Here is a 52505-nt window from a genome sequence, read left to right on the forward strand (position 1 = left end):
TGCCCCGTCCCCTCGTGCTCGCAAGCAGAAGCGAACACATACATAGGTCACGTCTGCATATGTAAACAATGTTTAAAGCATACATGTGAGATATTGCCGCGAAGCTTAGAGCGAGAGCAATAATTCTAACACAAGACCTTCTCTGTGACTCTAAACTTGTAACTTGTAAATATTTTTAAAGCGTAGCCTATGGAAATATTTAAGTACCGAATTTTGGGACCATTCCACGAGTGTGCGCAATTTTAAAGCGTGACATGTTAGGTATCTATTTACTCGGGGTAACATCATCTTTCATCTTTCACATTATACAAAAAAATTGTGCTAACTTTACTGGGTTTTTTTTAAATTCATGAAAGTGTTTTTTTTTTACCAAAAAATCGTGTTTGAAAAATTCCTGCGCAAATACCATGTGACATAAAAAAACAGCAATGGCTACCATTTTATTCCCTAGGGTCTCTGCAAGGATTTTAACAACTTTGTTGCCAATTCCTTCCTTTTGCTATTTAGCAATGTACATAGATCACCCAGAGGGGAATGTTTTTTTTTCTCAATAAAAATGAAATTACTTCTTTAAGGCTCGGTTCACACATATGCGATGCGGGAACCCTGCGAATCCACTGCAAGTTCCCGCATCACATTCAAATCGCAGGCAGTTCACACTGCCATATGCGAATCGCTGGGGGTGTCAATACAAAGTTAACGACTCCCCCAGATCAGTTTGCATATCGCTGTGCAAACTGACAGTTCGGACATGAATCAGATCGCAAAGGTGTGAACCACCATGTGATCCGATTGGGCTGCGGACCCAAGAAAGGGTCCTGTGTGTGTTCACTCCGAAACAGATGCAAATTCAGCCATACAATCTGTATGGCTAAATTCGCATCGCACAGACATCGCATGTGATTTTCAGAGCAGTGCGCTCCAAATCACATGCAATATCTGACATCGCTATAGTGTGAACTGGGGCCAGTTCACACCATAGAAACGCAGTCTGGATGTGTTCAAATGCTTTTCTGCATGCGTGTTTTTGATGAGTTCCAGTACGTTTTTGTTGCGCTTTTGGTGCATTTTTTTATGCAGTCCAGTGTATTTTTCCCCCACTTTGTTCCTAACCTTAAGTAGTGCATTCTTTGTGCATTTAGGTCAGTTCCATTGCATTTCAGTGCATTTTTGATGCGTTTTACAGCATTCCAGTGCAGGAAAAATGCAGCATGTCCTACTTTTTTTTTTGAAAGTGGAAACCACTGGAACTGCAAGCACTGGTGAAAGCACTGGTGTGAACTATGCCATTGCAAACCTACTTTCCATGTGTTTTTGAGACAGAACAAAACGCACTGGAATGCATGTGGTGTGAACTGGCCCTAAATCTTGACACGGTCCCACCCACTTATACTCACCTTCCCTGCAATCTCCTGCTGTTTGCCTGTTGGAGCCGAGTCTAATCACTGGGTACGTTTAATCTGTTTAGGAGCTTACAGGGTTAAAAAAAAACTCCTCTTGCCCATGTGACTCTGTTCAAGCCTGGTGATTGGCCACTCCAGTGCTGAGTCCTGGAAGGAATGAGAGAAAATCATAAACTCCTTGATATCAGGAAGCACTGAGTATTTCCCAGGTTCAGGGTAGTCTTTAATATTGATTGGACCCTGGGCTAACAATTTCTTGGGCTCTCCCGAATCCACTCATCAACAAATACAGGCAGTGCGGGCTCAAGGGGCAGCTGCTTTAGGCCCCACAACAGTGATTGGGCCTGGGGCAGCAGCCCCTTTTGCCCTGCGTTAAAGACGGCCCTGCCCAGGTTCCTGACAGCTAAACAAATCAGTGGGGGCATGACAAAGGGATGACTGTTAATGTTTGGGGGGACTTTTATGGGAACCTTTCACTTTGCCTTGAATGGACAAAGAGACAAATTACCTTTGAGGGGTCACTCCATCCAAAACGTACTTTCCTTACCCCATCAGAAAAACAAGAAAAAAGTTTGGTGCTGCTCCATATTAACTTGCACAGGCTTAGCAGTGCCATATGGAAAATATGCTTTCCTAATGCAGGAAGGTCTGCGACACTGAACCCCAGACTATGCTGTCGCTCCACAGATCCAGGCCCGATCAGCTGCAGAGCAGTATAATAGTTGTGTGTTTTTTATTCGCTTTTTGTTGAAACTCCTGCATGATCTGAGCGGTTTACATTATGAATTAAATAAAACCAATCACATGTTTCCACTCTTCTTTGTAAATTCATTTACACGGATAATGAAATTAAGAGGACAGCAGCAGCAGTGAATGATGGGAAATGAGCAACGTGAAGGGCACTGGCAGCATACATGTCATCATGAAAGCTGAGGGTAGTAGGTGACTGAAGACAATATAATGGAGGTTTCTGACTTTTTAAGCTCACCACAAACATTACAATCTGACGTGCAATCTCCTTTAGCTCGACCAATACTTATGTAGTACAAGGGTCTGCCTGATTGGGCACAAATTGATTGGATAGTTCAGGTAGGTTCTCCATAGTGTTTGTAAATCTAACGTTGATTATACAAAGAATGAAAGGTGGGATTGTATGGTGCATGGTGAGGACTTTAAAGCTGGAGTAAACTCCGGTAACTTTTACCTGTGGGTAAGTAACAAGATAAAATAAATACATCACAATAAATGGAGTCATAACATGAGTACATGAACATGGGTAAGCCTATAGGTAGTATAAATATCTCCTAAGCGTGCACCGTTTAGGAGATATTTACTGTATTTACACCCAGTGACATCACCCGTCCATGCGCTCTGAAGGAACGGCCATTCACATGTGCAGGAGTGACGTCATCGCGGCCCTGGCCAGTCACACAGCCGGAGTCTGCAAACCCAGAAGGAAGATGGAAGCCATGTCAGCGGTGACAGCTCGCTGCTGGAAGGACTTCATTCTAAGGTAAGTTTCACATAATGTGTTAGCACATTATGGCTTTACCTTGTAGGTAAAAAAAATAGTGTCCGGTTTACTACTCCTTTAAAGAGGTTGTAAACCCATTCAAATTTTTATTTTTTTTTCAACCTGAAAGAGAAACACTTAATGAGCTAGTATGCATCGCATACTAGCTCATTATGAAATACTTACCTTAGAACGAGCCCCCGCCGTGCTGCCCGCTTACCTCTATGACGGGCGACATGTTCAGTCACCCATCTTCTGGGATCGCGGCATTCGGCCATCTGATTGGCCGGAGCCGCGGTGACATCACTCCCGCGCACGGGAGCCGACGGTCATGGCACGGGGCTCTGAAGGAACAGCACCAGCGGCCGTTCCTTCAAAGCGCATGCACCAGTGACATCACTGGCTGCATGTAAGGTAAATATCTCCTAAACGGTACATGTTTAGGAGATATTTACAGTACCTATAGGTAAGTCTTATCATAGACTTACCTATAGGTACAAGTTACAGAGGAGGGTCTACTTCCTCTTTAAGGTTGGGTTCACACTGCTGTGAATTGGATGCGGGTTTCCCTGCATCCAATTCCCATGTCACGAGACTGAGACCGGCTCGAAATGGAGCCGGCTCACACAGCCCTGGGACAGCTGCGGAGCGGTTTGCAGAAGAATCCTATGCGTCTTCTGGTCCATTTTAGGTCCGAATCCAGCCAAAAATTCGGAACTGAAACGGAGAAGAGGGATGCACCGGATCCCCTGCTGCGAGCCGCTTTGCACACAGTGTGAACTGTGAACCCAGCCTAAAGGGTTTATTCTTAATCAAGGAATCTCATTATAAATAGTTGTTTCATAAAAAAAAAAAAAATGTAAATCATTGACAAACTGATTATAATACAATAGATCACTCAAATGTAATCTCCTAGCCTTTACCATAAATCTGTTCATATCAGGTTTAAAAATGATACCATCGTGCTTGGGGAAGCCATATTTAAGTGTTAGCTTCTAAAGAATGATCTTGTCCAAAACTTTACTCTAAATAGGAAAACAAAAAGATAGGCTAAACATTAAAGCCCAACTCCAGGGGGCCTAAAATGATCCCTTGCTGTGAGGTTGTGCCCACACTGCAAGGATTTCTTACTAATTTAGGTCTAGGGGACTTGTTGCAGTAGATTTACTTACCATCTTCTGCTCCTCTGTGCTGCTAAACTGTTCCCTGGGACGTTTTCCCCCTACCAGGGGCAGACTGGGAATAAAATTCAGCCCTGGAGGCTGGAAATAATTTCATACCAGCCCCATGGCATTATTATACTGACCCAACAGCACGACGCCATTATTTTCTTGTTCATAAAAGGAAAACTATGCATTTTAACCACTTGCCGATCGCTCACATTGAGCGTACTGCGGCAAAGTGGTTCGTTATCGTCCAGTGACCGGAGGCGCGCTCCCGCTGTTTTCATTCACAGCGGGAGTCGGACCAGGGGAGGAGCGGCGGCGATCGCCGCTGCTCTGCCCCGATCGTCGGGGGAATCGAGTGAGGAGATCCGCCCGCCTGTGTAAACAGAGCGGGCGGATCTCCTAAGTGACAGGGACTGACAGATCGGAGTGTTCAGCATAGCTGAACATCCGATCTGTCCTTCTGTCACTCAGTCACCTCCCCCCACACACGTCAGTAAGCACCAGGCATACATTAACCCCTCCCTCTCCAATAAAATTAACCCCTTCACTGCCAGTGTCATTTTTACAGTAACAGTGCATATGTATAGCACTGATTACTGCAGTAATGTCACTGGTACCCCCAAAAGTGTCAAAAATGTCAGTCAAGGGTCCGATCTGTCCGCCGCAATGTCGCAGTCCCGCAAAAAAATCGCAGATCACCGCCATTACGCGTTAAAAAATAAAACACCAAAAATGACAGAAATCTTTCCCGTAGTTAGTAAACGCAATAACTTTTGTGCAAACCAATCAAAATACGCTTTTTTTTACCAAACATATGTAGCAGAAAACAAATTGGCCAAAAATTTTAAAAAAATTTGATTTTTACATTTTTTTGGGGGGAATTTCATATAAAAAAATGTTAAAAATATTATTTTTTCAAAATAAACGCTCTTTTTTTGTTTATAGCACAAAAAGTAAAAAGCGCACAGGTGATCAAATACCACCAAAAGAAAGCTCTGTTTGTGGGAAAAAAAGGACGTAAATTTCGTTTGGGTATGGCGTCGCACGACCGCGCAATTGTCAGTTAAATTCGCACAGCGCCGAATCGCAAAAAGTGGCCTGGACGTAAGACAGCAAAATCCTCCGGTGGTAAAGTGGTTAAAGCACATTTGAAGAGTGTATTATACATAAGACAGATATGAAAGCACATAGGGCTTTATATATATTTATATATATATATATATATATATATATATATATATATATATATATATATATATATATATATATATATATATATATATATATATATATATATAAGTGAATTCCGGTTAAAAGTGGTAAAAGTGTGGATGTTGTACAGGAGGTGGTCATAGGCTGTGTGGGCATGGTACAGGGGATGTCAGAAGCTGCCGGCATGGTATAGGAGATGCAGGGGCTCTGGACATGGTACTGGAGATGAAGAGGCTGCGGCCATGGTACAGGAGATGCAGGGGCTGGGAACATGGTGCAGGAGATGCAGGGGCTGCGAACATGGTACAGGAGATGCAGAGGCTGCGGACATGGTACAGGAGATGCAGAGGCTGCGGACATGGTACAGGAGATGCAGGGGCTGCGGGCATGGTACAGGAGATGCAGGGGCTGTGGGCATGGTGCAGGAGATGCAGGGGCTGCGGGCAAGGTACAGGAGAGGGTGAGGCTGCAGGCATAGTATAGGAGATGCAGAGGCTGTGGACATGGTACAGGAGATGCAGAGGCTGCAGGTATGGAACAGGAGAAGGAGAGGCTGTGGGCATAGTACAAGAGATGCAGATGCTACAGACATAGTGCAGGAGCTACGGGCATGGTGCAGGAGATGCAGGGGCTGCGGGCATGGTGCAGGAGATGCAGAGGCTGCAGGCATGATGCAGGAGCTGCAGGCATGGTGCAGGAGATGCAGGGGCTGAGGGCATGGCGCAGGAGATGCAGGGGCTGCGGAGAGGGTACAGGAGATGCAGTGCTGCAGGCATGATACAGAAAATGCAGGGCTGCGGACATGATACACAGTACTGTGGGCATGGTACAGGAGATGCAGTGCTGCGGGCATGGTACAGGAGATGCAGTGCTGAGGGCATGGTACAGGAGAATCTCCTGTACCATGCCCACAGCACTACATCTTCTGAGGAGATGCAGGGCTGCGGAGGGGTCTTACTTACCCATTGGTGAGGCGCCTTACATTTTAAAATGTGACAAAATCTCGCATTATTACACCGGCACCCGCTGTACTCAGATGTATTGCATTTAGTCCGTGCTCAGCTCCGCCTCCGCCCTGCCTCCTCTCAGTGAGCTCTACAGGATGTATTGCTTTGAGTCCGCGCTTCGCTCCACCTCCGCCCCTCCTCCTCTCAGTGAGCCCGGACTGAAAGCATTACATCCCGTAGAGTTCACTGAGAGGAGGCAGGGCGTAGGCGGGGCAGGGGCGGGTCGGAGCACAGACTCAATTCAATACATCCAAGTACAGCTGGTGCCGGTGTAATAATGCGAGATTTTGTCACTAGGCGATTTGCAAGGGCTGTTGGGATACATCCCAGCAGCCCTTGTGAATCGCCGAGTGACGTAATCGCCTATAGGCGGCCGGACCCGGAAGTGTGAATGAATAAAGAAGGAAAAAGGTATTTCCTTGCAAAAAAAAAAAACAATTGTTTCCATTGGTAAAAGCATTTTTAAAGGGGATTACATACATCTAAACTTATTAAAATGGGTGGAACTCCACTTTAATTTAACATGTTGCAGTAGATTTACTTACCATCTTCTGCTCCTCTGTGCTGCTAAACTGTTCCCTGGGACGTTTTCCCCCTACCAGGGGCAGACTGGGAATAAAATTCAGCCCTGGAGGCTGGAAATAATTTCATACCAGCCCCATGGCATTATTATACTGACCCAACAGCACGACGCCATTATTTTCTTGTTCATAAAAGGAAAACTATGCATTTTAACCACTTGCCGATCGCTCACATTGAGGTCGTATCCTCCGGTAACGGCTCAACCTCAAAGACAGCTGATTTAGGTGCGGTACAGAAGGACAAGGCAAAGGCAAGGTCAGACGGAGCAAGAGGTCAAGGCAGGCGGCAAAGGCTCGTAGTCAGGGGCAACAGCAGAAGGTCAGATACACAGGCAGGGAAAATACACCAAAAGCTTTCTCAAGGCACAAAAGGCAACAAGATGCGGCAAGGACAGGAAGGGGAAGTGGGTTTTTATGGGATTTGGACTGATTGGACCAGGCACCAATTAGTGGTGCACTGGCCCTTTAAATTTGAATGCAGCGGAGCGCGCGCGCCCTAGGGAGCAGGGCCGCGCGCGTCGGGAGGAGGAAGGAACCCGGCGTGCGCCGGGAGTCAGAGAAGACAGGACCCGGCGGGTGAGTACCGCGGATGCGGGGGAACAGCGCTTACCGTCGGGGACGCCGACCGGAGCGCTGCAGCCCGCAGGACGCCTCGAGTTCTCCGGGGAAGCCACGGGACCCGGAGCACTCGGCGTTACAGTACCCCCCCCCCCCTTAGGTCTCCCCTCCTCTTTTTGGAGCCCAGGTACCTGTGGATGAGCTCCTTGTCGAGGATATTGGACTCGGGCTCCCACGACCTCTCCTCAGGACCACAATTCTCCCAGTCAACCAAAAAAAACGTTTTACCTCTGACGACCTTGGAGGCGAGGATCTCTTTTACTGAGAAGACGTCAGAGGACCCAGAGACAGGAGCAGGAACGGTGACCTTGGGGGAAAGTTGGTTAAGAATGAGGGGTTTGAGAAGGGATACATGAAAGGAGTTAGGAATATGGAGAGAGGGAGGAAGATGGAGTTTGTAAGAGACAGCATTAATTTGGCTTTTGATTTTAAAAGGCCCGAGATAACGCGGACCCAGTTTGTAGCTGGGGAACCGAAACCGGATGTATTTGGCAGAGAGCCACACTCTGTCCCCAGGGGAAAAGACAGGAGGAGTTCATCTTTTTTTATCTGCATGTCTCTTCATACGAGAAGCGGCCAGGGTGAGCGACTTTTGAGTATCTTTCCAGATGGAGGAGAAGTCCAGAGTCAAGTCATCAACGGCAGGAACCCCAGAAGAAGTGGGAATGGGGAGGGGGGGCAGCGGGTGACGGCCGTACACCACTAAAAACTGAGATTTGGTGGATGACTCAGAGTCTCTAAAGTTATAAGAAAATTCGGCCCAGGGCAACAGGTCGACCCAATCATCCTGACGGGAGGAGACGAAGTGTCGCAGATAGTCACCAAGGATCTGGTTAACCCTCTCCACTTGTCCATTGGACTGAGGGTGGTAGGCAGAAGAAAAGTTCAATTTGATTCTTAATTGGGTGCAGAGAGCTCTCCAAAACTTAGAGATAAACTGAACGCCTCTATCGGAGACGATGTGTGTTGGAAGGCCATGAAGACGAAAAATGTGCAAAAAGAATTGCTTCGCCAGCTGTGGCGCAGAAGGGAGACCAGGAAGCGGGACAAAATGTGCCATTTTTGAAAACCTGTCAACAACCACCCATATGACTGTGTTACCATGGGATATGGGAAGGTCCATGATGAAGTCCATTGCTATGTGGGACCAAGGCTGTTCAGGCACTGGCAGAGGAAGGAGAAGACCTGCAGGCTTCTGGCGGGGAGTTTTATCAAGTGCGCAGACAGTACAGGCCCGAACGAACTCCGTTACATCTTTTTCAAAGGAAGGCCACCAATAGTGTCTGGCAATTAGCAGTGTCGTCTTTTTAATTCCAGCGTGACATGCCAGGTGAGAGGAGTGACCCCATTTGAGAGTCCGTAGGCGAAGACGTGGAGGAACAAATGTTTTCCCTGGAGGGACTGGTGCCAGTGAAGCAGGGGCAGTTGAAATTAGACACTCAGGAGGAATGATGTGTTGAGGAACAGTTTCATCTTCGGAGGCATCGGTGGAACGTGATAGGGCATCCGCCCTAATGTTCTTATTAGCAGGACGAAAATGGATTTGGAAAGTGAATCGGGCAAAGAACAATGACCACCTGGCCTGGCGCGGATTAAGGCGCTGGGCAGACTGAAGATACGAGAGATTTTTGTGGTCAGTGAAGATGGTGATTGGATGAAGGGATCCTTCCAGAAGATGTCTCCATTCTTCTAGTGCCAACTTAATGGCTAGTAGTTCACGGTCCCCGATGGCATAGTTATTTTCAGGAGGGGAAAATGTTTTTGAGAAGAAGCCGCAGGTGACGTTTTTTCCTTTAGCAGACTTTTGAAGAAGAACCGCTCCGGCTCCAACAGAGGAGGCATCTACCTCCAGGGAAAATGGTTTCAGAGGATCGCGCCTATTTAAGACTGGAGCGGAGGCGAAGGCGGTTTTAAGGCGAGTAAAGGCTTCTTCAGCTTGGGGAGGCCAGGATTTCGGATTCGCTTCTTTCTTGGTTAGTGCCACAATAGGTGCCACGATAGTGGAGAAGTGGGGAATAAACTGGCGGTAAGAGTTGGCGAATCCAAGGAAGCGTTGAATGGAGTGAAGTCCTGAGGGGCGTGGCCAATCCAAGACTGCAGAGAGTTTGTCGGGGTCCATTTGAAGACCCTGTCCAGAAACTAGGTATCTCAGAAACGGAAGACAGCTACGCTCAAAAAGACATTTTTCCATTTTGGCATAAAGGTGGTTGACACGAAGGCGCTGGAGCACTTGACGAACATGGCGACGGTGTTCCTCCAGGTTGGGAGAGAAGATTAGAATGTCATCAAGATAGACCACTACACAAGTATACAACATGTCCCGGAAGATCTCGTTGACAAAGTCTTGAAAGACTGCAGGAGCGTTGCACAGGCCGAAAGGCATGACGAGATACTCAAAGTGGCCATCTCTGGTATTAAAAGCGGTTTTCCACTCATCTCCTTCACGGATTCTGATGAGATTATAAGCGCCCCTGAGGTCAAGCTTAGTGAAGACCTTTGCTCCGTGCAGACGGTCAAAGAGCTCCGAGATGAGAGGCAAAGGGTAGTGATTCTTTACCGTGATCTTGTTAAGACCACGGTAGTCAATACATGGACGTAGTGACCCATCCTTTTTGGCAACAAAGAAAAATCCTGCTCCGGCAGGAGAAGAAGACTTCCTGATGAAACCTTTCTTGAGGTTCTCCTGAACGTACTCCGACATGGCCTTGGTTTCAGGAATGGAGAGGGGGTAAATCCTGCCACGGGGTGGTGTGGTACCGGGAAGCAAATCAATGGGACAGTCATAGGGTCTATGTGGTGGTAAGACCTCCGCCTGTTTCTTGCAAAAGACGTCAGTAAAGTCCTGATAGACCTTAGGAAGGCCGAGCACTGGTGAGGAGACGGAGACTTGTCTAATAGGTACCGACTTGAGGCAATGAGTGTGGCAGGTAGACCCCCATGATTTAATATCCCCAGAGGTCCAGTCAAGGGTAGGAGAGTGGCGCTGGAGCCAGGGCAAGCCAAGAAGGACGTCAGACGTGCAATTCGGTAGAACAAAAAATTCAATGGTTTCTTGGTGGAGGACCCCTATGGTCATGAGCACGGGTTCTGTGCGATAACACACGGTACAGTTCAGATTTTCTCCGTTAACTGTAGTACTGAAGAAGGGCTTGACGAGACGGATCACAGGAATAATGCTAAAGCGGTTGATGAAGGAGGCTTTAATGAAGTTTCCCGCAGAACCAGAGTCCAAGAAGGCGTCTGCCGGGAAGGAGACTTTAGCAGCAGAAGAAATCCGTACCGGAACAATCAAGCGTGGAGAGGAAGAATTTACACCCAGCGACGCCTCTCCCACGTTCACTAAGTGCGAGCGTTTCCCTGACGCTGAGGACGAACTGGACAGTCCTTTAAGAAGTGTTCGGAACTCGCACAGTATAAGCATAAATTCTCGTTCCTCCGGCGAGACCTTTCTTGCTGGGTCAGGCGAGCCCGATCCACTTGCATGGCCTCCTCGGCGGAAGGCGCAGCAACCGGCTGCAATGGTTGCTGGAAGAGAGGTGCCAGGCGTGGATAACGCCTGTTGCGAACAAGATTCTTTTCTTGGCGAAGTTCCTGGCGTCTTTCAATGAAGCGCATATCTATGCGAGTAGCCAACTGGATGAGTTCCGTCAGGGAATCAGGTATCTCTCGTGCGGCCAGAGCATCCTTGATATGGCTGGATAAACCTTTTTTAAAAGTTGCGCAGAGGGCGTCGTTGTTCCAGGTCAGTTCAGAGGCCAGAGAGCGAAAGTGTATAGCATATTCGCCTACTGTAGCGTCTCCTTGGACGAGGTTTAGCAAGGCTGTTTCTGCTGACGAGGCACGGGCAGGTTCCTCTAAGACACTGCGAACTTCAGAAACGAAGGACTGGACAGAGGCAGTGGCAGGATCGTTGCGGTCCCAGAGCGGCGTGGCCCAGGCCAAGGCCTTTCCAGACAGTAAACTGACCATGAAGGCCACCTTAGACCGTTCCGTAGGAAACTGGTCGGCCAACATCTCCAGGTGCAGGGAACATTGGGACAAAAAACCCCGGCACATCTTAGAATCCCCATCAAACTTGTCCGGGAGAGACAAACGGATTCGAGCGGAGGTGGCGGCCACCGGCTGCGGAGGTGGAGCGGAAGCAGAAGCAGAAGCAGGCGGCTGCTGCCGTGCGGGAAGAAGTTGCTGTAGCATGGCGGTCAGCTGTGCCAACTGTTGACCTTGCTGAGCAATCTGCTGGGACTGCTGGGCAACCACGGTAGAGATGTCAGCGAGACTAGGCAGGGTCACATCAGCGGGATCCATGGCCGGATCTACTGTCAGGGTCCGGACTGGCGGCATGTGACTGTACTGGAGGTGGATCCTCTGTGTCAGTGAGGGATTGGCGTGGACCGTACCAGGGGACCGATTCTAAGTTACTACCAGTTTTCACCAGAGCCCGCCGCAAGGCGGGATGGACTTGCTGCGGCGGTAGCAACCAGGTCGTATCCTCCGGTAACGGCTCAACCTCAAAGACAGCTGATTTAGGTGCGGTACAGAAGGACAAGGCAAAGGCAAGGTCAGACGGAGCAAGAGGTCAAGGCAGGCGGCAACGGTTCGTAGTCAGGGGCAACAGCAGAAGGTCAGATACACAGGCAGGGAAAATACACCAAAAGCTTTCTCAAGGCACAAAAGGCAACAAGATCCGGCAAGGACAGGAAGGGGAAGTGGGTTTTTATGGGATTTGGACTGATTGGACCAGGCACCAATTAGTGGTGCACTGGCCCTTTAAATTTTAATGCAGCGGCGAGCGCGCGCCCTAGGGAGCGGGCCCGCGCGCGCCGGGAGAAGGAAGGAACCCGGCGTGCGCCGGGAGTCAGAGAAGACAGGACCCGGCGGGTGAGTACCGCCGATGCGGGGGAACAGCGCTTACGGTCGGGGACGCCGACCGGAGCGCTGCAGCCCGCAGGACGCCTCGAGTGCTCCGGGGAAGCCACGGGACCCGGAGCACTCGGCGTAACAACCAGACTACATGATAGGCCCCCGAGAACACCAGACTGGGGCTCCCTCCATATAGCTCATTTAGAGACTGTATAGGAGAGGACTTCCATCCAGGAGAGGCTGAACGTGGCTGGGCGAATGTGCTAAGAGGTACTGTTCTATCCATACAATCTTGTCAGGTGAGGATAAAAAAGAGAATGCTGTGGGGTGTCTCTCTCTGACATTTATAACCTAACCAATCCTATCAGGTTGTGGGGGCGGAGTCACAACCCAGTGTGTGCTGCCATGATACGTAAGGAAAAGCGTTTTTAACTCTCTGCTAGACTGAACAAGCAATTATCATTGGCAGTGTGGGTGCAGACACAAGGGTTCATTTTCAGGCCTAAAGTTCACCTTTGGTGGGAACATGTTACATGTTCCACCTGTTTTTAGGGTGGAACATGTAACATGTTCCCAATGCTGCCCTATCCGCCCCCCCCCCCCCCCCCATCCTCCTTTGGAGTTTGTCGGCTTGTAGTTTTCAATGAACCACCATGGCGCTGTGGAGCACTGTGGTAGTTCATTGTTTCTTCCTGTCAGATCTTATCTGCTTGTCTGCATGGGATGTATGGGGCACACAGATACACTGACAGATCTGCAGGAGACCTGCATGGCACCAGTGATCTGATGATAGTCAGTGCAATGCTTTACAGGCTCCAAATAAAATAATCAATGCACATTTATTATTTTTTTCTAAAAAGTGAAGCAGCACAGTGGCTAAGCGGTTAGCACTTCCACCTAGCAGCACTAGGGTTGTTGGTTTGAATCCCAACCATGAAACTACCTGCACAGAGTTTGCATGCTCTCCCTGTGCCCACGCGGGCTTCCTCCGGACACTCTAGTTTATTCCAAAGACATGCTGGTAGGTAAATTGGTCCTAGCATGTATGAATGGGAGTTAGGGACCTTAGATTGTAAGCTCCTGATGTCAATGTACTGTATATGTACAGCACTGCATAAATTGACAGAGCTATATACAGTAAGTACCTGTAATATGTTTCCCATAGTTGGGCTTGAGTGCCAGTTCACATTGCATGTGATTCACACCGCACTGCTATGCAAAGCACATGCGATGTCTGTGCGCTGCGAATTTATCCACACAGATTGTATGGCTGAATTTGCATCGCATTCAGGCCAAAGTCACACCTATGCATTACGATTCATGTCCGAATTGACAGTTCGCATTGCGATATGTGAACTGATCTGGGGGTGTCCTTAACTTTGTATTGATACCCCCAGCAATTCGCATATGGCAGTGTGAACTGAGTGCAATGCGGGAACCCGCACTGGATTCGCAGGGTTCCCTTCGTCGCATATGTGTGGACCGGAACCTAAACTCTCAATGCATTTTTAAACCTTTCAACTTCTTCAGAAGGTAATCAGACATTAATTACCTAAAATTACATAAATAAATCTATTAGTACATAAAAAGTTACAATACAGAAACATTGTCAAACGACATCTTCTTTAGAAGTTTCAACATTAAGAATCTTTCACAATGGATGCACTGAAAACAATCAGGTTGCATTCACACCTTGGCGTTTTGAATCGCGGGAAGATTTGCTGCGATTCTGCTCGCAATTTCAAAGCGCTGAAGTGTGAATGACAAATCGCAGACGCACATTTTACAGTGCCTTGCGAAAGTATTCGGCCCCCTTGAACTTTGCGACCTTTTGCCACATTTCAGGCTTCAAACATAAAGATATAAAACTGTCATTTTTTGTGAAGAATCAACAACAAGTGGGACACAATTATGAAGTGGAATGAAATTTATTGGATATTTCAAACTTTGTTAACAAATAAAAAACTGAAAAATTGGGCGTGCAAAATTATTCAGCCCCTTACTTTCAGTGCAGCAAACTCTCTCCAGAAGTTCAGTGAGGATCTCTGAATGATCCAATGTTGACCTAAATGACTAATGATGATAAATAGAATCCACCTGTGTGTAATCAAGTCTCCGTATAAATGCACCTACACTGTGATAGTCTCAGAGGTCCGTTTAAAGTGCAGAGAGCATCATGAAGAACAAGGAACACACCAGGCAGGTCCGAGATACTGTTGTGGAGAAGTTTAAAGCCGGATTTGGATACAAAAAGATTTCCCAAGCTTTAAACATCCCAAGGAGCACTGTGCAAGCGATAATATTGAAATGGAAGGAGTATCAGACCACTGCAAATCTATGAAGACCTGGCCGTCCCTCTAAACTTTCAGCTCATACAAGGAGAAGACTGATCAGGGATGCAGCCAAGAGGCCCATGATCACTCTGGATGAACTGCAGAGATCTACAGCTGAGGTGGAGACTCTGTCCATAGGACAACAATCAGTCTACTGCACAAATCTGGCCTTTATGGAAGAGTGGTAAGAAGAAAGCCATTTCTTAAAGATATCCATAAAAAGTGTTGTTTAAAGTTTGCCACAAGCCACCTGGGAGACACACCAAACATGTGGAAGAAGGTGCTCTGGTCAGATGAAACCAAAATCAAACTTTTTGGCAACAATGCAAAACATTATGTTTGGCGTAAAAGCAACACAGCTCATCACCCTGAACACACAATCCCCACTGTCAAACATGGTGGTGGCAGCATCATGGTTTGGGCCTGCTTTTCTTCAGCAGGGACAGGGAAGATGGTTAAAATTGATGGGAAGATGGATGGAGCCAAATATAGGACCATTCTGGAAAAAAAAAACCTGATGAAGTCTGCAAAAGACCTGAGACTGGGACGGAGATTTGTCTTCCAACAAGACAATGATCCAAAACATAAAGCAAAATCTACAACGGAATGGTTCACAAATAAACATATCCAGGTGTTAGAATGGCCAAGTCAAAGTCCAGACCTGAATCCAATCGAGAATCTGTGGAAAGAACTGAAAACTGCTGTTCACAAACGCTCTCCATCCAACCTCACTGAGCTCGAGCTGTTTTGCAAGGAGGAATGGGCAAAAATTTCAGTCTCTCGATGTGCAAAACAGATAGAGACATACCCCAAGCGATTTACAGCTGTAATCGCAGCAAAAGGTGGCGCTACAAAGTATTAACTTAAGGGGGCTGAATAATTTTGCACGCCCAATTTTTCAGTTTTTTATTTGTTAAAAAAGTTTGAAATATCCAATAATATTCCACTTCATGATTGTGTCCCACTTGTTGTTGATTCTTCACAAAAAAAATGACAGTTTTATATCTTTATGTTTGAAGCCTGAAATGTGGCAAAAGGTCGCAAAGTTCAAGGGGGCCGAATACTTTCGCAAGGCACTGTAGATGCCATTAATTTGATAAATTGTGCTGCAATTGGGGCAACCCGCATGGCGTGAAGCTTGTCGTCCAAAAAAGATTCAGGAGCTACTTTTGCGCCACGTGCTTCACGCAACGCGGGTTGACAAGATTGCAGCCCAATTTATCGCGCAGCCATTCGCGGCAGAACCGCACCGTGATTTTAGGTGCTATTCAAATGAATGGCATCTCAAATGTGCGTTTGGAGATTTGTCATTCACACCTCGGTGCTTTAAGATCATGGGTAAAATCGTGGAAAGTCTGTCTGCGATTCAAAACGCTGAGCTATAAATGCAGCCTAAATCTGGGGAGGGTTACAGTGGATTGGAGAAAAGCCAAATCCCACAACCAATATTCCTATTTGAACAATATAAACATATCAATTAGATTCTAATATATCGTCAAAACATTGCCCAGATCTAAAAATGTATAGCTTAACAAAGAGGTGAGTAATATATTTCCCCATTATGCCACATGAGCACATGGATAGGAAAGGCATCCAAAAAGTGTGCTGTACAAAGTTAATTATGAGATCACCTTATCTATGGTTACCCCAAAGAACAGTCTGCTGCCATAGTATACCCCAAAGAGGACAATTACCAACAGGACTGCTATTAGTAATCACGGGGTCCCATACAGCCTACCTGTCAGGTCCCCCAGCCTGGGTGTGTGGGTGCAGGTGTATAGCCTTTACCATGGCTCCAGCCACATGACCAAAGTACCTGTGTGATTGAGCCCTTCATTTTTTTTTCTTTTACATTTTTTTAACAGTCCTGTGGCTGGTGGAGCTTTGTTTGAGATGTCCAAACAGACTCCCGATGTCTCACTTGTGGGACAGAAGAAGGAACTGACAGCACGGATCCCTATTCTTTCTCTGCAGTCTCAGCTGCACTGCAGAATGAATGAATAGGATGTGCTCTATACAGAGGCTCCTTGTTCATTCACAAACTGAAGCATAGTAAACATAGTTTACTATTCTTTGATTATGAATGAACACAGGAGTGACCAGTAGTGATCACTCACTGTTTATTCAGGAAAGAAAGGGGCCAGTAGAAATTACATGTTTACCGGACCCCTTCTCTGAAGCTAGGGAGGGGGGAGGGGGATTTGAGTTGTAGAGGATACTAATTGTGGACAGAAGAGGGGGTGATCAGAGTGGCAAATCCCTGAAACAGTCCCCCCGTGGATCCCCCGGCACCTGAGAGCCAGTGGGAGGGAGAGAAGCCAGCTGTGCTACAGGGGGAAGGGTGGGGAGGGACTGAGCTGTGATTAGAAGCTTTTGGAACTGACAACACCATAAAGCCGCCAGGGTTCCCTGTTAAACTGATGAGGCCTTGCCCCCCGTACAGGCGGCCCTGCTTACCAACATATATTATTATAAGTAGAGCTCACCCAAAAGGCATTCAACATTTATGCTACACTTCTTGGATATCTTTTGATGTGATTCCTTAACTCATACATATATCATTAAAAACAATATACAGAATAAATGTAAGAAAATAATTTCTAATTTCTTAAAAGATTATAAATCCATCTATGAGATAAGCTGGCCCATTTTTAGTTTGATCACACCTCTGATGCATCTGACCGTCGTACCTCTTTGATCGCCTACTTTCAGCACTGGATGGGGCTACCGAGTGTGACAGCCACTATAGCAACTTTATGACAGGTTCTCCTTAATACCCCTGAAAGTATAACGCAGTACAACATGTGTGCAACAGCAACTCATCTAAATTCACTTTTTATTTTTTTACTTTTCTAAATGAATGACATGAAGTCAGATTGGTTACACTATGCACATTGTTGCTTTTTTTCTCTGCCATTCCCATTTCACAAGGATCTAGTGGGCACAAATCAGCATCCACAAATTCCCTTACTAATAATATAAAATTACTTCTTTTTTGCCATAGATTAAAAAACTTTTATACCCAGCTCCCAGCCAAGAAAGTAAAATCACATGGTCTCCGGCAATCAGTCATTAAAGTGGACCTGGTGTCAAGTATTAGGTGCAGGTTTTATAACAGGGGTCAGCAACCTTTTTCCACTTAAGGACTGCAATGTGAATGCATTGAGGGCCGCATTCTCCTACAAATAAATGAAGATAACATAATACAGCCCCCGCACCTCTGGCCCCCTTTATATTACACAGCCCCTCACCTCTGGTACCCTTTACATTACACAGTCCCCTGCAGCTCTGGACCCCTCTACATTACACAGCGCCCCGCACCTCTGGACCTCTTTACATTACACAGCCCCCTGCACCTCTGGCCCCCTTTACATTACACAGCCCCCAAACCTCTGGCCCTCTTTACATTACACAGCCCCGCCCCCCTGCAACTCTGGCCCCTTTTTACATTACATAGCCCCATGCAACTCTGGCCCCCTTTTACATTACACAGCCCCCTGCAACTCTGGCCCCCTTTTACATTACACAGCCCCCTGCAACTCTGGCCCCCTTTTACATTACACAGCCTCCTGCACCTCTGGACCCCTTCACATTACACAGCCCCTGAACCTCTGGACCCCTTTACATTACACATCCCCTGCACCTCTGGCCCCCTTTACATTACATAGCCCCCTGCACCTCTGGCCCCCTTTACATTACACAGCCCCCTGCACCTCTGGACCCCTTCACATTATACAGCCCCCGAACCTCTGGACCCCTTTTCATTACACAGCCCCCGCACCTCTGGCCCCCTTTACATTAAACAGCCCTTTGACCCTCTGGACCCCTTTACATTACACGGCCCCCCCCCCTGCGCATTACACAGCTCACCCCTACCCAGCCCCTCTGCATATTACACAGCCCCCCTGCAGATTACACAGCCCCCCTACACACACACCCTGCATATTACACAGCCCCCCCACCCACAGCTGCTTAAGCTACTACTTAAGCCACTTTGTTATGTTTACACAAATGTCCCTTTTTGCTAATGACAGGTGTCCCAGTGCCTGTGTTTTATTACTAAATTGCTGCTAAATATTTGATTTCTGAGCATCGCTTGGCGCTCACTTGATCGACCGGCTCTCTCTTCCTTTCTCCTCCCCCCCTGCTGATGTCAGTGGGGGACTCTCAGCCCCTCCTGCTCTACCTGTCAGATCAGGAGAGGGAAGAGCCGGCCAGTCACGTGAGCGCTAGGTGGCGCTCGGAAATCAGGTGTATATAGGGGCATTTTAATATTAAATCACAGGCACTGGGACATTTGTCATTAGCAAACAGGGACATTTGTGTAAACATACAGTTGCTTAACAACCACTTTAAAATGTTACAATGTATAGTTGATAAGGGAAGAGGAGACTGAGAAAATGTTTCCTCCTGAGACTGATGGCATCATCTCAGGTAAGGAAAAGTCACAAAAGGTAAGGCCTAAGAGTTCACATATGTGCGAATTGGATGTGGATTTCCCCGCATTCCAAAAGGGTCCTGTGCTTGTTTGGGTCCGGTTCAGTTCCAAATTCAAGCAAAAATTTGGCCCCGATTTGCACCTGAACCAGTGAACAGGGACGCACCCGACCCCATGCTGGGAACCGCGAGTGTACAGTGGGGATCGAAAGTTTGGGCACCCCAGGTAAAAATTTGTATTAATGCCCATAAAGAAGCCAAGGAAAGATGGAAAAATCTCCAAAAGGCATCAAATTACAGATTAGACATTCTTATAATATGTCAACAAAAGTTAGATTTTATTTCCATCATTGACACTTTCAAAATTACCGAAAACAAAAAAAATGGCGTCTGCAAAAGTTTAGGCACCCTGCAGAATTTATAGCATGCACTGCCCCCTTTGCAAGGCTGAGACCTGCCAGTGTCATGGATTGTTCTCAATCATTGTCTGGGAATACCAGGTGATGTCAATCTCAAAGGTTTTAAATGCCCAGACTCATCTGACCTTGCCCCAACAATCAGCACCATGGGATCTTCTAAGCAGTTGTCTAGAAAACTGAAACTGAAAATAGTTGATGCTCACAAAGCTGGAGAAGGCTATAAGAAGATAGCAAAGCGTTTTCAGATGTCAATATCCTCTGTTCGGAATGTAATTAAGAAATGGCAGTCATCAGGAACAGTGGAAGTTAAAGCAAGATCTGGAAGACCAAGAAAAATATCAGACAGAACAGCTCGCAGGATTGTGAGAAAAACAATTCAAAACCCATGTTTGAGTGCACGATCCCTCCAGAAAGATCTGGCAGACACTGGGTTTGTGGTACACTATTCCACTATAAAGAGATACTTGTACAAATATGGTCTTCATGGAAGAGTCATCAGAAGAAAACCTCTTCTACGTCCTCACCACAAAAATTAGTGTTTTCAAACGAACGTATAGACAAGCCTGATGCATTCTGGAAACAAGTTCTGTGGACCGATGAGGTTAAAATTGAACTTTTTGGCCAGAATGAGCAAAGGTACGTTTGGAGAAGAAGGGGCGCAGAATTTAATGAAAAGAACCTCTGTCCAACTGTTAAGCATGGAGGTGGATCAATCATGCTTTGGGGTTGTAGTGCAGCCAGTGGCACAGGGAACATCTCACGAGTAGAAGGAATAATGGATTCAATAAAATTTCAGCAAATTTTGGATGGTAACTTGATGCCATCTGTGAAAAAGCTGAAGTTAAAGATAGGATGGCTTCTACAAATGGATAATGATCCTAAACACACCTCAAAATCCACAGGGGATTACATCAAGAGGCATAAACTGAAGGTTTTGCCATGGCCTTCACAATCTCCTGACCTCAACATAATTAAAAATCTATGGATAGACCTTAAAAGAGCAGTGTGTGTCATGGAAATTAAATAGGGCTTGTACTGAAAAGTACAAATGCGCCGCTCTTTTACATAAGGATTTACCAAGCATTCGGCGATAAAGAAAGGAACAAACGCACTGGGTCATTTCGATGCCATCTGCCAGGTCTCTCTCCATTGGATATGTATGTGTGTGCATCTGTGTAAGAGCTAGTGTTTGTGTGTGAGAGTTTATGTATCTCTTCATGAATGAATGATGTGTGAGCTGCTGTGTCTGTGTGTGTGTGTGTGTGCGTGTGTGTGTGTGTGTGTGTGTGTGTTTGTGTGTGTTGTCCTCTGTGTTCTGATGTTCTGTGTGAGGGCAGGGCAGAGCAGGTTATTTACAAGTGAGCAAAAGGAAATTACAGGGAGTGGCTTCACAACCACCAATCACAGAAAGTACAATGGGCAGGGCTTATGTACAAACACAGCCATGTGCAGAGATGAGCAGAAATGGCTGCCATCTTATCACTAACAAGTCTTTCAATGACAGTTAAAGCAACAATCACTGTGAATATCGATTATCGGTAAAACCGACACTGGGAGACATAATGACTATTTAAACTAAAATCAAAATTTCCACAACATGTGTGACAGACAGCCCAGAAATCTCAAAGAACTGGAAGACTTTTGTAAGGAAGAATGGGCAAAGATACCTCAAACAAGAATTGAAAGACTCTTGGCTGGCTACAAAAAGCGTTTACAAGCTGTGATACTTGTCAAAGGGGGCAGTACAAGATATTAACTCTGCAGGGTGCCCAAACTTTTGCAGACACCATTTATTTGTTTTCTGTTATTTTGAAAGTGTCAATGATGGAAATAAAATCCAACTTTTGTTGACATATTATAAGAATGTCTAATCTGTAATTTGATGCCATTTGGAGATTTTTCCATCTTTCCTTGGCTAATTTATGCACATTAATACAAATTTTTACCTGGGGTGCCCAAACTTTCGATCCCCACTATACATATGTGAACCTGGCCTTAGAAAATAATACTATTGCTATATATTGCTACATGTCAGGTAATAATTTGCACACAAACGTTTGTATATATAACATTAATCTTGTTTATATGTATATATTGTATGACACACATGCAGTATATATATGTTGTTTATAGAAGACCAAAGAGATGAAATTGTTTTAATGGCAGGAAGTCTGTGAGATAACCAGATCAGGGACCAGAGGAGGATGACAATGAGGACAGTGTCTCAGGACACCCCCAACCCCCTCCAGCCTCTTTATTTAGGGAGATTCCAGCTCTGCATCTCGTGATGATCACAAGGACGCTGCCTTATTATGACTCACTGGGGACTTTCTCTAATGCCAAAATCTTTTCATTTTCTACATGAAGTGAATTGTATAAGTTTGCATCCCTCAGAACCTCATAACACAAAAGACTGATAGCAGCTAGAGGAATTAAAGGAGATCTGAACTCAATAACAAAAATGTGATATACTGCAGCTTCCCAGTCTTCAGATGTGGTGGCTGCATTCGTTTTCTTTTTTCTTTTCTTTTTTTTTAGCCTAAGAACATTTATAGCAAGTTGAGAAAATTCTCCTGTTCCCATAGATTGCATTGAAAGTTCAAACAATGTTGTCAGCTCTCACAAGTTCTCTTCTCTTAGCTACAAAGCACCTCCTCACTACATAGAGGAGATGGGGAGAGGGGACAATATTTGTAGTTCAAATCAGGAGAGCAGCCTCGAGAGACAACCCTGCTCCTCCCTAGACACAGTACAGAGAATAAGCGTTGTCACCCTAGGACAGGAAGTGTGAACCTAGCAGAATCACCTGCTAGAAAATAAAGAGACAATAGTGGAATACTGACCATATACAGTACAATCTCCTTTAGATTATAACAACTATGCAATGTAAAGGCCTGTGCGATTGGACAGGAGTTTATTGGCTTGTATAGGTTTGTCCTCATTTTCTATAGTTGTCGGTAAATGTAAATGAGACTGTACAAGGATTGTACAATCAGATTGTAGCGTGTATGGCCACCCTGAGAGTTCAACTCTGAGCAAAATAAAGGGAGACATACAATATTCTGTATGATGCAGTCTGTCAGTAGCATTTTTTAAGGACAATGTATATTTTTCATAAATACCACCAGTTTAATATGGAAACTCGATAGGAGCACGGTGTGCCATTAAAGGTTTTGTAACCTTTATTTCACATTTAGTTTTTTTTTTACCCCTTTTAAATTTCCTCCCCTCATTCAATAGAAACACAATGTATGAAATATATTTTTTAACCATTAGATGGCAGCATAATTTATTGCAGTCTAGTGAGGGTGGGTCATAATATGCAGAATATTTTATAGCTTGCATATGACCGCCGAGTATTTTGGAATAGATGCATGATATTTAAAGTGATTGTAAAGTCTTGTGTGTTTTTTTAAAAAATAACAAACACATTATACTTACCTCCTCTGTGAAGTGGTTTTGCACAGGGCAGCCCAGATCCTCCTCTTCTCGGCCCCCCTTCTATGCTCCTGGCCCCTCCCTCCTGTTCAGTGCCCACACAGCAAGCAGCTTGCTATGGGGGCATCCGAGTCGAGTCACAGCCCCCTGTGCCCATTAGACACGAAGCTGACGTTCAGCCCTGCCCCTTCTCTCTCCTGATTGGCTAACTGACTTTGATTGACAGCAGTGGGAGCCAATGGCTCTGCTGCTGTGTCTCAGCCAATCAGGAGGGAGAGTCCCGGATGGCCAAGGGACTCGTGGACATTGCTGGATAGAGAGGGGGCTCAGGTAAGTATTGGGGGGGGGGGGGGCTGAGGGCGGCTGCTGCACACAGAGGCTTTTTATCTTAATGCATAGAATGCACTATAATAAAAATATAAACTTCTGACTTTATAACTCCTTATGGCATTGAAAAGGTACTTTGTGATTGTCAGTTCAATGTGTGCAATAAGATATTCCTGTTATTGTGGAATGGGTGGGTTTATAATGTTTGGCGCTCACACCATGACTTTTAGCTTCTGAGGATGTCATGTGATGTAGAAATGCGTCAAGCGATATTCACGGTGCGCAACTTCCGGCTGAGTTGGAACAAAGGCGGATGTCCAGCAGCTTCCTGCATTTCCAAGGAACGTGGGTTTACATGCATGGAGTTTTATACGGTGTTTGTATGCACAACTAATGCTTTACGCCAGTGCTTTAAGTGGCCCAAAAGAGGTGCCGGTACTCTATTATAGCCTATAAATGTTGTCCCCCCCACTCCACATCAGGGTCCCCACAGAGCACCCCCCCTGGCCTGGGCTGGGACTCCGGAGCAGGGGGACTCACTGGTGGTGATTGGTCTGGCTCTGGAGTGGGAAATATTCTTGGGGGGGGGGGCAATTGAGGGCGCAGATGTCCAAAATGAGCGTACTGGCGCACGGAGAGGTGGCGGCATGCTCAAGAGCCATATTTGGAAGTGGCGGTACTGAGTACCAGTGCATACCGGCCCACTTAAAGCACTGCTTTACGCTATGAGAGGTCCTTCTTCTCTCTCTTTTTAATGAATTGGTTGGTTTGCCACTGGAACCACTGAGTCACACCATTACGAGGAGAGAATACCAGGCTACAGTCGGCAGATACCTTCAGGTCCCTGTTTGACCAACAAGTGTGATTGTCCTCTTTTGTTATACAACAAATGGATCAACAACACCTGATGAGTGCGGTCCTTTCACTTGAGCACGTGGTGACACAGCAGCACCAGGGGGTATTATTTTGGTGATACAGCACACTGCATTTTGTACAGTTTACTGAATGGACTTTTTTCCCATTTTATGGACTTTCACTATTATTGGGACTGAGCTCTTTATATATTAATTGACACTTATCACAAAAATTATTTTCACAGTGGTGATATTTTTTTATACATTGTGTATCATTAGTGTGTCAGTAGCATCACCAATCTTTTAGATTTCTCCTGTAACATAATTTTATTACCTGCTGATCCAGTCAGTAAGGCCTCATTCCCGTGTGTTGAGGCCCGTGCACTGTAAATTTGATGCTTATATATGTGTCCGTAGTGGGCAGGTGCTGTGTGCAGGCGGCTGATTCGTGTCTATGAGAAAACAGTGGTCACAGACGTTTGTCATAATCTGACAGGCATGCAGAAGAGAGGCCCCAAATGCGCAATGTCAGCTTTCGAGGTCACTCCCATATACGTACAGCACTTTCCCCGTAGGGCTTGCTGTATGATGACTTGTTGGGCCTCCTGTTGATTACCTGCAGACAGTCACTTAGGTACAGTTCACACATTCCTCCTTACTCCCAATGGCTCGTTACTCAATAAACAGTCCAGGGGTTTTGGTTTTCGATTTATTGTGGAACATGGATGGGAGAAGGGAATAATGGGATACTCCAACTTGAACTATTTACAGTTGATGACAACTCTCACTTGGCCTCATCCGGTTACTTGTGGAAGCAGTCACACTGCTTTAACCATACTGCCACTTGTATGGCAAGATTAAGTCCTCTTGCTCTCTATAGCAGCAGACTTTATGCACTACTTTATCTTCAGGATACTCTCTAGCATCCCCTTGACTGACACCCGTTCACTGACTCTTCTAGCAGAAGGGATGGCCCCTCACAGGACAGGCCCCTTGACACAGATTTGTACTCACTATATGAAGAATCTGATCCTTTCCAGTGTCTCCCTTCCAGTCAGCTCTGCAGGACCTCTGGGTTCAGCTCCTCTCTGACTCTCCGGCCTTCAGGTCGATCACCTGAGGCTGCATTACAGCTTCTACAGAGGTGGGGCAGTCGCACCCTCCCTCTGGAACCCCGCTCTCCAGCTGAAAGACCCCAAGCACATGTGCCCTTGGCATTTATACAGTATCCCAGCATGCACTGAGGACTATCCCTATCCCTAGGACTATACTAAATGCCTGTGCACTCACTTGTCAGGTTTCCTCCCACTGTCCAATATGCCTCCCTACTGGACCAGTGTGAAAGAAATACTTCAGACAAACAGCCACACCTGAGCACCATGAGCAGACCTCACTAGCAGATCCTGCTCTCTGGCAGGCAGAGAATATAGATTTACCTGCAATCCCTCTGATAAGCAGAAAAGAACCAAAACTATACTCTCTCTCCGGCAACTACCTACATATGCATGTCCCATTAGGGAAAGCGATTCGGCCCGTGTAGCTGCTGTGTCCTCAGATTGGTAAGCTGCAAACTATTATGATTTTTTTCTGTGAGGCCGGGTTCACACTGCGTGTTTCCCCCTTTTCCAATTTGCATGACAAGAGAGTGTGACTGGCTCTCAATGGAGCCGGTTTACACATCTCCGGGGCAGCCACTGTCCGCACTGGAAAAGGGTCCTGTGCATCTTCTGGTCTGTTTAAGGTCCGAATTCAGGCAAAAATTCAGACCTGATTCGCACTTGAAATTGAGAACAGGGACGCTCCGGACCCCCTGCTGTGAGCCACGGCTGCAGCTAGTGTGAACCCAGCCTAAAACTGAAGTTCAGGGATGCAAATTTCTACATATCTACATTAGCCCAGTTTGGTTCAATGTCAGTGTGCATGTTTCATACTTGTGGGATCCCAATGGGAGCTGGAAATCCAGTGATCTTCACTAGCTTCTGGGTCCAGTGCCAAGCGGCTGCCTTACTGCATAGTGAACACAGGAGGTCGCTCGCTCACTCAGCATGGGCACCATTCAGAGATCACTTTGCATTTTTTTCAATGAATGCAAAATGTTTTCTGATTGGATGAGGTGGCGATCGTGATCTGAGGTCTAAATATTTAGGGCAAGGGTCCAGGGAAGACTTTTCAGAAAAGAAGTTGGTAATTACATTTACACTTTTAAATGTGTCTGCATTTTTAACAGAAACCTGACAAATATCAGCAATCCTATTTCTTGCAAAAGTTCAAGAATGATGGTTCATCAGCATGCTAATGGCTTTTTTAGGCTCCATGTACACGGGAGGTTAGAAAAAACGTGCTGCAAGCTAGTTCTGACGCCGGGAAAAAGCAGCTGTTAAACGTGCTTTCAGTAGCTTTTTCCATTGGCATTATTGCACGTTTGGCCACGTTGCTTTTAGTAGCGTTTTTTCTGCCTCCATTCAAAATCAATGGTTCCCTATGGGAGCCTATTGATTTGAATGGAAGTCGCACCGCAAGTCGGATCAGGATGATCCGACTTGCGGTGTGACTTGCGCTGTGGGAATCTTGAGGGGGAACTCCACGCCAAAATGGGAAAAAAACTGTGTGGGGGTCCCCCCAGGTTCCAAACCAGGCCCTTCGGGTCTGGTATGGAATTTGAGGGTAGCCCCACGCCGAAAAAACGGCGTGGGGTCCCCCCCAAAATCCATACCAGACCCTTATCCGAGCATGCAGCCCGGTAGGGCAGGAAGGGGGAGGGGACGAGCGAGCGGCCCCACCCCCCCTAGACCATACCAGGCCACATGCCCTCAACATGGGGGGGTGTTGGTGCTTTGGGGCAGGTGGAGCTCTGCACCCCCCACCCCAAAGCACCTTGCCCCCATGTTGATGAGGACAAGGGCCTCATCCCCACAACCCTGGCCGGTGGTTGTGGGGGTCTGCGGGCAGGGGGCTCATCGGAATCTGGAAGCCCCCTTTAACAAGGGGGCCCCCCAGATCCCAGACCCCCTCCCTATGTGAATGGGTAGGGGTACACTGTACCCCTACCCATTCACCCCATAAAAGGCAGTGTATGTAAATAACGACAGGAGACGTTTTGGAAAGTTTATTAAAAATCTTCATCCGGTCTTCTCCACTCCAGTCTTCTCCGCTCTGGTCTTCTCCTCTCCGCTGTCCGCTCTTCTGCTGTCCAATCTTCTGCTCTTTTGCCCTCGGCTCTTCTGCTCTTTTGCCCTCGGCTCTTCTTCTTCCTCCAGGTCCTCCTCAGACGATGTCTCCGGTCTCTGCAGCTTGCTATATAGCCATTGTGGGCGTGGCCGCCAGGTGACGTCATCAGATCATCCTAATCCGACTTGCGGTGCGACTTCCATTCAAATCAATAGGCTCCCATAGGGAACCATTGATTTTGAATGGAAGAAAAAAAAAACATATAACGTGGCTGAATGTACTTCATCATGTTCGGTCACATTCGGTCACGTTTTTGCGCTTGAAACGCCGGGAAACATACGTTTGAACGTAAATAATTGCGTTACAAAAAACATCCCTGAACTCAACTGCCTGCAAATGACTGTAAACGACCCTGTGTACATGGACAGATAAGATAACATGTAGGTGGGTTCAGAGGCTTCTGAAAAAAAACGCCCAACTGCTCCTAAATGGCCGTTTACAACGTCCCGTGTACATGGAGCCTTAAAGATGTAGTAAACTCTGCTTTGTGATTTTTACCTACAGGTAAGCTTACAATAAGCCTTATCTGCAGGTAAAATAATTATTTTCTAATCCTGCACCGTTTAAGAGATATTTACAATGGAAGCAGTCGGTGACATCACCAACACGTGTTCTGAAGGTCTGGCATGCCATGCCGGACCTTCAGAGCACTGTGCTAGAACCAAGGGCCCCTACGTGCGAGTGACGTCATCGCGGCTTTGGACACTCGCACACCTAGAGTCTGCAAACCTAGAAGGAAGACTGGTGGAAGATGGAAGCCCTGTCAGTGGTGAGGGCTTAGTTCTAAGGAAAGTATTTCATAAAGTGCTAGTATGCGTTTGTTTTACTGCAGCAGTTTATAAATGCTTTAAATAGGACCTGTCTGTTTTTATTACATACCTTATTTTAACCACTTTAATACTGGGCACTTTCAACCCCTTCCTGCCCAGGTCAATTTTCAGCTTTCAGCGCTGTCACACTTTGAATGACAATTGCACGATTGTGCAACAATGTACCTAAATTAAATTTTTATAATTGGTTTAAGGCAAATAGAGCTTTTTTAATGGTATATATTCACCACTGGGGTTTTTTTTATTTTTTGCTAAACAAACTAAAAAAGACCAAAAATTTTGAAAAAAACATTTTTCATTGTTTCTTTTATAAAATTTAGCAAATTTGTAATTTTTCTTCTTCACTGATGTGCACTGATGGAGTAGCACTGATAGGTACTGATGAGGCTACATGGACAGGCACTGATGAGGCTATATGGACAGGCACTGATGAGGCTACACTGATAGGCACTGATGGACACTGATGAGGCGGCACTGATAGGTGGCACTGATGTGCACTGATAGGCGGCAATGATTGCCACTGATAAGCTGCACTGATAATCAGGAATTATCCAAAACAGTAGCTCTCCTGCGCTCAAGTGGTATGTGAGAAGGTCACCACCTAGGGTCTTGCTGCCCCTCAGGACCAAGAGTATCCAAATATACTGAAAAATAACAAGAGAAGTGTGCACCGACCTCATGCATTACCACTTAAAATGTATTAAAATCCAAAAAAGCATACATTGTACTCCCAAACGCATGATAAGGGCACACATGTAAGGACAAGGGAACCAATCACCTCAAGGACTGCCAGGATACTCCTATGGTGCTGGATGATGTGATGGTGTCCACATATGCCTGGATGACGCATTTCGAGGGAGAACCCTCTTCAGAGTACTAAAGTACAATACTCCAGGTGTGTAATGCAGGTAACTGGCACATATAGCTTGCAGCATAAGTCCGCTAAGCACATTGGGGTATGAAGACAACAGTGTAAGAGATAATATGGTATGAAGACACAAGTGGTTACCAAAGGAACAAAAGTTTCTGTGGCAGTCTGTCGTAAGCGTGTACATGTGGCAGGTGGGATAGCCTCATGCAGGAGGAGTTGTTGTTAGCACTCTCTTGGTGAACGATCCGTCTCCCATAGCAATGAGAGCAGATCTGCACCGCAGAGGTCCCCAGCCTGTACACAGGTATGGAAGAGTTAAGTGAAGTGAAGTGCTCTGTTACTGGGAGTGAGGTGGCAGTGATACGCTGGACAGATGGGGAGGGCATTGGGTCAGCGTGTCCCTCCTAAATGCAACAAGTGACAGTAGTGGTGTGGATCAATGTCAAGAGAGTCAACTAGGTTTCAGTCATCTGTTCAGTTAAAGGTACCTCATGTGAGAAACATTGACCCTTTCCAAGGTGCCTAGCGTAGCCCAGAAGAACCCACCCTGGGGGAGGCCTCCTATGTGGACCACACTTGGCACCCAATGAGGAGGGGAACATAGAGGAGGTACTATCCTCCTGCCCCCCTATCCCACATGCAGACCATCTTAGGTAGTGCCCATGTGATGCTAAGCATCCATGATTAAAAGAACTGAAATCCAAAGAATTAATGGGGTGGGCTGGGGAGAGTAGAGCTGTTGAGGAAAGGTTTAGATTAGTAGTTCTCAACCACGTCACGCTGCTGGGCCATTGCCTCCCCTCTTCCAGGCCTCCAGCCATCTGCAGCTCTCTTAACCTCCAACAATGCCTCCTAGCTTCCATAATGCACCCACCCTTCCATAGTGACCCACAGTGCCCCCAGTCCCTTTGAGAGCCCTAAGCCTCCTCAGTGCCACATAGGCTCCCAGAGTGCCCCTCAGCCTGCAGCAGACCCTTCAGCCCTTTATAGTGCCCACAACCTCCAACAGTGTCCTACACGGACCCCCAGTCTCACACAGTGCTCCCCAGTCCCCTCCAGAAACCTCATCCCCTACAGGGCTACATTGGATGCAGAGTCCCCTAACCCACTCCACAACCCCTATCCCCCCAAAGTGACACCCAACCCTATTCAAATCCTTCCAACATTTGAATACATCTTTTGCATTTCCATCATTTTGTTGTGTTAGTATAAGCTTTATTCTTTTCTGGTGAGATATAGAAGGATTTGAGAGAATTTCCTGGGTCCTGGCCTCAAAAAAGCTGAGAACCACAGGTCTAGATTATGCTGGATGTCCTCCAGCCAGCAAATGAGGTGGGCTCCATTTGACTTGCTGCAATTTCTAATGCATACTGTGAGAAGCTCCCAGTGTTCATTGAAATCAGAGAAGCATGTACAACTGTGCAAAACTGCAGTGAAGTCCAAAGTTCAGCTTTAAGGTCCGGTTCACACTGATGCGATGCGGGAAGGCTGCGAACTCGCAGCCTGTTCCCGCATCGCACACGCACCCCCGGCAGTTCACACTGCCATATGCGATATGCTGGGGGTGTCAATGTAATCTTAACGACACCCCCAGTTTGATCGCATATCGCAGTGCGATCGTGCAGTTCGCACAGGATCGGATCGCACAAGTGTGAACCGATGTGCGATCCGATCCTGATGCGGCTGCAAAAATGCTTCCTGTGCGTGTTTGCTGCGGGAGCGATGCGAATTTAGCCATACAGTTTGTATGGCTAAACTCGCACCGCACAGCTGATCGCATGTAATGTCGGAGCAGTGCGCTCCGACATTACATGCGAACCCCGCACACGCACAAGTGTGAACCGGGGCTAAGTAATTTTTATTTTGATGCTGGGCTGGTGCATCTCAAGCAATCATATGTAATACCACCTCAGAGAACCATTACAGTTTCCATTATATCCTGCACTAAATCAATGTGTACACCTGTAGAATCTAGTAATGCAAACTGGTCACTGCTTCTCATGGTAGTCCTTAGAAGCTGCAGGCTGCTTGGAATTTCCAATGGTCACCCTGTAGTAGATTGGATGAGTTGTGGATCAATGCCAGAGCACAGTACACATATAAACAAAAAGAAATGAATAAAATTAGAGATAATTGGTAGAAGGAGGTCAGTAATAAAGTGGAAGGGTTATAAAACGGAGTCCCAGAGAAAAAGCAAGAGAGAGCAAGAGAGACCAACAAACATGAAACTCCTCGTGGCTGTAACCCTACTTCTTCTAATACACAGCGGTAAGTGCAACAGAGACCTGCTGGCTAATTCTAGGCGCTCACATATGATCAGATCCTTTGATGATAACATCTACTAATCCACAATGGTTCTTACTGGATACTGAAGACAATGTCTCCAATTTTTTGCTTGTTTTATTTTCTCAAATTTTCATGAATCAACCTGATTGTGTATCTTTAGGCCCTTTTCACACTTGTGCGACTTGTCCTGCGACTTGGGACTGCAAAGTCGTATGACAAGTTGTACTTTATGATTTCCAATGAGTACCCTTCATATCTGTGTGACTTCAAGTTGCAACGACTTCAAAGTAGCCCCTACACTACTTTGGTCTGACTTTAATGCGTTTTGAGGTTCGTAGAGCTTAAGATTACACAGGCATTGCTTCAAGTCCAGTCAAAATCGCAGCAAAAAATTGTGGCAAAATTGCGCAACTTTTAGGTCGCACAAGTGTGAAATGGGCTTTAGGCGAAACTCTTTTTTTTTTTTTTTTTTTTTATTTAATTTTACTGGGAGCAAGTAAAGCTTACCATAGATGGATCTTTTTTTCTAACCAGACGGCTAGTTAAAAAAAAGAACAAAATAAACCATTTCCCCATCCACAAAATCGAGGTGGATAAAGAAAATAAAGAAATCCTCCCCACTGCACTATTGTATTCTGACAGTGCACCCCCCACCCCCCACTGTCAGAACACACTGATCATTACTGCCACCAATTGGCTGCAGCACACATCAAACAAAAATTTTACAACATTTCTTTTTGAGAGATACCAATTGTTAGTACGACTTCGATCTAGCGAGAATGGACATAGATGGATCGAAATTTGGCTGGTCCCTGCTAAACTGGTCAAAATTCAATCCATCTAGGGTTAGCTTAAAAGTTAGGAAGAGCTTGACAAGCCATTCTCCAGGTCTGCAGAACTCTATGGTTCCTCAAGAGTTTACCAGGAGTTCCGTGGGTTGTGACTGGTTTACCCTCCATTTGATAGTACCGACACCACTTGGCGAAGCCAGCAGCCTGACATCAATCTCTTTTAGCTGTCTGCAAGGCTGGCATTTCTCCTATTGACCACCTACCTATTTAACTGGCATTTTTCCTATTAAACCATAATTAATTGACTTTAGTAGGGTTTCCCCAGACCTGCGAGGTTCCTACTGCTGTCTGTGTCCCCACTGGGAGATTTACTCCTTTGTTTGTACTGGTGAAGGAAAAAATGATGGGAAATCAAAAACTTTAGAGCTGTCCCCATAACAAGAAAGGGAAATATTTTTTTCACTGTGCCGTGGACATCTGTCAAAGAAGGAATATCCCCTTACTTTGGGAGATTTCCCCCAACTAATTAATTAATATGTCTCTTAAACAGACAAAATAAATTCTACAAGGGATTTTAACACTTCCCTACTCTGTAGATTTTAATAGTGTTATGTATCAATGTGTTCTTATTAAGAACTAAAGTTAAGCCCCGTACACACGTACCGATCGTCGGCGAACGATCGGCCGTCTTTTGTCCCCGGGCTGTCGGTGTCTGTTGAAAAGTGCAAAGACAGCACAAGAATTTTGTCCGCCGACTACAGCCGACTGCAGAAATGATGTCATGTAATGGTTAACTTTCCCTGTGTTTTTTCTTTTCTGAGCATGCCCAGTCTTGCAAATCTCCGGTGTCGGCCGAATTCTGTACTGACTGGCGAACAATCGGCCGCTCTGGTGTCGGCATACAAAAATTTTAATGCTTGCATGACAGATTCTTGTCGGCAGAATGTGCGCTGGCGGCTGTCGGAGGCATTATACTAACAAGCCTACAATCGGCAGATCGGTCGTCGGCCGACGCTTTTCGGCCGACGATCGGTACGTGTGTACGGGCCTTTACTTCTGCCCACCGTTCAGCATCATGCTACCCTAAAGTTTGAATCCGATTGGTGACTCCTGGAAAAAAATGTCAGTTCTTAGAAAGGACACACCGATATTTAAGGTTGAATATTTGGTTGTTCATCTGACAGTTGCTTGTGCATTATCATACGTATTGACATTATGGTCCCAGATTTTGGAACACTATTGACCTTGCCCATTTTGTCCGTGCCCAAACTAGACCCACTTTATGAGTTAGCCCTCCCAGATCCCACCTCTACATACTGTGTATACACACAGCTGCAGGGAATACCTCTGCCACCTATGATTGGCAGTTGGCTTTGACAGCTTCCCGGCGGGATAGCTCAGGCAGATTTTGGACTTGAATCTGTCTGAGCTCATTACCTCCCCCTGACAATGCCTTCATCTGCTTTTCTCTCTAAATATTTAGAGCCATTTATGTTCAGGTATCATCCAGGGCAGCGTCTACTTCCTTGCTCTGAGATGACACATGTAAATCCTGATGCCGGTGTAAAGTATGCCACAGATCAGTTTTTTCTGAAGCCTCTCACTATGTGGCTTGCAGCAAAGGTAAAGTGGTATTAAACCTTAATTTTTCTTAAAATAACAAACATGTCATACTCACCTGCTCTGTGCAATGCTTCTGCACAAAACAGCCCCAATCCTCTTCTTCTGGGGTCCTTCGCCGGCTCTCCAGGCCTCTCCTTTTTGGCGAGTGCACCCACGGAAATCCGCTTTCCAAGGGGGTACCCATGCATGCTCGCTACCGAGCCCCGCTGCTGCGTCCATTGACCTAGACAGTGGGACTCAGCCCCGCTCCCATGTCACAACATTTGATAGACAGCAGTGGGAACCAATGGCCCCCACTGCTATTATTCTGCCCAATGAGGAGGGAGACAGCGGCGGGAGCTGCTGCACTTGTGCACATCGCTGGATCGGATCGAGCTCAGGTAAGAAAAAGGAATGCATTAAGGTGAAAAACCTTAAGGCTTTACAATGACTTTAATTTGTTGCAGTCTGATCAATGGTGAAGGGAGACTAAGGAAATGCTTCTTTTTGCCTGCAGCAGAATGATGACATCATATCAACCTAGGTAAGGTAACTGGACAACAGGATAATCAAACATAAAGCTTAGTTTGAAAAATTAAGTGTTGCTGTATATTGTAACATTATTTATTCACGCATACATGTAAAGCTACGAGCATTCCATTTTTAAATAACCATTGGATAGCCAGTAAATGTGAATGTAAAGCAGACCTGCACTCTACAAGTAGTCCTGACAACTCGCACTGTTCTCCGAGTTTACACTGTTGAATAGTTTTCATTTTTTAGGCCAACAAGAAAGAGGATAAAATAAAGTGTTGTGCGATGCTGTGCTTTATCCTGCAGGGGGCAGTCTTCGATGTTACACTTGCCTGTTCCCAACCCTTTCTCCAATGGACTGTATAAAATTCCCAGTCAAGTGTCTTCCGAGTGAAAGGTGTCTCTTCTCTACAGCAACTGGGAAGACAAGTAAGTGCGGGAATGCTGACTGCTTGCACGTAAAATAAATCTACAATTCTAACTAACTCTAGACAGAAATTATTTTAAAAAGATTCAAGTATTTCACCGGCATATCCACTGAAAATATACAGCAAAAAAAAAAAAAAAATAGTTTGTACCACTGTAAAGCATAAAAATAAAGTCTCACTGCATTTTTAAAGTTGTGCTATGAGGAATTCTTGTGATAATTATTTGTTTTCCATCATTGCCGGCACAATGGCTGAAATTAGAAATCAGGCTGACGGGGAGAATAGCTAATAGACATGAAATTCTGTTTGCAGTCTCTCCCATCTATAGATCAAACAGTGTCATATTTCACATATTGGGGGTGCTTGTGCATTTGTTAAATCTGTCTATAGAGGGAATATAAATAAAGTCTTTTAAATTATGTTTTATGTATGTAAAACTGTAGAAAAAAAACAACTTGAATTCAACAATATGATAAATATGTTTAAAAACATGAACCTATTTAATATGAGAACAAACCTAAGCAATCTAACTAACAAACTAATTAGTATCATACACTATATTACCTACAGTATTGGGACGCCTGCCTTTACACGCACATGAACTTCATTGGCATCCCAGTCTTAGTCTGTAGGGTTCAATATTGAGTTGGCCCACAAATTGCAACTATAACAGCTTCAACTCTTCTGGGAAGGCTGTCCACAAGGTTTAGGAGTGTGTCTATGGCAGGGGGTCTTCAAACTATGGCCCTTCCGTTGTTCAGGAACTACAATCCCCATCATGCCTAGTCATGTCTGTGAATGTAAGAGTTTTACAATGCCTCATGGGACGTGTAGTTCCGCAACAGCTGGAGGGCCGTAGTTTGAAGACCCCTGGTCTATGGGAATGTTTGACCATTCTTCCAGAAGCGCATTTGTGAGGTCAGGCACTGATGTTGGAGAGAAGGCCTGGCTCGCAGTCTGCGCTCTAATTCATCCCAAAGGTGACCTCACAAATGCACTTCTGGAAGAATGGTCAAACATTCCCATAGACACACTCCTAAACCTTCTGGACTGCCTTCCAAGAAGAAGAGTTGAAGCTGTTATAGCTGCAAAGGGTGGGCCAACTCAATAGTGAACCCTGCAGATTAATGGGCCATACACACTATAAGATTTTCTGAAGACTTTTTCCTTTAGATTTACCAAAACCATATAATAGGAGTTCAAACCTAAACACTTTCCATTTGTATGCAATCTGGCTGGCCCTTGCACTACATAGAAAAGGTAAATCTGAAGGAAATCTAACCACAGAAGTTGGATAGTGTGTATCCAGCTTTAAACTGGGATGCCATTAAAGTTCATGTGTGTGTAAAGTCAGGTGTCCCAATATTTTTGGTAATATAGTGTATGTACATAGGGGTAGCCATATTTCACTGGTTACATATGTAGGTTCTGATTTTTACTTTGCAGTCCTTCCTAATTGGTTGTGCTTTACTTTGCTTCTGAAAATCCATGAGTCAGCTAACTCATTGGATTGTGTCTACAACAGTCAGAACCTCTGTGGGGCTTTTATTGCTGTCTGTGTCCCCACTGAGGAGATTCACCCTCTATATTGGTCCTGGTGACCATTGTCACTGGAATAGAAAGCAATGGGAACTCCACAATTGTCACTGGTCTAGGAGGTAAGGTAGTTGTTACTGTTCCAACAAGTAAGATAGGTTTTCTCTTCACTTGCATGAAAAATACAGGGCAAACATATTGTTTCGTATTGAATTAATCAATACACAGACATAATATATGGGATGTGGGTAGCAATCCTAGTGGCCATCCTAAGACAAGAGGTGTGTTACTAGTGGGATCACCAGCTGAAGAAAGAAAACTAATGCAGCCACCACATCTAAGGAATGGTAAGTTGCAGTATATACATTTTTTTTTTTAGGTTTAGCTATGCCTTAAGGCTGGGTTCACACTAGTGCGAATTGGATGCAGGTTTGGCCACATCCAATTCTCATGACAGGAGAGTGTGCCTGGCTCTCAATGGAGGCGGCTCACATATCTCCATGGCGGCTGCGTTGTGGATTGCACAGCGGTCCTGTGTGTTTTTGGTTTAGTTTTAAATTCAGACAGAAATTCAGGCCTAATCCGTCCCTGAAATGGGACACACCGGACCCCTGCTGTGCCACACATCTATGTTAAGAGTGAACCCAGCCTAAAAGATAACTGCGCCATGTTACACCCAAATCTAGAGTGTACCATGATGCAAATAAGACCCCTGCTTCCTGTGACAGCATGAATATACATACATTGTATCTTTCGCTCCTTGTAGGGGGAAAAAGTGTGTAAAAAATAAAATAAATACAAAAATATAAAAAAAAAAATAGCTAGATCAAGGTCCGATCTAGGTTAGTGGCAGGGTTAGTGTAAAGGTAAGGGTCAAAGGTCAGAGTACGTATATTTTGGGTGGGATTAAAAAAAAAAAAAAATAAAAACATTTTTTAGGTTAGTATCAATGTCAGGGTCAATGTGTTTTAGGTAGGATAAAAAAAATTAAAAAAAAAATGGGCACCATTGTTCCTGGGCCCAAATATGGATACAAACAACACATAGCCTGTACATATGAGGTACCGCTGAGGTTTTCAGGAGTAGGAGAATTTATTTTGGGTTGTTCTTTGGTGGTAAATTATGATTAGAGCACGAAATATACAGTTACATTTAAATTTATTTTATTTTTTTTTATTTTTTTTACTATTTTGGGCTAGTTTTCCTTTGACAATTAAAAAAAAAGTCAGGAGATATCTTTTACCATTTACCATCTAAAGAAAGCCAAATTTGTCCTGAAAAAACAAGGTATAATTCACCTGGATACACAAAGTACTTGATGAGGATATGTACGGTTTTACTAACACATTTCAAAGTTGCAAAATTGTGTTCAGGCATTGGGATTTATTTTACCCTTAGTCACTAAGGGGTTAAACAAGGTCTAAACATTAATCTCCTTGCCAGTCATTCTCAGGGAGCTATTTTCTTGTCTATAGGTACCCTTAAATGCCTTTTATGGAGAAATATTCCAGGTTTATGCAACGCAAACAAAAAAATGGATATATAAATATAGGCTGCTTAATGTGCCCCCATAGGTTGGCACAGAGCACCCGTAGTGACCTGGTAAATGAAAGGCTCGCATGTACAATGATTTACCATCTTTCTCCTACAGAACATTTCCCCTTTGTCCTGCATGAAATGAGCTGCGCCCCCAACAGTCTTTGCGGCATCAGTGGTCAGAAGAACACCATGGGCATCAACGTGACTTATGAAAACACGTGCTGCGACACCGACCTCTGCAACACTGGCACTGCCATTACGACGACTTTAAGCTTCGCCCTGCTGCCCCCTTTACTACACCAGCTACTGGTATAGACACATGGAGGGGTTTCATAGTTTCTATAGGCTGGGCTATGTGTGAATCCTTCTTACAACAAACAAAACACATGGAAACTTTAGAAGGGGCTTTCTTCTGGGTCTGTATGTTTATCACACCCCCACTTGATAAATAAATGAAACCTTCACCAAGGCTCCTTTCATTCTTTTATATAATTTTTTACTTTTAATAAAAGAGGCAATGGTGGTGTGAGCATGCTCCACTGGTTATAGTACATGGCTGGACAACAAGGACTATGCCATCTTTAGATCCTGTTCCCATGGGCATTCTGTTCTGTTAGTCTGTTTGACCTGTGATAGGACTGATCAAAAATGGACTGCAAAGGATCACTATGGGTGGGTGGGTGGGTGGATGTAAATAGGTATGCATCCGTTTTTATCTGGGTTTGTTCAGGTTCGATAGACAGAACACAATAAGTTTGTGTCCAGGTGGACCTGGGTGGAATTGATGTCAACAGATGCACGCCCGTCAACATCTGGCCACCCAAGATAGAGATAAACCAGAATGGATCAGGACAGACATGGCTATCACATGTTTTTTCCTTGTTGGCTCTAATCTGACTCAGCAGGGAATTGTCTATGGATCTCCTGATGAGATGAAACCAAGGCGCCCACTCATGTGCTACCTCTCCAGCTAAATCTGATCTAATTGGTACTATGATGCATGATTCTTAGAACCCAACGCTGCATATTGTTGGGTTTATATACACCAATCAGACATACTGTAACATTATGACCACTTACAGGTAAAGTAAATAGCATTGATTATCTCATCACAATGGCATGTGAAAATGGGTGGAATGTATTAGGCAGCAGGTAAACATGTAGAAGTTTGAAGCTGATGTGTTGAAAGAAGAAAAAAAATGGGCTAGCGTAAGGATTTAAGTGACAATGAAAAGGGCCAAATTGTAATGGCTTGATCAGATCAACTCCAACACTGCAGGTCTTGTTGGATGTTCCCGATCTGCACCTACAAAAAGTGGTCCAAGGAAGGAAAACCTGTGAACCAGCGACAGAGTCATGGGTAGCCATGGATCATTGATGCATAAGCAGAGTGAAGGCTGGCCCAAGGAGTCTGATCCAATAGAAGCTCAAATTGCTGAAAAAGTTAATACTGGTTCCAATAGAAAGGTTTCAGAACACGCAGTGCATCGCAGCTTGTTGCGTATGGGGACCGGTCAGGGTGCCCATGCTGAAATTTGTACAGGGCCAAAACTGCCTACAATGGGCACGTGAGCATCAGAACTGGACTATGAAGCAATGGAAGGTGGTTTCCTGAGTTGTTGACTTGGTCGCCAAAGTCTCCAGATCTCAATCAAATTAAGCACCTATGGGATATGCTGGAAAAACAAGTCTGATCCACGAACACCCCCATCTCGCAACTTAGAGGACTTAAGGGATCTGCTACTGACAGCTTAGTACCAGATACCACAGTATACTGTCAGTGGTCTAGTGGGGGTCCATGCCTTGACAGGTAAGGGCTGTTTTGGCAAGGAAAGGGGACCTACCCAATATTAGGTGGTTGGTTGTAATGTTCTGGCTGATCTGTGTATATCTCAACATATTAAACAATGAGGCACAGAGGTCAAAAGCAATTCTGAAGTACACTACAGGCAGTAAGGTAAGTACTACATGGGCAATTTTGAATAGCTCAATATCGCTACTAAAATCACTAGCAATTAACCCCTAGGAACGCAGAGCAATGGCTAAGCAGATAAACCAATGGTGTAAGCTACACAAATAGCATTGAGCAATGATTAATCATGCATGGTTGTGCAATACTTCAATTGTGAGCACTTCATCACTACTACATAATACTTGTGCAGCCTTTACCATAGCAAACAAATTGACTTGCATAGCAATCTGTTCCTAATAAAATTGATAGACTATTTAACAATATGAATGACCTCAAAAAATGGATTCTCTATCTTAAAGTATAACTAAAACTTTTTTTTTTACTTTTGGATAGAGTGGGAGAGGGATTAGAAGGCTTCTCAGTTTTGTGGTCTGTGCTCCTGTTAAGGAGAATTCACTCTCCGGCTTTAGGTTCTGTTTACCATTATCATTGAAAGTGAAACTAAAGGAAAATCCCAAATTTTGCGTTCGCAGAAAAGTAATAGAGGGGAATTCTTCCAATAGGGACACTAGTTCAGGTGACTTGGGGGTCCTCAAGGGATTCCCTTAAATTTGCCGGGATTTCCTCTTACTTCCTGTTTTGGCTATGGGACAGGAAGTGAAGGGGAAACTCTCCAATGGAACACAGATGGAAAAAATTTAACTGACAAGACTTATGACCCTCCCTTACTCTATCCAATATGGAAAAAAAAAAGTTTTGGTTATAGTTCTGCTTTAAGGGCTCATCCAAACACCAGCATTCCAGTGCCATTACCTGTGGTTACTGATTGTGTGCTGTGATAAAACATGCCCAAGCACCTGGGCACGACAAAAAGGGAGAAGCAATAGCTTTCTAGCACACCCAGTCACATCATTAGAACTACATTTTGAAAACACTGTCTTTTTTCAGCACAGAAACATGAAAAACACAGTAATCCTATGTAGAAAAAAAATAAAAAAGAAGACCTTACGAATGGTTCACAGCTCATGGTGTGAACAAGTCTTTAAATGTCGTTTGCTGCCCTTCACAACAACGCATAGGGGTGATGCCAATTACCCAAGGTAAATTCCCTTTGTCCTATACTGCACCCCAAAAATGAAAGCTGGAATTTGATTGGCTGCTATGGACTACAAGAATTGCTCTTCCTTCTGCCTCTGGAGCTAAAGAGGGTATTAGCTGGGGGGGGGGGGGGTAAAACTGTGGCTCAATAATGAGGTTTTACTGACCCCCACCCCACATATGGACAAGCCATAATGGTGCTGCCACTCTGTGTCGATAAATGTGATTGGTAGTCAGGAGATTAGATGTGTAATTTCTGACCCTAAAACACCTGATGGCGCTTCTTGGATTTTGGGTCCCTCAATGTAGCTAGGCAGTGAAAAGTCTCAAACATGTGGTATCGCTGTAGTCAAAAGGCATAGCAGAATGTGTTTTGAGGTGTAATTCTAAGTATGCCTATACTGTATATTGTAAATGTCTTATCAATAGACAACTTTGTGTAAAAAAAAAAAAAAAAAAAAAAGCAAATTATTTTCATTGCAGTATCCAAAAACTTGTGGCAAAAAAGTCTTCAAAATACTTATCATGAGTCTTCGAAAATACCTTGGGGTGTTTGATTTCCAAAATGTGGCAATTGTGTAGGTGTTTCAACTGTCCTGGCACTCCAGGACCCCCAAAAATGTGATAGGTATTCAGGAATATCAATGTTTAATTTATGTCCCTAGAATGCCTAAGGGTGCTCCTTGGATTTTGCGCTTATATGGCTGGGCTGTGAAAGTCTCACACATGTGGTATCCCCATACTCGGGAAGAGTAGCATAATGGGTTTTGGGGTCTATTTCAAAGTATGCCTTGCCTATGATGTGTGTTAAATGTATTTCATTTTTTTTTTAATTTAGACAAAAAAATTGCATCTTTGAAAAACTCACCATGCCCCTTACTAAATACCTTGGACTGTTTAATTCCCAAAAAGAGATCATTTTGGGGGTATTTGTACTGTCCTGGCATTTTAGAGCCTCAAGAAATTAGATCATTAGTACATCAGGGTTGATTCGTTTTCAAATATATATGCCGTAGTTTGTAGACACTATAACTTTTACACAGATAAAAAAAAACTTACACACCTGTTTTTTTCTTTTACCAAAGAAAAGGTAGCAGAATATATTTGGCCTAAATGTATGAAGAAACATTTTTTGCAAAGCTTTATAACAGAAATGAAGAAAAACTTCAAATTTTTTTGTTCCCTTTAGAAAGAGGGTGAAGCAGCCTGATCTTGAAGTGGTTAAAACATCTCAATTCTGATATTAAAAAAAAAAAAAAATTCCATCTGGTATTTTAGGACACTGAGAAGTGGAAATAAGTCAAATTTTTTTTTATTTATATTATAGAAAACATTGTAACAACAATACAAAGGATAGAAAGAATTTTGCGTTTTGATAACTGCACCACACAGGTTATCCAGGCTCCAGTGAGACACCCAGAATAGGTCTAGAGAGGAACCAAGTTCAAAAAAGGCACTTCTGAAAGTAAGATTTACCAAAGCAAAGTTGTATTTTCATACTTACAATTTGAGATCAGGAAATGTACGCATATGCATTTCTCTTAGACTCCCACAGAAAATGGGGTGACCTTTACAGGGAAAGTACAGTACAAGTTTTTTTTGTTAAACATGTAAAAGATCAGTTTGCTGAATAGATTATCAACAATGTTAATTGTGTTTCTCTGTATAGCTTATTATATATGTAAATGGGGCAGCCATATTTGATCATTCTATGTACAGGTTTGCATCCTACTTTGTGGTCATCGCCAGCTATACACTGGTGGTCAGTGGAAGAATGCTTCCTACATTGGGGGGTTAGTGGGAAGTTTGCTTACTACATTGGGCCGATGGGAAGAATTCTTCCATTACAGATATATAAAAATAGAATTGTGTCTGTGGGTACTTATCTGAAAGGCACAAAATTGTTCATTGCTGAAAGGACCCCTAGCAAACTCATAAGGAATCTTAGGATTCAACTGAACCCTGGTTGAAAAAGGTTGATCTACACAGCTGGTTCCCAACAGCTTTACTACTCAAAAACTGCTGCCATTCCGCCATGATAACCAACAGGGGTTTATTATAACCTGTAGACTATCATTTATGAACAAGCTCCTTTTGTATTTGGTTTGCTCCATTATTTTAATTCTTATAGGTTTTAGTTTTTATCCAAACTAGATATACAAGAGTTCTAAGAGATTTTTTTTTTCAATTTTTTTAAGATATGTATAAAATGGATCAACTATAAACTTTAAATAGTAACTATTTAGGAAATCCTGTTCCAACAAAAAAGATTGCACTTATGTATGAATATGAAGGCATCCATCTTTGCTTATTATGTACACCACACAATGCAAATCTATGAGTCAGCCGACTTCTTCAAAACAATGCACTTCCTATGTAGCTCTCTGCAGCTTTAAGTGGTTTGCTCCACGTAGTGGCTAATGTATAAACATCTCTAATTAAAGAGACTGAAAAAGCAAGCTTGTAAAAAACAAAAATCACATCAAAAATTACCAAAAGTTAAAACATAGCAATAAAAAGTCAAAATGGTCACAGATTATACACTATACTCTCCCTTTAACATGGTTCCGCTGTATAAATAATGGCATTCATGTGAAGTAGCACATATGAGAAGAATTTGTCACACAAGCCAGCGCTAATTCTTTAAAGTCTATATAAAAGGCAAAAAATTTTTTTTTGTTGTTTTGGATAGAGTGGGGAAATGATTACACCCGCTGTCAGGTTTATTGCTTGGAGGAATAGATAGGTAGCAATGGAACATTGGAAATGTCTAATTGGTGTTACTATCCAATAGTGCTGTAGTAGTGTTTATACAATGGAGTTTGGATTCTGGGCTGGCGGCTTCTACACAGCAATGGATTCCCACAATCAACTTGGTTTGTAATGTAAATAAATGGACCTTAGATTGAAGCACTAGATCACAACTCACAGTCTATCGCAACTCCATAGTCCCGGTACATAACTTTATTCCAATGTAAAATCAGGTGGAAGAATATAAAAGCATGCCATCTGCAGATGAACACTGATTCATCACTCATTCCGTTAACATATACGGTACAACTGTATCTTCAATCCAGTCTGTATACATAGTTTTCTATTCTCCTGCCCTGATGGAAGCGGGCGAGTTTTGGCCCCTGACACCTGCTGGCTTTAAAAGAGAAGTATGGGTTTTCTTTTTATTTCAATATCATACTTCCTTAGGTGGCTGCAGCTTCGGTCTGATGCTGCATTTGTGCCGCCGCCTCGAGAACTGAGAACCAAGCAGTCAAACACCGCCGATCGCTCGGTTCTTAGGGCACCCCAAGCAGAGAGCTGGTGACGGTCAGCCTGGGTTTACACTGATGTGAACTGGATGCGGGTTTCCCCGCATGCAATTTGCAGGACAAGAGAGTGTGACCAGTTCACACAGGTCCTGGGGTGGCCGTTGACCGCAGTGGAAAAAGGGTCCTGTGCGTTTTTGGCTCCGCTTTAGGGGCAAATTTAGGCAAAAATTTGAACCTGATCTGCACCTGAATCGGTGAACAAGAACGCACCGGCCTCCGTCGGCAGCTCTCTGCTCCTCCGCCCCCCCCCCCCCCCCCCACCACACACACATGCTCACTGGAGTGCTGGGCTTTGGAGGGGGTGAGAGCGGCCGGCTTAGGCTCCCAGACATATGAGCGGATCCTGACCATAATGTCACAGTTCTTCCTGAGCCTGGACCGGCTCTGTGACATCAGCCGACAGCATGCTTCAGCCTGCTGACAGCTGAAAATGGGTCATAGAAGCGTAGAACGAACTGCATTCATGTGATCCACATCAGAAGTACAGCCGAATGATCTTTGGCTATACCTCTTCTTTAATGTATAGTCTTCCACCCGATCTTACATTCCAATTGCAATGCAATGTTTTTTTTGCGGCCTGCTGGAAAGATTAAGCCCCTCTATTTGTCTCGGTGAACACAGGCACTAAATAACAAAATGAGGGGAAACCCAAAAATTGCAGGAGGTGAGGGGTAAGTACTGCAATGGACATCCCTGTTTCAGTGACGGCTGTTAAACAGGGAATTCTCCTTACTTTGGGGATCTTTCTTTCCATTTCCTGCTTTGTCTCAAGAATAGGAAATTAGGGAAAATCTCCCTAGCAGGACACAAGTAGAACAAAATAATCAAAAAACTTTTTTTTCACTCTTCCCCACTCTATCCAAAACTAAAAAGAAATTGGTTATACATACATAACGTGGTCCGGTCCTACAGTCCTCTGTACTTCAGTGGTCGTGTCAGTCTCACTTGCTTCTATATTTGAATTTTAAAGGTCAGCAAACCCAAAACAAAAAGTAGGTTTGTGCTGTTAGCCATTGCAGGAGCTCACCAAGGAAAGGGTCTCAGCCAACATGCATATTTGCGTAACATACAACTTTCCTGATCTCCAAGACAAAGACGCAGCTCAATCTTAAATATATACATATTAGAGGAAATATATATTTTTCAGGAAAGCATCTGTAGCCCTGCTGATTTCTTCTACCCTGTAAACACAAAGGAGGAAAGGCGAGCAACAGGCACAGCCAATAATTGCAGATCTACCTAAAATGCCACCTAGTGGTCAAACTCAGGAACTGCAATGATCCTATTATCTTATAACAGTACTTTAAATTAGAAAGAGCGCAAAAAGGAGGAGCAGGTTAAATGAGTGACAGGTGGACAGGCCAATCGGCGCCCTGTCCTTCTTACAGTAACAAAAGCTAGGAATGTGAAAGTTTTTTTTTTCTTCCTTTGTTTTGAATTAAATTTAAATACAAAGAATTCCTCTTCCCAGAAAGCTGGATGGGTTTATTTGAGGGGTTTGGCAACCTCAGCATATGCAAGTTCAATTTCAGAAGCGATGGGACAGGTGTTGACAAATTCTTCACGTTGGTAAGCATTTTGGAGATAGCGATAAATTCCAGAATATTCTTGGGGGATCTTGAAGCCTCTGTATTTCTCACAGACCACCTAGAGAAGACAAACACCACCAGAATTGTAATTGCTGTACACTTCTCGCTTGTTCAGAAAGGAAAACAAAGCAAACTGCAATTAGGCCTAATTCACATTGGCTTAAAGTGGTTGTAAAACCACTTTGTTGACATTTACCTATAGGTAAGCCTATAACAAGGCTTACCTATAGGTGCTATAAATATCTCCGTTTAGGAGATATTTACAGTGCATGCAGCCAATGACGTCATCGGCGCATACGCTCTGAAGGAACGGCCACCAGTGCCGTTCCTTCAGAGCCCAGTGCCCTGAACAGCCGCTCCAGTGCGCATGCACGGGATATAACGCGCTTTCGGCCTATCAGATGGAATCAGACGATCCAGGAAGCAGGGCGGCCTAACATGTCGGCACTGCAGGGGCTTAGTTTTTAAGCAAGTAGTACTTCATAATGAGCTAGTATGCGATGCGTCTTTACGGGGTTCGTTTTACACATTTTTTTTCAGCAGGTTTACTACCTCTTTAAGCTGCATACTCACCATCTGACGTAGATTGCACTGTTAGCAATGGCTGGTCCATAGTGAGCATGCCATCTGAAGGGGATATACACCTTCTTCACACTGAATTCCCTCTTCAGCAGGCGGCAATTGCGTCCATTGATCACAAATACATTGCACTCATGTCTATGGTTTACCTGCCACGTGCAACATGCTCTATTTTTTTTTTTATTGCGCAGCCTCAACAATGCATATGGGACTGTCCGGTGGCCCTTCACTGGTTCTGCCAACTGCCTTGTTTTGCAATTCGATAGGGACTATGTGAAAGGGAATTGAGTATAAGTCTATGGACATCTTTTTGTGCCTGTTCTTAACCCCGTTAATTTTCTTAAAGCAGGAGGGATTTCATTTAAGAACAGCCTTCTTTTACTCCCGGTTTATCCACATGAATGCTTGCACTTCAAATCTCAAACAGCAGCATGCTGCAGCATCAATCCTTAAGGCGGGGTTCACACTGTGTGCGGAGCGGCTCGCAGCAGGGGGTCCTGTGCGTCCCTGTTCATTGTTTCAGGTCAAAAACTAGGTCCGAATTTTTGGCTGAATTCGGACCTGAAATGGACCAGAAGTTGCACAGGACCCTTCTGCAAACCACTCTTCAGCCAGTCCCAGAGCTGTGTGAACTGGCTCCATTGAGAGACGGTCACAGTCTCCTGACATGCGAATTGGATGCAGGGAAACACACATCCAATTCACACCAGTGTGAACCCAGCCTCAAAGTCTAAGAAATGCATTGCAGTCAGTGGCACACACCGTTATGAAATCCACACAAGAGTTAAAAAGCAACAGGGCTATCATAGCCTAACTGCTTCTAAATAATAACTGGGCTTTAAAAATGTATCATGCTAACTGCATTCAGTTTATTCACACCAGTATTATTAACTACTACCCAAGTGGCTGTAAAGGCAGAAGGGATTTCTTATTAGTTTATAGCATTTTCAGCATGGGGGGGACTGGCAAACAGGAGGTAAGCGGTCAATCTGTGCAAGATTGTTGCATAGAAGGTAAGTATAACCTATTTTTCATTTTAACCACCTAAGGTCCACGCTATAGCAGTTTTTACTGCTACAAAGGCAGCACCTCTGTGCCGGATCCAATACATACATATATATATATATATATATATATATATATATATATATATATATATATATATATATACACACACACACACACACACACACACACATATATACACATACATACATATACACACACACACACACATACATACATACATACATGCATACATACACACACGCACGCACACGGGATTTGACTCTTCCAGGTAGGGGGCACGCATGCCGGTGGCTAGCTTCTGCTGTGTGTAAGCTGATCGGCGGGTGCACAGTACTTGATGTCTGCCGGCACCCACTGATCGTTAGGCAGAGAGACAGAACGGCAATCTGCCCATGTAAGCTCTATCAAGCAGGGCCCTCTGATTCCTCCTGTACTGAATTGTATTGTAGCTGTAGTGTCTGCCCTAACATTGTAAAGCACTGCGCAAACTGTTGGCACTATATAAATCCTGTATAATAATAATGTAAACAAGGCAGATCACTGCTCTGACAGGGGGGGAAAGGGATGGAGTTTGTGCCCCTGCAAAGCAGGGAAAACATTCCACCTCTTCCACTAGTAAAAGTACCTAACACAGTACGCAAATACTAGTTAGACACACAGTTAACCCTTTGATCGCCCATGAAGTCAACCCCTTCCCAGCCAGTGTCATTAGTACAGTGACAGTGCATATTTTTTAGCACTGAACATGTTACACCCTAAAATATGGGTGTAACATGTTTGGAAAGGGGAACTTATGTTGATTTTATCCTGTATCTCACAGCTGCCTCATGAAGAAGCTATTGTGCGCCCTCCTAAACTTTGCTTGTCAGAATGACAAAACAAACGCTCCAAGTGAGCATATGATGTGCTGGAGATATTTACGCTCCATTTCAAAGTAACGGTCTAAATAGAGTGGGAAGATTTAGGTGTACATGGTGCTAGAGGTGTTGGTCCTTTTGTGAATATCCTATCCTAACAATCAAGGATCCAGATTATATGCCTGGGTCAAGCAAGCAGCTATTTAAAGAAAGGAAGGAGACGACATGTCCCCCCTGCTTCCAACGGCTTGGTCTCAGGAAGTGTCTGCACACAAAGCTATTTTTAAAGAAGACGACTATTCCCAGAAATGCAACCCATCACCCTCCTCCACCCATACTAACTGACCTGTACTATGTGCAGCTTGGGTAGGAGGTTGCAGTCAGCCAGCGTCAGCTCATCTCCATCCAGAAACTTGCGGTGTGACACGGTCTCATCCTCTGCACTGTTTTCATCTATTTCATCTGGGAGAGGGGTGATCAGGTACGAGTCCAGAGTCCGAAGAGCCTTTGAGAATCCCCTTTCCAAAACTGAAGAACAAGCAAGTGAAGTTTAAGCAGAGGAAGTTGTTACCAATAAACAGCAATGTTCAAGTATGAGGCCATAGACTGCTAAAGACAGATATCTTGTCAGCTAGTAATGTACAGGAAGGCAAATCAGCCTATTAGATAGTAACACCACCAGAAGACTCCTTACAGTGATGTCACATGTCCTTAGTGATGATCTCCGAAGCCATGCAGCTATCAAAAATGACCAATAACCTTTCACTGTTCAGACTCCTCTAATCTGACTGATCACTAAAGAGACCATCTCATGCCTGTACCTGTTTTCTTCTAGCAGGTCTCTGCAATAGAAGAAATACTTTGCTCCCGGTGTCCCAGCACTGATGCCTAGGTAAGCCTCTTGAGCGTTCAACCCTACTTGGTTGTCCCCCATTGCACACTTTAGATCTTTGCTCCAACCTCTATGTCGCTACTAGAGCCTGCAATAATGAATGGGTCTGAAGGATGGGAACCTGCATGCACATGCCTTGTTGTGTTGCTCCACACTATCCAACACTACAAAAATATAAGAGAATCTATCAATTTGCCCATTTAAAGCAGAACTATAGGCAAAACTTTTTTTTTTTCCATTTTGGATAGAATAAGGGAGGGTCATAACCCCGGTCCGATTATTTTTAGCCAGCTGTATCCCATTGGGGAGATTTCCCTTCACTTCCTGTCCCATAGCCAAATCTTTAGATGAGGTGGCTGCACTAGTTTTATTTTTGTTTTCAGGTTTTTTTTCCTCCCTTTATTTTAGCCTTGTGATTTTGGGAATAACAAACTTGCTGCCCTAGGATGGCTATACAGGGCAGTAGCGGCACGGGTGCTGTGGCTTGAAATGGCTGTGTTTGAACGCAACAGAGGGGATACTTTTTACTAGTGATCAACCGATATAGTTTTTTTAACGCTGATACCGATATTCTGGTCATCGGATATCAGTGTCGGCCAATATCTACCGATATTTTCAGCCATTTTTTTTTTTTCTTCACAGGTACTCCTATTGGAGGGATCTGGGGGTCTAAAAGACCGCAAACCCCTCCGCGGCACTAAAAAGCATTCAAAACGCCAAGTTTGACTGTTTTGAATGCTGTCAGTTTTCTTAATTTGGCGCCGAGTACCCGGAATGTCATGACATCACTTCTGGGTTTTTTTACATGGAGACCCGATCATAGCCGAATGCAACTTTGATCGGGTCTTCTCTTCGGCAGCCAAGGAGGTAGGATGCCTGGGTCTCCCGGTGGGACGGGAGACCCAGGCGAGCCGCAGAAGGCGGCGGGAGGGGGGAAGACGTCCCCTCCCGCTCCTTGTAATGACAGCCAAGCGAGCCGTATCGGTTGTCATTACAAGACAGCCGACTGTCGCTATGGACGCAGGTACCAGGGTGATGCCTCTAGCTGCAGGCATCACTCCGGTACAGCACTTTCCCTAAATATCGGTAACCTCAGGGAAAGATTCCAATATATCGGAATAAGTGCATGTCGGCCCCCGATATATTGGTGGTGCCGATAATTGGTCGATCCCTACTTTTTACTGCATTGCTCAGTAATTGGGACCCGGCAGGTGTAATCCCCCATATGGCTGTCACCACCTTTTACTGATTTCTATGGGATCGCTCCCTTGCAAGCAAGGGAGTGACATGTCAATGGGGAGAGATTTTTAGATGCTCCTTCAGCAATGCCGATGCTGGCGACTGCCATCAGCTTCAAGATCATCTATGTCACACGGTACTTCTAATGTAGTTCCACTTTTGCAGTCAGATTTTAAAACTCCACCATATGTTTATTATATGTTCCAATTTACACTGGAAATTATTGAAAAAAAAACTTTTTACATTTCTGTGGCACAGGTTCTACATAGGACTCTGTTGGCAGCTTGCAAGCTTCTCTGAACCATTTAAAACTACAATTACAGGGACATTTTTTTTTTTTTTTTTGGTACATTAGCATACAATGTACCAGGCAAGCCTTGAAATCTTTAAAACTTTGTTAGGACAGACATTGTCGTTATGCAACTTTTGGTTGTAAAAGTGGAAATAAAGTAGCCAGGCTACAGGTGTCTCTTTCACTTACCTTGGTTAGCTGCTGGATTGGAGTTCTTGATGTAGGCAGAGAACTTGGCAAAGACATCCAGCCCAGCTGTGTGGGATTCAGGATTTCTGGCAGCCAGCTTTGGGAATCTGAGAGAAATAACAGAAGATTCATGCTTACAAATATAGACAATGGCTGTCTTTGGAAAACAGGCATCAGAGTCTAAAAACGAAACACACTAGTTTTTTTTGGTTTTAGTATTTAGGTTGAAGCATGCTTACAAAGTGACTGACATGGAGGGCTGGGTAAAAAGAAAGTTTTTCCAATTGTAACCAATCGGGGGGAGAAGGAGAATTAAAATGTGTGGTCAAGCCGGACCCCCCCCCCCCCCCCATCGCTCACTCACATTGAAAGCGGAGTTCCGGCCTCGGACATGTTTTTTCAATAAAAATACCCCCGGGACACTCAGGGCTAGTGCATTCCACAATGGATAGCCTCTGAACTGTCCCGGGTCGCACTTACCTGCAAGAAGAAATACTTACCTTGAAAATTTCTTCTCCAGCGCTGCCATCTCAGGTGTGGGCAGCTGAAGCCAGGGTGTCCTCTTCTGCGTCCTCTTCAGTGTCCTCGTCATCCCAGAATGCCCTGCACTGGCCCCGCTTGTCAGTTCCGGGGCCGGAGCGTCATCCCTGCACAGCTTCTGTGCATGCCCAGCAGGGCATTGACTCCTGGGAGCGATGACGTTCAGCTCCCAGGAGTCCTCGCAAGCAGGAAGTGACGGCGCGGGCTGCGGCCGAAGAGGAAGGAAGTAGAAGGAAGGCAAGTATACTTACCTTGTTTTTGAAGAAAGTAAAGAAAATAAAAATTGCGAGTTTCCATTTGTTTTGTAGGGGATTTACAGCAAGCGGATGGGCCAAAGTTGTTTTTGAGCCCGGAACTCCGCTTTAAGTTTCAATGCACAGCAGACAAGGTGTTTACATACTGTGGTCAAGGTGCTTTGCGTCTATGGCACAAGCCACCTAGTCGGGCTAAAAGGGAAGTACCGCAAACACCATGCAACCATGTACAATTCACACGGTTGTGGCACGTTTGTCAGCAAGAGTGGAATTAAAACACCTCAGGGGAAGGGGGGGATGGGATCGCTAGATAAAATGAGTAATATTATTTTAGACTCTTTTAAACCATTAAAGTTGATAAAAAGCTAAATTTCTGCCTGTTAAATAGTCCAGTGTAAGGTTTTGTACACTTCTTTTAGTAAGGCTTAAAAAATTCCAGTTGATTCTGTGAGCTTGTGGTCTCTTGGAAGCCTTCCTGTGATAGGTTGACAATGCTAACCACAAGCTCCAAAGGCTGTGATAGTGTTGTCACCTCACAGAGAAGAGTGACAAAGAGACAATGGCAAGAAATACAATCTTTCAGCTGGTGGGGCATCTCTTGTATATGTAGTTCCATCTGTATTATAGCTGATTGAATGCAGTTTGACCTTCATGATGTAGTAATAATAAAAAAAAGCATATGTGTATTTCATGTCTGATGGGATTTTATTACAGTATTTACAGGCGGTCCCCAGGTTACAAACAAGATAAGGACTGTAGGTTTGTTCTTAAGTCGAATTTGTTTGTAAGTCGGAACAGATAATTTTTTAAGTTTAGCTCCAGCCAAAATAATAATTTTTACATTTTTTGGATAGCATAGGGAAGGGTTCACACCCATGTACCATTTGTTTTGCTGT

The 52505-nt window shown here is 44.6% G+C and overlaps 2 protein-coding genes across 2 annotated transcripts in view; one reads left to right on the plus strand and one right to left on the minus strand.

The window, feature by feature from the left end:
- The first annotated feature begins 31252 nt into the window (after positions 1 to 31252).
- Positions 31253 to 38270, plus strand: LY6G6C (lymphocyte antigen 6 family member G6C). The gene is made up of 3 exons (XM_082263581.1): positions 31253 to 31368; positions 34620 to 34742; positions 37929 to 38270. The coding sequence occupies exons 1-3, from the start codon at positions 31323 to 31325 to the stop codon at positions 38129 to 38131; spliced, it is 372 nt and encodes a 123-aa protein (XP_082119707.1). The 5' UTR covers positions 31253 to 31322; the 3' UTR covers positions 38132 to 38270.
- Positions 38271 to 44983: 6713 nt separating this feature from the next.
- Positions 44984 to 52505, minus strand: part of CLIC1 (chloride intracellular channel 1) — a 68999-nt gene continuing 61477 nt past the window's right edge. Inside the window, exons 4-6 of the mRNA XM_082264440.1 lie at positions 50816 to 50922; positions 48550 to 48731; positions 44984 to 45796 (exon numbers count right to left, since the gene is read on the minus strand). Of these exons, the coding sequence (XP_082120566.1) occupies positions 45635 to 45796; positions 48550 to 48731; positions 50816 to 50922 (451 nt within the window). The 3' untranslated portion in view covers positions 44984 to 45634. The remainder of the gene's footprint in view (positions 45797 to 48549; positions 48732 to 50815; positions 50923 to 52505) is intronic.

This window comes from Pelophylax lessonae (assembly GCF_965119305.1).
Source record: "Pelophylax lessonae genome assembly, chromosome: 7".
In the NCBI taxonomy this organism is placed as follows: domain Eukaryota; kingdom Metazoa; phylum Chordata; class Amphibia; order Anura; family Ranidae; genus Pelophylax; species Pelophylax lessonae.

What these genes read in the sequence shown, in the direction of transcription:
- LY6G6C (XM_082263581.1), top strand. Translation starts at nt 31,323, where the DNA reads ATGAAACTCCTCGTGGCTGTAACCCTACTTCTTCTAATACACAGCG. An exon ending in ACTTCTTCTAATACACAGCG is followed by an intron (nt 31,369 to 34,619) that starts GTAAGTGCAACA and finishes TTTATCCTGCAG; the next exon opens with GGGGCAGTCTTCGATGTTAC. An exon ending in TACAGCAACTGGGAAGACAA is followed by an intron (nt 34,743 to 37,928) that starts GTAAGTGCGGGA and finishes TTTCTCCTACAG; the next exon opens with AACATTTCCCCTTTGTCCTG.